This window comes from Sorex fumeus, unplaced genomic scaffold (genome assembly GCF_029834395.1).
Source record: "Sorex fumeus unplaced genomic scaffold, SorFum_2.1 ptg000055l, whole genome shotgun sequence".
Taxonomy (NCBI): Eukaryota; Metazoa; Chordata; class Mammalia; order Eulipotyphla; family Soricidae; genus Sorex; species Sorex fumeus.
Genome location: NW_026606112.1, coordinates 14,708,067 through 14,769,014, shown reverse-complemented (window position 1 = coordinate 14,769,014; position 60,948 = coordinate 14,708,067). Strand labels below are relative to the sequence as shown.

The window sequence follows — 60,948 nt, the reverse complement described above, 5'->3', positions numbered from 1 at the left end:
AGGAGCAAAACCTGTTCATTTTCTCAGCATGGTATTTACATCTTACTGGTGAAAACTTAAAAAGAGTGAACATGCATACCTGAGATGATCTCATTCTCCAAGGAAAAGGAAAGAAAAGCAAGGAACGCAGCAAGAAGAGCTGGGTGGGTGTAGTTGCAATGGCTGAGTCAGAGAGTGTGGTTGGGGAGAACAGTTAAGAGGATCCCCAAGGGACAAGAAAAGTGGGCAGAAGCACAAATTATGGGAAGTACCAGAGGGCAAACACTTAGGAGCAAGGACAAGCATGGTCTGGTTAGAGAAAAAAGCTGGTGACGCCGAAAAGTAAAGTCAGGGTAAGTGCTGGGGTCGGAGAGGTTCAGTTGATATTTTGAAGGCACAAACTGTCCACAGGAGAACGCATTCTGCTAAATAAGGAGAGTGACTTGTCAATTAGTAGGACAAGAGGTGACATAATGCCATTCATAATAATGATGATGCAACTCCACTTCAGGAAAAGGACAGCAACCCGGCTTTAGTAAAGAGGTGATAAGGGAGACTAGGTACATCTGAGCCGAACAAAGAAATAGCACCCCTGCAGAGCAGACAGAATAGTAAGACAGAGCTGACAAAGAGCATCTTCTGAGGAAAACCAAGGTCATGGACCGTTTACTAGAGCACTGGGAAAAGAAACTGAAGGAGGGGCAGAGGCTAGTATTGACTGGTTTCAGGTACGATGAGGGCTCTCCAAGGGAGCTGGACCCAGGTGACTCATCTATCAGTTGTGAGTGCAGAGCAGAGGAGTGCTGGGATCATTCAGCTTTCAGAGATGACTCATGGTCCTTGCTGCTCCCACTCCCTATTTTATAGAATGCTCCCGAGCTAACCTGAGCTAAGAGAAATTAAGGACTCAAAATGACTTTGAATTTTTATCTTTAGAGTGTTTTCTTTTCCTTTTATATGTTCTCTTCTTCCCTCCCCTCCCCTATCCCCTGTCCCCTCCCCTCCCCTCCCTGCTTTCCCCTCCCTTCCCTTCTCTTTCCTTTTTACCCAATCTTTATTGATTTTGGATTACACCCAACAGTGTTTATGGTCTACTGCCAGCTCTGTGCTCAGGGGCACTTATGGTGGTATTCAGAGGACCACGCAGTGCCAGAAAGCAAACCCACGGCTTCTGCATATGAATCCTGCATCCCAATCTGCTGAGCTATCTTTCCGGTCTTCTTTCTTTCTTTTATTTTTTGTTTTAAATCTTAAGTATTTTGAGATCTTTCAAAAATACTGCAGATGACAGATACATTAGTGATGCACAGGGAGGATGCCATTGGGTAAGCTACTTAACTATCATCTCTGTAGCTCAATTTTTCTACCTGTCAAATGGGAATTATTGCTCTTTATGCTTTCATAGCGTTGTAATAGTTCATTGAGTTAATAAATACTATAAGCTTCACTCTTTGTTTCTCCTCCTACTCCTTGTTTTGCTTCACTTCTTTGGGGAGGCAATCCTTAAACTTATGGTCAAACCAGGTCCACTTTATCAGTACTTTCAAGTCCTTCCCATTTTTTTTATTTCTTTCTGCAAGTGTCTATTTTTTTTAAAAAGCTTTTGGTTGACCAATTAAAAAGTTTCTATTTAAACACCATGATTTACAAATCTGTTCATAATATAGTTGTTCTATGTGTTCAATGTTTCAACATCAATCCCACTACCAACGTGATGTTACTTCCACCAATGCCCACAGCTTCTGACCCAGCCCTCAAACTTGCCCCTTTGACAGGCACAAGCAAATTTACTTCATATTGTTTGTTGCAAAAAAAATGACAAATTGGATTATCAGAAAACAGATCAATAAAAGTCAGTTTGTGATAATTTTTTGAAGGGTCACACCTGGAGTTGCACAGGGGTTATTCCTGGCTCATGCACTCAGGAATTACTCTTGGCGGTGCTTGGGGAACCATTTGGGATGTTGGGAATCAAGCCTGGGTCGGCCCCTCGTGCTATCGTTCCAGCCCGGCTTGTGATGATTATTATATTTCACAGTGGTATTACTAAAATCATTGACTGAGAATTTCTGAGCTGGCTGGTCCTGATTGAACCTTCTGTGTCACTGTTTTTGCTCCTTGAGTTTGGTGGGTTTCTACATAACTTTGCCATCAAATTTTCTGTGCCCCTACGGGCTGTTAATATTGTGAAATTTGGAGGAGTATCCTGATTGTTCCCTCCAGGAACTGGGCCATTCACATGTATGAGGAGTTTGGTTTGGAGGCTGCAGGGACTACGGAGAAAGGAAGGGAAATCTGCCTGGCCAGTTCTGAGAAGGCTTCAGGGTCTCCAGCCTGGAGATCAATTTACCTGGGACAATTTGGCAACTTGCTCTGTTTAGAATATATTTTTTTTTGATTAACAACCCCAGTAGTGCAAGTTCTGGATCTTTTTAAATTTACCTCTATATTATCAATGTTCCCAGCAAGCTACCGAGAGTATCCCGCCTGCACAGCAGAGCCTGGCAAGCTACCAGTGGCATATTCGATATGCCAAAAACAGTAACAATAATGGGCCTCATTCCCCTGACCCTGAAAGAGCCCCCACTATGCCATTGGGCTACTCTACCACATGACAGGGATGAATAGAGTTGTTACTTGTGCCCGCTGGAGCAAATTGATGAACTATGGGATGACAAGTGATATAACTGAAGTGATTATCAATGCCCATCACAGACCTGAGCACCAAGAAGCCACTTGGTATGTTTCTATAATGGGGACTGGGAGAAGTTTCACTACTCACAGACTAGAGGCTGGTTCTTGAATCTACAATTGAGCTTTTGCTTTTCACTAGAGCACAGATACATCTGTCCAGGTCCTGCCCGTCCCCACAACCCCCCAATCCCAACATTCCCCCTCAAAGGCAAGTGGAGCAGCAGCAGCTTGTGCTGTGAATTAGACCAAGAACATGGACCCTTCAAATGCCATTTCCTCAAGGCTTCTTATTTCCACTGGACCCTTCATATCCTTCAGCCTATGAACTCTCTCAGCGTAGCCTTATTTGTGTGCCTTCTCTTGATTCTGACGGGTTTCATCTATCACATATTTATTTTTAGCTTTTACTCTATGATTTGCATTTCAGGAGATATCTTTCTAGTGAATTTCTGAGTTTTTAAATGGTCAAAAGGGCTCAACATAAAACACCTTTCTAAATTCTCTAAATACTTTGGAAATATGAAAATGAATCTCTTCCTTTCGTTCTGTTAAATTTGACTTTGGTCTGGTTGTCACTGGCCGAGATGTGCATTTGACAGGAATTATAATGGGGATCCCAGAACCCTAAGGAGCACTGAGCAACTATGGTTGCTGTGTGAAAGTAGCTCGAGAGCAAACTGACTTAAAACTTTGCAAATCCCTGGTTCCTTAACCTTCCTTCCTCCAAAATGCCCTTGATTCACAGAAGCTATATTCATAATACAAGTTTGATAAAAAAAAATTGAAAACCATTTCAAGTTAGATGCCGGAAAGCAAAAGAGATTTCAAAGTGGGTTCTGTGTGCCCTTTTAGATTACTAATCTTCTAAGTGGTATGAAGTAGCCCGAGTGATCTAATGATTCCCCGATGTCCTACTTTTCCAGAGACTCTGGCTGAATTTATACTTAACATAACACCAAAATTCTATTGGAAAAATTCGACTCACAAAGGACCCCTGGTACTGGGAAATTGTTGCTTTTAAGATACTATTATTTTCCATAAGCACTAGCATTTGCACAACGTTTCTTATCTATACTGCACCGAAGTTTCATTTTTCCTCTTTAAACAGAGACTAATAGTGCTCACCTTGTAAGATCTCTGTCCAGACAAAACAATCAGATGATTTATGTCAAGCTGGAGTGTAATAATAGAAGGGAATTTCTTTGCTTATGATACTCTTGCACATGTCTCGTGAGAAATCATCTAAGACCTACAACCAGAACCCAGTCAGTGGTACTTTAAACAACATGGGTGAGAAAGCAATTTCATCTCTTCCTTAGCCAGAAACCATCAGGATAAGCTTAGGGATGCTACAGGCTTTCTTCCTGGGACCTAAACCCAGATGTACTCTTTTGTCCAAGGATACCAGTGCAGGGACAGAGAAAAAATTGCCCCTGTGCCAAAGGGTGCCAAAAATCTCAGGCTAATTGAAAAATCAAATTAACCTCAGATACCTTAGTAGGAGAAAAGAAGGAACTTAATTACATACAAATGAAGAATCTACATGGATGTAAATTCTAAAGTGTATGGCAATAAAACATGTTATTATTATTATTATTATTATTATTATTATTATTTTTGTGAGCCAAGGGATGGAGATAAAGCCAGAAGCATCAAAAAGAAAGGGACCTACATTGAAGGACCACATGCTTTGTGATTGTTTGACTTGCTATCTAGATAGGTTCTACATTGGAAGGGTTATTTCTTGTACATAGTCCTCAATCTGGACAACAACCTCAACTTTCTTTCTGATGGATGATTGAGGGAATGAGTGGTCAACTTTTTCCCTGAGTCTTCAGGATCTTGACTGACCCTAGTTTGAAATAATACACACATTTATGTGACAAGAAGTAGGAAGCCTGTCTTGGGTATCTGGGAGAGGCCCTTTTGTACATCTTGTCAAACTTTAAGACCAGACAAATGAAAACTCTGGAGAAATGAAACACAGACTCTAGCATGTTCAGAGTTGATTCTGAACTCCAAGAAACCTCTGGGTGGGCTCTTCTTCTGTGTTCCATGGAGTATATTCAGCTGAGAAGCATCTCTCCATGCTCTGTTTATTCAAACACCAACTTAGTGCAGCTTACCTGAGCATGAAGGGCAGATGGAGCAGCCCAGAATGTCCTCCCAGCCTCAGACAGGCTCGACAGAGCAGGTAACAAACCCTTTCCAGCTTCTGTATTTCTTTCAGCTCTAATGCCTTTCCTGTACTCATTTTTTTTTTGGTGGTTGCGGGGTGGGAGGTGGGGGGGTGTCCACATTGAATAACAAATAACAAAAACATTCTTGTGACTTCTTGTATTGGAGCTGCCAGTCTAGGTTACATTTTGGAAAAGCATGGGCATACTTGATTTTGCAGTCCATCTGCAACAATTTCCAGAAGGGCAGGCCCTTTGTGCACTTTTACTTTCTTTCAAATGAAAATAGCTTTATTGTTTTCACGGATCTTAAAGGTAAGCAATCTGTCTAGTCTACAGACTTAATATTCAGACTGAGGTCGAAGCTCTTTTTTAGATTTAAATAAAAAGGCTTGGACATTCGTTCGCTATTGCAGCAGTGTGCTGACTCTGGGGGTCTACTTGTTTTTCTCCTGTCAAGTCCAAGAACCCCAGGACCTTACTCAGTCTCTGCAGTCAGTCTGGTTACAGGGCCCTCCCGCAGAAGGAGCTGCACCCACACCGAGGCTCTCAGTCTGCTGCTGTCCCCAGTGACTGTGCACTGTTGGTGAGTGCTCGATGGGTGCTGGGAGAGGGGGCAGTAGTCTGTCCTGAGGCATTTCTTGATTTTCTACCAAAACAATATACCCTGTGCTGTGGTCTTCAAAGGCTGATGCCTTTATTTTTCACTCATGTGCTTCTTACTTAGTCATGAACCCATATCTTCTGCAAAAATATGAGCTTGCATAGGCATCTGTGTGAACATACACAGACAGACAGACAAACAGACAGGCAGACAGACAGACACCAGACTCTCTCTCTCTTTCTCTCCTCAGTAGCCCTGCTACCTCCTCCAGGCTTCACTTCCTGCCATTGGAAAGTTTACTTCCTTGTTATAGCACAGCAGGTAGAGCATTTACCTTGCACATGGTCAGTCTGGGTTCGATTCTTCCATCCCTTTCTGAGAGCTGGCAAGCTACCAAGAGTATCCTGCCCGCACGGCAGAGCTTGGCAAGCTCCCTGTGGCGTATTCGATATGCCAAAAAGAGTAACAAGTCTCACAATGGAGACTTTACTGGTGTTCGCTCGAGTAAATCGATGAGCTACGGGACGACAGTGTTACAGTGCTACAGTTATGCAAAGTTTGGGTTTAAGTGCCAAGGAGTTCTCAGGATCCACTGAGCTTTTAGAACTGCAGACTCAGACCTCATCCCACAACAAATGACTTGGAGCTTCTATCTGAAGATGGTCCTTACTGATCTTGCTGGTCCAACCAAGCTGGTCTCTCCCAGCTGGTGAATCTACGCTACTGTCAGGTCTCAGAGATTACGTTTGCCTTGACTGAATCTGTAACATCTCCACCACCCTCCCCTCAATCTGTTGGCCCATCTGTCCTTCTGTCCTTCTTTCCATCCATTTCCTCATCCCTCTATTCATCCATTCATCACCCTCCCCTTCTTTCACTTTGTCTTTGTTGTCACTCCTGTGATGTTGGGAGTTGCCTGCAGGCATTCTTATATCTCAGTTAACACCTTCTATCACCTACCTTTGCACATCCATTTTATTTATTTATTTATTTATTTATTTATTTATTTATTTTTGGGTCACACCTGGCGATGCACAGGGGTTACTCCTGGTTCTGTACTCAGGAATCGCCCCTGGTGGTGCTCAGGGAACCATATGGGATGCTGGGTATCGAACCCGGGTCAGCTGTGTGCAAGGCAAGAGCCCTACTTGCTGTGCTATTGCTCCAGCCCCTGCACATCCATTTTAAGTGCCTTGTCAACCACTTCTACTGACACTTCCTCTCTTTATAGCACACGAGCAACCCAGAGCTGGAATCCTCTCAGTCTTGAATACTCATGTCCAGAGTACTAAGAACAATAGGAGCACTTTACTTAGTTGTCATATCTATGAGAAAATGAATAAAGTACCCCTATAGTGTGCCCGAAGTGGGAGCTGCTGTTGCTTCCTCAACATGAGATATAACATCATGGAAATGAGTTCTGTTTTCCCAGCTATGTTTTGTGATAAAAGCCCTACCTCGAGTGTCTCAGACTGTCTTAGTGACCGATTGTGCTGTGAGGGAACAGGTAGAATGAAGCGGTTCCTAGCAGTGCAAACCGATAGTGCCTTGGGTGGTTCAGTTGGTTGCAGGGCATCGCAGAGCAAAAGCAGTTGGCTTATGGGTTCAGGGAATGAGCTGCTGGTTGTTTTATGGGCTCCTTCTCTGGACTTTCTGTTTCTGGGGATGATGGGGGACGTATCAGTGGTTGCCTCTCTCTGCCGGGGTGCCCTGCTTGTTCTCTCCCTTTCTCCTCCTGCAGGCTGGCCAAATCACTCCTTTCTCTACAAGCTTCCTCTGGTAGCTCTCTCCCATGCTGGGCTCCTTCTGTCTGATGATGTTTCCTTGGATCCTGCTGCCCTGCTTTATGATAGATGGATAGGCTATATGTTCTGGATTTTGTGGAAGTAAAATTTCTTTTCTCTTTCTTTCCAGTTGTGAATTTCTGTGTGGTGGAATTGTTTCTGAGGTTAAAAAAACAAACAAACAAGATCCCCTCTCCCCAAAAATACAAAAAACAAAATAATAAAAAACACAAAACCCAAACCCAGAGAGTTAATGTAGAAATGAAAACCCTCTGCTGCCCAGACAGAGGTTACGACTTGTACTTCCAGACCTCGGAGGATTCCCTGGACTTTTCTGGCTGCATTGAGCTCATCTTTCAGGGCTCTGAGGATCAGAAGGGTTTAGATTGATAGAGAAACTGAGGCATTGCTTATTCTTGCAAAGTAGCCAGCAAGGTCCAGCACAGCCCTGAGCTAACCATCAGACGGAGGGCAGGCCTCCTCGGGAGTCTCAGGGGGGCTCTTGGGACACACCTGCTATTCACCTGCCTCTTATCTGGTCCAGGCTCTCAGGCTCATCTAGCTTGCAGAAATAAACCATAAATTAAAAATAAACAAAAAATGAAAAGCAAAAAAAAAAAAAACCAGATCCTGGGGTTAAACACATGTGAGGCAAGCTTTTTCATTAAATCACATGCTGTGCCAGTGGTCATTGGCCTTAACCTTGGTGCCTGACTTGGCCAGTTTTAAAATTAATCATAAAGAATTCTCTTGCCTGGTCTCCCGGCTTTGTGGCCTCCTGCTTCTGCTTTAAGTAAGGTTTCCTCCTATTCCATCAGCAGTACCTTCGTTCTTTAATTTAACTAATGCTTCATCTTCACAATATTGCTCCTGGTCCTAATTGCAGGGAAATGTACATCTCCATAGGGCTGGTATATGTGCTGTCCACTTGGCCTAAAAGCTTTTTCAAACGTACTTGTCTGCCCTCTTCAATGACTTGTACATCTCATGCTAATGGTACCTCTATAGGACCTTCCTCTGACTTCCCTGTTCACACTACACCTTGAACTATGCTCTCTTCCTGTTTTCTTCTCCTTCAGCACTGTTAATATCACTTTGCTGTTTATTTGTCCTCTTCTTAGCCATCCATCCTTCTATCATCAATTTATCATTTATAAGTCTATCCTCTATCAATCAAGGCCATCAGTCTATCATTAATTTATCTATCGACTATCATTTATCTAGAGATCAATCCAGATCTCTGTCTTATCAGTTCTCATCAATGCAGTATTTTTGCTCTCCTCCATGAGAGTGTCAGTGCCTGGCATACAGCAATCCTACCATGGCATCCTCACAGCTGTTCTCTTGTCACCTTAGTGCTTGGCACACAGGTTATTCAGTGCTAAAGTATTTGTCAGTAATTAAATTAGTAAACAACCAAGGCACTTTATTCTTACCTCTATTGTAGCAGTCTTCTACTCTGTAATGGTTCTATCTGCCTTCTCATTGAGGGGTAGTTCCTTCAGAACAGGAAATTGTCTTTCTTCCTTTAACACAATTACTTACGCCCTTAGCTCAAAATCTGGCACAATGGCATATGATAACAGAAATAAAATGGACTAGGCAATAGAAAGACTAGACACCCTATAGAAAGACAGGAATAGTAGTATTAGAAATGAGATATCAGTTGTGGAGCATGGCAACAGGCACTAGAGCAGATAAAATATATCCCTGATTAGCAGATAAGACGTGTCCCCGCAGGGCCGAAGCAATAGTACAGCAGGTAGGGCGTTTGCCTTGCACACGGCCAACCCGGGTTCTATCCTCGGCATCCCATATGGTTTCCTGAGCACCGCCAGGAGCAATTCCTGAGTGCAAAGCCAGGAATAACCCCTGAGCATTGCCAGGTGTGACTCAAAAAGAAAAAAAAATAAAGAACTGTCACTGCATAGTGATCCAGTAGGGAGTGTCTGGATGAATCTGGCGTTGTGTCTCATCCAATCCCCCAAGAATTGTCACCTATGCTTAGTGAGTCATTCCTAACTGTAGCATCTAGCTCTAATTGGAAATGGGTCAGGGCAAAGCAGAGTTAGAAAGGTGATAGGTCAGTAATGCTAAACTTTATGTGATTGGACCATCCTTTTAAGCCAAGACCCTCTATAAAATATGTGTGTATTTGGCAATAAAGGGAACAGCCACCGGCTTACTTCTGGAATGGTTTCTCCGCACTCCTGTCATCCTTTGCCCCACGTCTGACTGGACCCGGTGTGCAACGTGTCTGGGCACGTTGGGGAAAAACTGTACCCCAACAATCAGTCACAGGAGAAGGTGCAGGCGGTTAGGAGAAAGTGGGAATCACTAGCCCTAAGTCAGTCACAGTCTATGGCTTCTTGGAAGAAGCAATCTGTTTCACTGTTTCTTCCCACTGGTAAAACAATAATCTCTCTCTCTACCTATCTTTCAATTATGTTATTTAAAAATGTAAATAAATTAGTTTGTCAAACAACTGTGAGCTACCTACAATGTGTTGTACCTTTTTTGGTAAGAGAACAGATACGAAATGTGCACACGTGCTTTGCCCTCTTGGTCTCTGGCTGCACTGTTTCCTGGGTGTTTTCTATTTCTTGTGTTATTCAGGGAAACTATCACTTTCAGGGCACCACCTCTTGGAAGAAACCTGTCCAAGGGCTTCTAAGCCCCACAAGCTTGTCAGGTACCTGGGCTCAGGAAGCTGAACTCAGTGGAAAACACAGCAGTTGTCTGTGGACAATTCCCGAGTTGAAGTCAAATGAAATAGATCTCTGGCCTTTTCAACATGAGAAAATGTACATGCGTCCTTTTCTTCCCAGATGGTAGTTCTTTAGCAATGATTGAACTTCCCTTTAGGGTTCTCTTCAGTGAGTCATACATTTGTCTTCCCTTGAATCGCTGCCTCTTAACCTTTTTTTAATTTTCCCTCCAAGTGGTATTGTGGTCCAAAATATTCCTAGAGTTACCGTCATTGTCAATTCTAAATGAGGAAACCAGATTTCTCCTACTGGAATTAATTTTACCAGAATTTCTCTAGGGAAATAAACTGAATGATGACTAGAATTTAATACATTTCTACATAGTTAAAAAAAATGTATTTACTTGTTCAGCAGCACACTGGAAATTGACATACATATTTAGTTCTGAATCTGTTGGCAGAAATAATTGTGCCTGTGGAGTAATTCAGTTTAGGAATGGAGAAATTTGTGAAGGAAGTTATTCAGAGTCAAGCTGAAGTCTTGTTTTGGTTGGTGGAAGTAGAGGGGGAGGGAAGGGGGGCAGGGAGTTTAGTTTAGTCAGTTTTTCATTTAAAATCTCACCTGCATGAGGTCTAACCAGTCAAGTGGGTGGTGGAAATAGCCAGGGGCAGGAATAAAGAAATGAAAGAGAACACGGGTCAGGCAACTTTGCTCACCTGTGTCTGGTTGGAAGGCAGAAAAAATAGCAGTTCTCAACATGTGTGTGTAGACTGAGAACAAAGGAAGCTGAAAGGGACAAAGAAAGAATAGCAAATACCAGCAAGGAGAGGCAGACCACAGAATATCAGTGACAGACCAGTAGGCCGTTGAGAGTTCCAGCCATTGAGGGACAAGGTCATTGGAGGACAATAGCAACCCCAGTATGGGTCACTGAGTGACCAGTGTGAAGCCTGGACCAGATCCTGTAAACACAGTACATGGAGGACCTAGAAGTACCTACTTAGCCTTTGAAATAAAACTATTGCAGACTAGGAGAAAGAAAATGTGCATTGGGAAAGACATGATATCAACAAGCAAAACCAGCCTCAAAGAATGAAGGTCTCACATATGGCGCTTCTCCAGGAGTGATCCCCGTGCACAGAACCAGGAGTAAATCCCGAGCACAGAATACTCGTGCGAAATATTCCAGACTCAAGCAGTTCTGGAGAATATTCGTATATATCCCCATCTGCAGAGTAACCCACTCCTGGATAAGGCCAAAAACCTGTATTCTCATGCATTACTCTCTCTCACCTCATATTTCTCAAATAAACTTATCTTACTTTCCTTTTCATTTTCTTCTGAAAAAAAATTTTTTTTCTGAGAGGTTAGGTGATGGAAATGAGGGGCATAAAGCACCCTGGGTAGAGGTCAGGACTGACTTTTCAAAATTTCCCCCAAAGTGGAAATTCCTTGCTTTAACCTGAGGCTGTGGCTCCTGGAGAAATCAGGTGGTGTGGCCTCATTCCCATGCTGTGAAGATCAAGTGGACTCAGGCACCGACAGATGATTGCCCGGTATTGCTGGTAATGCACAAGCATCTGTTCTGCGAAGGATGCTTATAGAACACTTGGAGACACTTCCCTGGTGACAAGAGTGGGCAAAAAAGAAAGATGCAAGATTCCCTTTTTGAGCCTCCTGCCTCTCTTCCTCACTTTACATAAGTCACCTGCAATGAAACTACAATACCAAAGCATCTGAGGGCTGTGTGCTAATTTTACAAATTATTTTCCCCAAGGATCCACATGTAGGACCTGGCCCAGATTTCCTGTAGCAGTCCTAGGCTGCAGTCAACAGATTTCTCTGACTGATTCACAATTGGGTCTTGGCTTTTGTAGTTAAGTTATATGCACAGAAAGAACATATAGTTTGTTTGTGTTTTTAAAAAAGAAGACAGTTAATTTCTAAGATTTTCAGTGGACTATAGGAAGTTGGTTTCTAATAGACGTAATTGAAAAAGGAGAAGCATTTTTCATCACTCCCAAGCAATCCTTTGGTCTTACAGATTAACTCAGTCAGAGCCATCTGTGTTTGAGAATTCAAAAGGACCAGAGGTTATTTGAACTGTTGTCCTAAAAGTACCTCCACAGATTCGAGAGAATGGAGTCGGTCATTATCTCATGCTTCATGTAGCATTTGTGAACATAACAGGGTGGGTTCAGTCTGTTTCCTTTGCTTTTCTCCTCTTGCACAACAAGAAAACAACCATGGTCTTCAGAAACCTCTGAGGTACCTGGTTAGGGAAAAGATAGACATTTTCATTATAAAAATGCAGATTTTTTTTTATTGTTCACAAGTCATTGTTAAGAAAGAGAAAGATAGAGGCTGGACACACCAGGTAGGGCTTTTGCCAACCTGGGTTCGATTCCCAGAATTCCACATGGTCCCCAGAGCATGGCCAGGAGTAATTCCTGAGTGCATGAACCAGGAGTAACCTCTGTGCACAGCCAGGTGTGGCCCCAAAACAAAACAAACAAACAAACAAACAAAAAAAGAAAAAAAAGATAAAGAATAAAATGAAGGGTTGAGAGATAATACAGAGGTTAAGGCACTTAACCTTGTTCATGACTTGCACTTGCCTTGTACATGATTTACTCTATTTCATTCCTTGACATTGCATATTGTAACTTCCAACACCATTAAGAGTGGCCCCTGAACACAGAGCCAGGAGTAAGCCCTTTGGTGTGGTCCAAAAGCCCCAAAACAAACAAATAAAATGAGAAGATCTCTTCAGTAGACATACTAGTTGGTTAAAAATATTTTGAGTCTTCTCTCCTTCCTATTGTCTGATTGGATTTTATGTTTCTGATTCCATCAGAGCTAGGCACAGCTATCTCTGTGTGTTGCCCAATGATTGTTGAATGAAGGAAGAGCCCCATTAAGCTATAAAATCTAAACAGGATTTACAGTGCTTCTATGTTCATGTTTTAAGAGTCAGTAGCAGATGTACTTTTATGAAATTATTTGTTAGGATGAAGTCTCCATCAGCTTAGGTCACTGTGATGATCAGAGTCCCTCTATTCTTTTACCCTGCACATACAATAAAGTATGAGAGAGATAGGATATTTTGGGTTAAGTAATTGATATTTTGTTTTTATTATGTAATTGTAATAAAATCTATTTTATTGATGCACAGAATCATATCTGCTCATTTTTGAAAGTTTCAGGAATAATTTATGTCAATTTTTTTCTGGAATGTGACATCAAGAACCACTTGAATAATTCATTTGTCCCATCAGTAGGGACTCTGAATTAGACAGGCTGAAGTAAACAAATAGCAGCAATCATTTTAATAACCACACTATTATTTATTTCTATTACATTTTTATGCGATTTTAGTTGTTTCTACTACTCAATTATACATGTGCTATTATTTATTTATACACTTTTATTCTCTACTTAAAAAAGACTTGTTACAATAACTGTCTACTAGATCTAACTTTGAGAATGGCAGAGAAAGTTTCTCTGAAAATCTGCTGCTCTATGAATGCAATGAGAACAGTGGGAATGCCATTAAAATAAACTTTTTTGCAACTCTGAAAATTATAAAAGAGCTTATAGCAATCTATATCATGTCTGTTGAAGAAAAAGAGTTGCATATTAAAAAAATACGAAAAAACAAGAGCCTTGTGGCATTTTAACTTGTCCTCATTTCATTCCATTTTTTCCATCTTGTGATGGCCTCAAGAATAATGAACCAGCATCTGAGCAAACACTGGAAAAAACACAATGGAATTGGACTTCCCTGGAAAGCCTCATAGTCAGTATTTGAACAAGCTGGCATTTTCTTGAAATAACCCATTTTCAGGCAATTATTTGATAAATCAGAATTCTTCAGGAATGAATCCTAAAACAGTACGACCTTGAAGACATTTGTCGAAAACAATCAGTGAAAACGTTTAACGTCATACTGCCAGGGGTCTTGAAATTGTTGGCACTGAAAGAAAGTGGACCACGCAAGTTAAAAATAAAAACTGGGAGGTGAGGTGTCTTCAGCTTTATTTAACTCTAACATGTTCTTGAGACTGTAAAGACATGTTTACAGTACTGAGGGACCTTTAGGGTGCTTTCTCTTAAGAATGACTAACTTGAGGCTCTGCAGAATCAGTAAATGAAGTAAATAAAGAATTGTGAACTGCCTGATGGATCATTAAATATGTGTCCCAGCATGTGCAGAGAGCCCTTACCTAGATTGGGAAACATATTGATTGCAAGGGATTAAGAAGATTTCTCTCCTGTATTTATTAAGCTAACCAAGCAGAAATTTCAGTTGCTCCATAGAACAAGGAATGTGGGCTTTTACAGAATTGGTTCAGAAATTCCACTAAACTAATGAGTGGTAGCAGCAGAAGCAACAACACACTCTGTAGAAAAGAATCAAATTACAGAGCTGACACGTGATTTTAAATTTCTAATTTTTAGTAAAAATGTTGAGACACATGAAGAAAGCAGAGAAATATGGTTGAACAAAGAAACACACAATAAGAACTTTCTCCAACTTATTCCTCTTCCTAACTTAAAAAAGTCAGTTCATACATATTTTCAAAGAAATATACTTAAAAAGAAATAAACAGTATGAGAATCATATATTTTTAAACCAAATAAACAAAGGTTATAAGAAAGAAGGCAAATTGGACCAGGAATGTGCTTTAATGGTAGGGCATTAGCTTTATATATGTGAGGTCCTTGGTTCCATTCCTGGTATCCCATGATACCCTGAGGACTTCCAGGAGCAACGGTCATGAGAATATCTCCTCAGCACCTTGAGTGTGGCCTCAGAACAAGGAAAAACTCATTCTAGAGATTATAAGTAGAATATTAAATTAAAACATTTATTATTGAGTCTACTCAATCATAAATGGAGATGTTACTGGTGCCTGAGTGAACAAACTGAAGATCAATGGGATGACAAATGATACAAGTGATACAAGTAATGATTGAATCTAGATTTGAACTGGATGGTGAGAATGAGGGAACTTAAAGTCAGGTCAACCAAGGTCATCCAGATTGAGGAGCAATAAGAAGAAAATGATGAGGAAAGAACAAACCTCAGATACCCGGGAACTTTATCAAATATGGGATTCCTAGAAGGTGAGAAGAGAGCAGGGGCAGAAGAATATTTGAAGAAATCTTAGACAAAAATGTGCCAAATCTGATCAAATTTAATCTGCATATCCAAGGTACTCAGTGATCTAAGAGGATAAACTCAGAAAAATACTCATCAAACATATTATAGTAATGTATATATAGATATGGTAAAGACAAGAATATTTAAAGTAGCAAGATATAATTGATTTATCATGTACAAGAGACCCTTGATAAGGTTAAACATTGATTTCTTATTGAGGAGGTCATATGGGTAGTATATTTAAATTATAGAAAGAAAAATATGTATCAATCAGAAATTCATATTTAACTAAAATGATCTGTTGCAAATGATGGAGATTAGACATGCCAGAAGAATAACAACAGGGAATTTATTGTCAGTATAACTGCTATTATTGAAGAAAGACTAAGGGAAATTCTTCACTAAAATGAAAGGATACCATAAATGAACTTGAATCCACATAAAGAAATAAAAAAGAATACTAGTAAAGTAATATTTTAGGTAAAGATAAAACACAATTTAAATTCATTTTTGTTACTGTTTTCTTTCTTATCTGACTTAAAAGATAATTGTATGCCACAATAATTATAAGACTGTGTTGGTGACCTTGTAATGCAATTTGTTGGATGACATATAAGGGAGGGCAAAGGAACTAGACCTACATTGGGCAAATTTTTGTACACTATTAAAATTAAATTGCTGTTAATGGAAATAGATTATTTTAAGATGTTTATTTTGACCCTTTGGAAATTACTAAGGATATAAATCAAAAACATATATTAAAAACAATTTAATTTAAAAAGTTTTTAAACAATCTATCCAAAACAACAAAGACATAATATACTTGGGAAAAACAACAACAGCAAAAGACAAAGAAACAAAAAACCAACACCCCCCAAATGTGGTAGACTTAAAGTCTGTCTTATCAATTACTGTAAATATGTTCAAATCTCCAATTAAAAAGAAGCTGTGTACATAATAGTAAAAGTTATGTGTATACCATGTACAGGAGACATTTCGGGTTCAGAGACGTAAGGTTGAAAGTAAGAGGATAGAATATGCATATCAATCACACTAATATACTCCAAGGAGAATTAGAGTAGCAATATTAAACATATATGCACCTAAGAACAAAATTTCTCAGTACATAAAGGAAACATTAAGAGAACTGAAGGGAAAAACAAAATCTAACATTAATAGTTTGAAGCTTCTATCTTCATTATCATCAATTTATAATCAGTAAAATGGGATCAATTTTATGGAGGTGGGTGGAAGCTAGAATTCAGGATGGTGAACATCATGTGCTATATACAGACGCTGATTTATCAGCTTGATATCAGAAATCGATATAATAAGACAAAGTTACTGCAATAATAAAATGGACAGAGAAACCAGATTTAAGATCAAGAAGGAAATAGAAGACTTGAAAAACAGAAACCAACTCACCCTAGTAGACAGTTGTAAAACATGACACCCAACAATGACAATCACTGAAGGACACGGGCAGCAATCTGTAGAATGGACAATGTGTTAGGTCATTAAATAAGTTTCAGCAAGTTTGAAAGGATCAAAACCAAATAAAATTCTTTTTCTGATCACCACGGATGGAATTAGAAATCCTCAACAGAAGGAAAGTCAAAATGTTGATAATTATATGGAAATTAAGTAACATACTCCCAAATACCCAATGACTCAGAGAAGAAGCCAGCAGGCAATTATGAAATGCTTTGAGTTGAGTGACAATTAAAATTCATGTTGTAAAATCTTATGTAGCTACATCAGTGCTTAGAACATTAAATATTACTCATCTATATTAAAAATAAGAATTTCAAATCAACATGTAATCTACCTTCAGAGATTTAAAAGAGAAGATCAAATTAAAACCCAAGCAAGTGCTTGTCTCGGCAGCACAGATACTAAAAAATTGGAACCATATAGAGAAGACTAGCATGGTCCCTGCACAAGGATGACACGCAAATTCGTGAAGTGTTCCATATTAAAAAAAAAAACCCAAGCAAATACAGAAAGGGAATAATAAAAACGAGGGTAGACATAAATGAAGGGAAGAAATAAAGAGTAGGGAAAGAGATCTATTAAATAAAAGTTTGTTCTTTGGAAAGATCAGTCAAATGAACAAATCTTAAGGTAATTTGTCAAAATAATTTGGCCTTGTAGCACTACCCCATCTCAGAAAATAATTACTTAGTGCCCCTCCCCCGTGGAAATCTATCTTGTTTAACTGAACTGAAGAGTTAAGTGCTCCCCAAGAGGTGCTTGGTTGGTGGCCTTTTCAATGAGAGGAAATACCAGGGGCTCCTATTCTTTCCAAAGTGAACCAGGAGGGTGCAGATCAATAGTACAGTGGATAGGGTTCCTTCTCCAGCATCTAATACGGAGTCCCAGGTCACCAGGAGTGATCCCTGAGAACAGAGACAGAATTAAGCGCGAGCTGTGGCCCTAAATAAAGAAAAACAAAGTAAATCAGCAATCCTCAACCCTCCCCGCTTTCCTCTGGTTCCCTAGATAGTTCATAAACTACCAAAAATAGAGACAGGGCTCTGTGCTCCAGGATGATGGAAAAAGAAAGTGCCCCTTCTCCCCAATTGTATCCTAGAGCACTACTGCCTGTCAGGATCACTCAAACACCTCCTGGGGGCAGTCTCACTTTGGAAAAACACTGAGTAAGACTAAGTGAAAAATAGAAGACAAGGTTTTTTTTTTTTTTTTTTTTTTTTTTTTTTAAGTGATCAAAGCTAGGAATAGAGGGGGCACTGACTTTAACTTAAGAAGTCAGTTAAATGAAAAATGTAAGGGAATGCTATGAACAAGTACATACCAGCTAATTAGATAATATAAATGCATTGTACAAATGACTAAACTATTCAGATTTTGGGGGGTGTAAATACCTGTACTTTGTGACTGCACTATAAACTATTGTGCGCTTCAAAAGTTTTATAAACTTTACATCTTGAAATGTGCATTTTAATACATTTCAATAAAGTTGTCATTTATTTTCCTTTTGATCTGCAACACTATTATGGCAGTGTTCCCGGAATGCAATATTGCATTCCATTAGTGTATCTGCATCCCTTTACCACTATCCCTAGGTCCTTCCCCACCACTCCATTCCCAGGCACCTATTTGCAAACAGCTTGATTCTCTGGGTCTGTTATCGTTGGCCATTTTCACTCTTACTATGCTCTTTATTCTCCACATGTGAGAGAGATAATTCAATATTCGTCTTTCTCCTTTTGACTAATTTAGTTCAGCATGAATACCCTCCAGTTCCACTTATGCTAAAGACGTTATTTTAATTTTGTATGGGAGCCACACCTAGAGGTATTGATGGTTATTGCAGGAACCATTCCTGTGGCAGTTTTCTGCCGGGGAAGGGGCGGACGTAACAGTTCAGTGCTTGGGCCGGACAGTGGTCTGAAGCTTGGGAGTTACAGTGCCCGGAGGGGCAGGACTGTGTACTCCTGAGGATCTAACTCAGAGCCCTGCACATGCCAGGGACACGCTCCACCCTTTGAGTCATCTCCAGCCCAAGGATGTTATTTTTTCAAAGTCGAATCACATTATTTCCTTCTTCCTCTCTTGGATGCCATTAAGAATGAGCCTTGAATTGAACATTTTATAGGGTATTTATAACTACTTTTTGAGTACCTGTAATGTGGGTCCTTTAAATATCTTTTGGGGAATGGGGAAATAAGAGAGAAAATCAACGATGCTTCAGAGAATGGCACAGTGAGTTTATATCTACATCTCACTTAAAAAATCTCTTTTCCTTCTTTTTAAAATTTGTTCTTAATGAATCATAGTGAGATACAGTTACAGACTTATGCTTCCATGATTAAGTTTCAGTCATACAATGATCGAGTACCCATCCCTCCGCCAATGTCCAATCTCCACCACCAATGTTCCCAGTATCCCTCCCGCCAGCCCCACCCCTCCCCCACCTTTTTTCCTTTTTAAGGTCACACCCAGAGATGCTCAGAGGTTACTCCTGGCTCTGCCTGCACTCAAGAGTCACTCCTGACAGAGCTCAGAAACCATATGGGATGCTGGGGATTGAACCCTCTAATTGGCCGCACACACAGCAAGAGACTTACCCACTGTGCAATCTCTCTAGCCCCTCTTGTAAGTATTTCTTAGGAACCTCTGTTGCTGTCTTGTGCCATTTTATGTACACCAAACTTTGAAGAACAACATTACTTCTTTTAAATTTTATATATATTTTCATGGAATACAAATACTTGGAATGCTTTTCAAAATGCTTTATAGTTTTAATCTTTGTGTATTAGTGTGTATGCTAATTTTATAAATACTCAGAACATAGGAGAAAAAGTCTCCATAAAAAGATGTGATGTTTTGATCTGAAGATTCATTTCTATATAGTTAAAAAATAAGTACATGATATTATTCCACTGAGGGAGAATGATACAGATCATAAAATTTCTATTTTCATTCCTAGGTTAATCATAACATATTAGAAACACAGACCTTAACTCCCCAATTTTTCCACTCTTATGTAGTACAAATTGTTTCCCAGATTTTCTAGTTTCAGCTTGAAATATTATGTTCATAAAACTCTGAAGAGCACAATTTCCTTCTAACCCCTTTTCTCTCATCACTGCTGCTGTGTATAATTTATATAGCATCTCTGACATTCTCTGTGCTTTGTGTAACTGAGCTTCTAGTGTCAGAGCTTTACTCTGAACAACTTAGAATTCAGAAACTAAAGCTCATGCACAAGGAACAATAAAGCAAGAAATGATGGCGGTGGAGGGAGGTTTCAAGCTTTCTGCATCTGCTCTAACAAGGGTCTCAAATCATCACTGGAATGCGTTTTCTTAACAAGGTAGTCAGAATTAAAAACAGGATCTTGGGTAACCCTGGATTTTATAATAACGTGTCATGCTCTATTTTTCTAATTTTCACAAAAACTTATCAGAGTGGCAGATTGTCTCATTTTGACAATAAATGTCTTCCCCTGAGTTCCATGATACATGCTACTTTCTCCAGCATGTAAATTTCTCATGGGAATAGTCTATGTGTTTTATATCTTGAAATAATCTTTTCACAGTGTGGAAACATAATTGTGTAAGTCTATGTCTAAACAATGTCAACTAAAGGAGTTGAAAGAACCACAAGGAATTTATTAAGTAACTGAAAATTTGTCCCCTTTAGTCATGGCTGGATTTAGGCTCAGTTCATGTCACAAATGATGGTCAGGTTCTGGGATTTCTAGAGCTTTAGTTCTACTCCCCAAGGTTTGTTTTTATGATTCTCAGATGAGACATCTCCATCTAGCTCTCACCAGTCTGGGACATAAAACAATGAGAAGAGATGGAGCTAATCTGTCTGTCCCTCTTTCTCTGGCCTTCCCTCACTCTCGTCCTCATTTGGCACCCTCCTCCAACGAAAGTCATTGATTTTAATTGGAATGCTTAGCCATCCCTGACCCATCAGTGGGGCTGAAGGATGTAATGTTCTCATTAGCCAGGCCAGGTGTCGAGTTAATATAATCTAGAGATCATCAAATGAAAATAAAGGAAGAAGTCTTCCCCTGAACAGAATTGAACTGTTGTTTCTAAATAAGAGTCAAAGATGTTGGATAATCTATCACAATAGATAGTTAGTGATTAATTATTGATAGATGAATCTGGATCATTTAAGTTTGGACTATCATTTGGGTTTATCAAACGCTTATCAGAATTTGCTGAGAAAAGCAACACATTTATTTCCATTAAGTCATTATCGACTAACTACTTGCTAATACAGGACTGTTTGGAACCTTCAGTATTAACAGCCCTTATGTACAAATCTAAATTAACCCTAAGTAAGCTACTCACTGATACATGCTGTATTTCATGTTTCTCTTTCGTCAATTACCTAGGATCAATGTCACTGGATAAGAGTCATTGGGTGCTGAATCTGTTTTCCTCTGACTTGTGCAACAGTACTTGGGAACTTGGTCATGGTGGTGAAGGTGGTCATGGTGCTTTGGAATGGGGGGGGGGAGTAACTAGAGGTCTCGAGATCCCTGCTGTGAGACAGGTGACAGGACATGACATTTCTTTAATATGTTCCACCATTTTGGTCGAGTTTGCTGTAAGGGAAATGAATGCTTCTTTGCTCTTCCTTCAGGCCAATTCTGTTGCAAGGTAAGACATTTATTTCTGACCTTAAGGCATTGTTACCGGGAGCTGACAGTGCCTTGTGGGGGAGGCCACGCTCTCTCCTTTGTGCAGCCGTCTCTTAGGCCCCAATTCCCCATGCACCAGTTAAATCCCAACTCCAGGTTAACTGTGCCTATTAATTTGTAGACAAAAATAACAAGTAGCAGGAAGGGAGCACATCCTTAAGGGAATACCCGAATGCAATACTGGAGTCTCACCAGGACCACCTGCATCAATTTACAAACTTTTTTTTTTACCAGCACAGGAAGAATTTTCTGCAAACGTTTGTGTTTGTGAAACTTGTTTACCTCAGCTGGAAATTGCCGCAGACTGCAATTTGAAGAGTGTTTACTTCCACCCCCACTCCTAATTCATACTCAGTGGTAATTATTGGAATCCAGATTTTGTTGTTGTTTCAAATTGTTGGGATGTAAACTCGGAGTGAGTCGGACTCTTGAGACCTGGGTGAAACAGGATAGGCATGATGCCAAGTGATTTTCCAATGTGATTTGAGTCGATTGAGGTATGGGGCTCTTGCTTTGGGAGGAGCAATCCTCCTCTGAGATCAGTCCCTTGTTAGGAATAATGACTTTCCAGAGCTACACCATTCAGAATATAAAAAATTCTTTTATATTTGTTTGACTCCACTTAATAACTCACGGTGTTCTAATAGATATTTTGGGAAGAATTTGTAGTAAAGGCTTGGCTTTTTTTTTTTTTGGTCTTCATCCTGCAGTTGGCAAGAATTGAAATGCTGCGGGACACATTTCTTGAGACTTATGGGGAATCAAACTTTTATAGGATGTAGCTGTATTGGGACAGGATGATTTAACTACACATAGTGTGCTGCCAAAAGTTGTAGTTGTCTGGATAATCCCGTTCACAATTGTGCCCCAGAAAATCAAGTACCTCGGAATCAGCCTAACTAAAGAGGTAATGGACCTCTACAATGAAAACTACAAAATGCTACTCCATGAAATAAAAGAGGACACGAGGAAATGGAAGCATATCCCCTGCTCATGGATAGGAAGAATCAACATTGTCAAAATGGCAATGCTCCCGAAAGCATTATACAGATTTAACGGGATCCTTATAATGATACCCATGAAATTCTTCAAAGAAATAGATCAAGCACTCCTGGAATTTATATGGAACAACAAATGCCCAGTAAATAGCTAAAGCAATTCTTGGGAAAAAGATGTGAGGAGGCATTACCCTCCCCAACCTCAAACTCTACTACCAAGCAGTAATAATTAAAACAGCATGGTACTGGAACAAAGCCAGGGCCACAGACCAATGGAACAGGGTGGAATATCCATACACACAACCCCAAATATATGAACATCTAATCTTTGATAAGGGAGCAAGAAATGTGAAGTGGAACAAGGAAAGTCTCTTCAACAAATGGTGCTGGCATAACTGGACAACCACATGCAAAATATTGGGCCTAGAACTCGACCTAACACCATGCACAAAAGTCAGATCAAAATGGATGAAAGATCTCAACATCAGGTCAAAATCCATAAGATACATTGAAGACAAGGTCGGCAAAACCCTCCAGGATATTGAGGCTAATGGTATCTTCAAAGACGACACTCCACTGACCAACCAAGCGGAAACAGAGACAAACAAAAGGGACTATCTTAAATTAAGAAGCTTCTGCACCTCAAAAGATACAGTAACCAGAATACAAAGACAATGTACAGAATGGGAAGGGATAGTCACCCAACACCCTTCTGATAAAGGGTTGATATCAAGGATATACAAAGCACTGGTTGAACTCTACAAGAAGAAAACATCTAACCCCATCAAAAAATGGGGTGATGAAATGAACAGAAACTATCACAAAGAAGAAATCCGAATGGCTAAAAGGCACATGAGAAAATGTGTTACATCACTAATCATCAGGGAGATGCAGATCAAAATAACAATGAGATATCATCTCACACCACAGAGACTGGCCCACATCCAAAAGAACAAGAGCAACCGGTGTTGGTGTGGATGTGGTGAGAAAGGGACTCTCCTTCACTGCTGGTGGAAATGCCAACTGGTTTAGCCCTTTTGGAAAACAGTATGGACGATTGTCAAAAAATTAGAAATTGAGCTCCCATTTGACCCAAATGGTACTGGCAGAGGGACAAAGCCACGCGAGTTCCGGGGCCGAGATCTCCAAGCCTACTGGGATTGGGACCGAGCATCCTCCACCCAGATCCTCCAAATTCCAGTAGGCGGTGGTCACACCCACCAACTGGCTCCCAGACTATAAAAACCAGCTCCCGGAATCGCGTGGCCACATTTGCGGCCGTGCAACATCTTATTATGACACCTTATTATCTCATTCCTACTTTGGACAAACTGGCAGGCTATCGAATGTAGCCTGCCCACATGGCAGAGTCTGGCAAACTCTCTGTGGCGTACCCAATATGCCAAATACCAGTAACAATGATGGGTCTCATTCTCCTAAAGAGCCTTGAATATAATCTCAGGGCTAGGATGAAGGAGACATTACTGGGGCCTGCTCGAGGCAATCGAAAAATAACAGGATGATTTGTGATTTGTGATTTGTGGGAATATATCCTGGAGAGGCAAAAAAGTATAGTCGAAATGACATCTGCGCTTCTATGTTCATTGCTACACTATTCACAATAGCCAAAATCTGGAAAAAACCCGAGTGCCTGAGAACAGATGACTGGTTAAAGAAACTTTGGTACATCTACACAATGGAGTACTATGCAGCTTTTAGAAAAGATGAAGTCATGAAATTTACATACAAGTGGTACTACATGGAAGGTATCATGTTAAGTGAAATGAGTCAAAAAGAGAGGGAAAGACAGAGAAAGAATGCATTCATCTGGGGAATATAAAGTAACAAAATGGGAGACTAACACCTAAGAATAGCCAAGATAAGTACCAGGAGGTTCACTCCGTGGCTTGGAGGCCAGCCACACATGCTGGGGGAGAAGGCAGCTCAGATAGAGAGAGGAGCACCAAGTAAAGGGTGTTGGGAGCATCCTCCCAGGATGAGAGATGCATGCTGAAAGTAGACTATAGACCAAACATGATTGCCACTTGATGCCTCTTTTGCAAACTACAGAACCCAAAAGGAGAGAGAACAAAAAGGAATGTCCTGCCACAGGGGTGGGGTGTGATGGGGGGGTGGGGGGAGTGGGAGGGATGCTGGGAGCATTGGAGGTGGGGAATGGGCACTGGCGGAAGGATGGGTACTCTATCATTGTATAACTGAAACCCAAGCACAAAAAATTGTAAGTCTACAGCTGTACCTCATGGTGTTTCCCTAATAAAAATTAAAAAAAAAGACACAGAAGACTAAATTTGGAGTGAAATTTGCGGCCCTTCTTTCTGATTTTATTGTATTGTAGCTATGGAAAATAATACATTTTGCACATTGTAGTAAAATAGCAAGAGTGTGTGGTCCAGAGAAAGCTATCTGATATACCCCTAAAAAGCATTGAGACAAGTTTGTCACAGTTCAATTCCAAAACTCAGTAATTCCCTTTCAGAATCTACTAAGGAGTTATTTATTTATTTGTTTATTTATTTAGAAAGTGGATTTATATTATTAAAGTTTATCAGTAAAAGTAATATTCACAATGTACTTGTTTTATTGTCATCACTTAATCACTTAACTTCCCGTTAGTCGTCGATTTGCTCCAGCGGGCGCCAGTAACGTCTCCATTTGTCCCTGTCGCGTGCTAGTGTAGCCCAATGGCATCTGTTTGCTCTGGGAACATGAAGAGCCTCAAACCGATCGTTCATGATCTTCACAAAGAAGTCTGACCATCTGGTAGGTGGGCGGCCACGCGGTCTTTTGACATCCCGTGGAATCCAGTCAGTAACAGCTCTAGTCCAGCGGTCGTCTTTAAATCTCATTAAGTGACCAGCCCATCTGATTTTTGACACCTTGGCAAATGAGACAGCGTCCTTGATTCTTGATCATCGATGGATGTCGGAACTCCGGATTTTTTCTCTCATTTGAGTGAAACGTGATATTCCAAGCATAGCTCTTTCTATTCTTCTTTGGGAGACCTGAATAGCGTTCTCATCCTGTTTGCGTAGGGCCCAGGTCTCTGAGGCATATGTTAATGCAGGAAGAACAGTGGAATCAAAGAGATGTGCCCGGAGCCGGAGGTTCTTCGTCCTCTTAGCTATTTCTTTGACGTTCTTGAAGGCGTTCCAAGCTGCTCTCTTTCTCCTGCGCAACTCGGGTGCCAGGTCATTTGTCATGTTGACCTCTCAACCTAGGTACACATAGCTGTTGCATTCGGAGATGGTCGTTCCATTGAGAGCGAATGGGGCATCAGGAACGAGGCTGTTTCTCATGAACATTGTCTTCGTAAGATTCAGCTGTAGCCCTACCTTTCCACACTCACGGTCAAAGTCGGCAAGCATTTGTGCCACTTGGCTGATGTTTGGTGTTATTAAAACAATGTCATCAGCAAAGCGGAGGAGGTGTAATTGCCAACCATCTATCTTCACTCCCATTCCTTCCCATTCCAGTTGTCGCATGATGTTCTCGAGGGTGGCACTGAAGAGTTTCGCTGAAATGGTATCACCCTGCCGAACCCCTCTCTTGACATCAACGATCACTTCTTTGTAGAAGAAGTACATGGAACTGGAGAAGTTCTATAAAGAAGACCACACCTTCTACAAGATCATCGTGGGTGATTTTAATGCCAAGATAGGACCGAGAAGATCAGCTGAAGAACTTCACATCGGGACCCATGGCCTAGAATGGAACGAACAGGCTGAGAGACTGTCTGAGTTCATCATGTCGACCAAGACCAAGACCAAGACCATCCATGGTAACTCACAGTTCCAGAAGGCGAATCTAAACGTTGGACATGAGAGTCTCCCGGTGGACGATTCCATAATGAAATAGACCACATCATATTCAATCGAAGGTTTTGCCTGACTGATGTCACTGTTGTCCCAAAATTTCGAACGGGATCGGACCACCATCTCCTTCATGCAAAATTCTACTTCACAGAGTGGGGAGAAAAGGCTGCAAAGTTCAAAGTTCAAAAAGAGAACTCCCAGAACGACCACCAACTGGGAACTCTTTGGCACTATTGCGGCAACATGGGAAGATGCCGTTGTTGACAACATTGACGAGGAGTACGATCGACTGGTTCAGCACCTCCATGAATGTGCGAGGAACGCCAAGAGAGAGATAGCCACAAAAAAACGCCTGTCTTCGAAAACTCTAGAGCTAATTCGCCAGCGTGGTTTGGCACATGCCTCACGCAACCGCAAGCTAACGTCCGAGCTCGCAAAGCAGTGCAGAGATGCGATCAAGGAAGACCTCAAAGAGAGAAGAGCAGAAGTACTGGTAGATGCGGCAGAAGCTGGGAAAAGTATTCGTTACGCCCACCTGTCCTTTGCCAACTACAAGACCAAGATGACTGCCCTCCGACGTCCTGATGGATCCATCACATCCTCCAGAACGGCAATGGAGAAGATTATCCATGACTTCTACTCAAATCTCTTCGATAGCCATGTCCACTTGCTGACATACCAAATTCCACAGGATGGATATGTCGTTCCCAACGTTCTCCCTTCCGAAATCCGACACGCCATTTCGTCGGTAAAGAAACAAACAGCACCTGGCCCAGACAAGGTCAGACCTGAACACCTGAAGAACCTGCCATCAGTACTCATCAATACACTGGCTCGGCTCTTCACTCGCTACCTGTCTGAATGCAAGGTTCCATCCCAGTGGAAAACTAGCAGGATCGTACTACTGTTCAAGAAGGGAGACATCCATGACATTGGCAACTATCGCTCGATCTGCCTATTGTCTGTCATCTACAAGTTGTTCACTCGAGTCATCCTAAATAGGATTGGCAGAACACTAGATGAAGGACAACCATGCGAGCAAGCCGGGTTCCGCAAAGGATTCAGCACCATCGACCATTTCCACATGATAACCAAGCTCATTGAGGCTTCTCGGGAGTTCAAGATGCCGCTCTGTTTAACGTTCATTGATTTAAAGAAGGCCTTTGATTCTGTTGAGACGGAAGCGGTCATTGAAGCCCTAGCCAATCAGGGCATTCAAGCCCAATACATCAAGATCCTCCGTGAGCTGTATTGCGGATTAACTACCAGGATCTCACCATTCTACAAAGAAGTGATCGTTTTATTGTCATACGTTTTAAAATTACCTTTGCTGTTGGGCTCTGTACATGGGTTGTAATAGTCTCTTCTCTTAAGATATAGAGGTGCTGATATGAAATTTCTAGGCACTTTTTTTGGCTATTGTAACACAGGAGGTGATGTGCTCCATATGGCACAGCAACTACGTTTTGAATTTTCAGATCTTGAGAGAATATATAAAATATTCTCCCATGTCAACCTTTTATGGGTTTGTGAAATGCTAAGACACTTAGATTTGGGGGTTTATCACTGTAACATATATTTTATAATATACGTATATTGGAACATATATTGTATAATACCGTAATAAATGGTAACATTTATTATATCATGCCAAGTACATGAGATTTTTGTATAAAAATAGAATGCTGATTTTAAATAAATTGCACTTGGTATATGTAACTGTTTAAGGCTTGACATCTGTGTCCTTATGTTAGTCTGCTTTTTTCCCCCTCTAAACTTATATTAGTTTCCCAGGGTGATTCTACCTAATTATCACAAAATAAATGATTTAAAAGAGCAGAAATTTATCCTTCCATACTTCTGCAGGCCACAAACCCAAAATCAAAGTACTGATGGGCCATATTCCTAAGAAAGGTGCTAGAGGAGTCTATGCTTCTTTTGATTATTGGTTGCTCTTGGCATTTCTTGGTTCATGATTTTAGAACTCTCAATCCTTCCACCCCTACCCCCGTTATATGACTTTATTATCTGTTTTTACGTATCTCAAATATCCCTTTCCTTTCTATTATGAGTCCAGTGACACCAGTTATTGTCCTGCCTTAAATCCAGGATGGGCTTTAAACATATCTGCAGAAGCTATTTCCAAATAAGGTAACATTTATATGTACTAGGTGTTAGGATTTGGATACCTTTTTGGGGGAACATATTTCAATCCCCTAAAGAGTACATGGCAAAGAAGTATCACAAGTGAAAGGTTTTTTTAAACATGAACTCTGATTTAAATGTGTGGGTTGAAGAGTTAGTCTGTTTTCTTATATTGACTTTGCCTAGTTTTTTTCCTGATCCCTTTTTTTTAATGATTTTAAAGCCATAACCAAAATCTTATTTTCCTCATTTTAAAATTCACTGATGCTAGCATGCCAGACCTCTGCATCTGCATAAAATAAAAATTCTCTCAAGAGTGTGACAAACTTGTTGGGTCTCCATCCTCTGTGTTCTAAATCCTTTTTTCCTAGCCCAGTTGCTACCAGGTAGATATAATGAACATTGTTTCTCACATACTTAAAGCATTATATTCCTATGAGAATAAAAAAGAGTATTATTAAGATATATATAAGATATATATATATATATATCTTAATAATACTCTTTTAATAATACTCTTAATAATACTCTTATATATATATCTTAATAATACTCATATATATATATATATATATATATATATATAGTAGCACTGTCATGTAGCACTGTCCTCCCGTTGTTCATCGATTTGCTCGAGCGGGCCCAGTAAGTGGGCTCATTCCATTGTGAGACTTGTTGTTACTGTGTTTGGCATATCGAAATACTTAAAAATATACAATTCTGTTTATTGATGTTATTTTTTGCTGTGTATCTTTCACATTTGCACTGTCACACTGTCCTCCTGTTGTTCATTCATCTGCTTGAGTGGGCACCAGTAACGTCTCCATTGTGAGACTTGTTGTTACTATTTTTGGCTTGCCTGGCTTTGCCATGTGGGCGGGATATTCTCGGTAGCTCGCCTGGTTCTTTGAGGGGGTGGAGGAATCAAACCTGGGTTGACCGTGTGCAAGGCAAATACCCTACCCGTTTTGCTATCGCTCCAGCCCATTCTCACAGTATAGAGGATAACTTTCTGGTTTTTCTCTCTACCATTCATTTTTACCTTATTTATTATAGTCTTGTTGATACGATTGTCTCTTCTTCTGCACTGGATGTAGGATCATTTACATTATTTTATACCTATCGTGAGAATAGTTATATTTAAAATCCTGATGTTTTCCCTTTTTGTGGGAAGGGGTGCTTGGGCCACACACTGGCATGATCTGGCCTTATTCCTATCTCTGCACTCACCAATCACTTCTGGTGGGCTTAGGGGACCAAATGGGGTGAGGTGGATAGAACCTCGGTCAGCCATGTCAAGGCAAGTGCCCTACCTGCTGTACTATTGTTCTAATCCCTGTTTTTTTTTTATTGATAGTGAAATCACTTATCTCTTTCATTTAAAACATGTGTGATTGGTAGGGTGGTTGGAACCACAATCCAAAAAATTGGAGGTGGCTTGGTAATCTAACAATCCTTTTCTATTTTACTCAGAATGCTGGAATGCTACACTGTCTAGAAAATTGCCTGATACCAATAGTGTTGACCTGATTGTGTTAAAGCAAGCAAATCAAACCTGGATCAGACATATGCAAGACAAATGCATACTTCTAACACAGTCATGTAATAGAGGATCAATGTAAGCATCATGTGAAAAAAACATACTTTCTTAAGGAGGATTTACCTTTTGGCTGAAGGTAGGAGAAGTGGAAAAACTCCACAGTTAAATTGAAAAGTGAATCTAATATAAATTCCAGTTTAGAAAACTTGCCTTATAGATTTCTGTGCCTGGTATGAAAGCTTTATCTTTCAGCTGAAATACAGACTTCTTGGACCAGTCAACTAGCAAAAGGGGTCCTTTTCTGATTTGTGAACTTTGCATTGTGCGTTTAAACTCAGAGTTGCTACCTGTGTCTGAGGATAGTACTAATGATCTTCCCATGCCAAGGTTGACATTGCTAATTAATTTTTGTACCTCTTATTACTGAGCCTAGAGCAACCTCAGTTTCTCAAAATGGGGTCAAATTTTTTTAAATATTCTTTTAGTTTTAGTTTTTTATTATTGAATCACTGTGAGATATAATTATAAAGCTTTCATGATTGTATGTTTCAGTCATACAATGATCGAACACTCATCCATCCACCAGTGAACATTTACCACCACTAATGTTCCCAATATCTCTCCTGGCCCCCCAGACCCACCCAATCCCACCCCCTGCCTCTGTGGCAGGCCTTTTCCTATTTCTTCTCTCTCTACTTTGGGCATTATGGTTTGTAATACAGATACTGAAAGGACATCATGTTTAGTCCTTTGTCTACTTTCAGCACACATCTCCCATCCCAAGTGATCCCTTCAATCATCATTGACTTAGTGGTCCCTTCTCTATCCCACCTGCCTTCTCCCCAGCAATGAGTCATGCTTCCAATCATGGAGCTATTCTCCTGGCCCTTGTCTCTACTGTCTTTGAGTGTTAGTCTCATACTATGTTATTTTATATTCACAAATGAGTGCAGTCATTTTATGTCTGTCACATTCTTTCTGTCTCATTTCATTCAGTACAATACTCTCCAGGTCCATCCACTTATAAGCAAACTTCACGACTTCATCTTTTCTAACAGCTGCATAGTATTCCATTGTGTAGATATACCACAGTTTGTTTTACTAGTAGTCTGTCCTTGGGCACTTGGGTTGTTTCCAGGTACTATTTTGAACAATGTTGCAATGATCATACAGTTGCACATGTAATTTCTACTGTGCTTCTTTGAACCCCTAGGAAATATTAGCAGGAGTGATATTGCTGGGTCATATGGAAGCTCAATTTCTAGGGTGTTTTTTTTTTTTTTGGTTTTTGGGTCACACCCGGCGATTGCTCAGGGGCTACTCCTGGCTCATGCACTCAGGAATTGCTCCTGGCGGTGCTCGGGGGACCATATGGGATGCTGGGAATCGAACCTGTGTTGGCCATGTTGGCTGCGTGCAAGGCAAATGCCCTACCCACTGTGCTATCGCTTCAGCCCTTCAATTTCTAGTTTTTTGAGGAATGCCCATATTGTTTTCCAAAAAGGCTGGACCAATCGCATTTCCATCAACATGAATGACGGTCCCTTTATCCCTGCATTTGCACCAGCACTGGTTATTCTTGTTACCTGTGGATTAAGATGACATCTCTTTGTTGTTCTGATTTGCATGTCCCTGATGATTAACAATGTAGAACATTTTTTATGTGCCTCTTGACCATTTATATTTCCTTTTAGAAGAATTTTCTGTTTATTTCTCCTCAAAATGGGGTCAAACTTGAGGGCCTCATTTACTAAACTTGTTGAATGAGCTAGAACATTAAAAGATTCTGTTGGGTAGACTTGCTGAAGATCATTTGCTCCTGTGCAGAGATGGGGAACTGGCAGGTCTCTAATCAAACTTTTTATAGAAACAAGTGAAGACTGGACACTATTTTTTTTAAAAAAAATTTTGTTAGTGAAACACCATGAGGTACAGTTGTAGACTTACAAATTTTTGTGCTTGGGTTTCAGTTATACAATGATCGAGTACCCATCCCTCCACCAGTGCTCATTCTCCACCACCACTAATCCCAGTATCCCTCCGACCCCCCATCCCCCCAATCCTACCCTGCCTCTGTGGCAGGGCATTCCCTTTTGTTCTCTTTCTCCTTTGGGGTGCTGTGGTTTGCAAAAGAGGAATTGAATGGCAATTATGTTTGGTCTATAGTCTACTTTCAGCATGCATCTCCCATCCTGGGCGGATCCTCCCAACATCCTTTATTTGGCGCTCTCTTCTCTATCTGAGATGCCTTCTCCCCTAGCATGTGCGAGTTGCCTCCAAGCCATGGAGTGAACCTCCTGGTACTTATCTAGGCTATTCTTGGGTGTTAGTCTCCATTTTGTTACTTTATATTCCCCAGATGAATGCAATCTTTCTATGTCTGTCCCTCTCTTTCTGACTCATTTCGCTTAGCATGATACTTTCCATGTAGTACCACTTGTATGCAAATTTCATGACTTCATCTTTTCTAACAGCTACACAGTACTCCATTGTGTAGATGTACCAAAGTTTCTTTAACCAGTCATCTGTTCTCGGGCACTCAGGTTTTTTCCAGATTCTAGCTATTGTAAAGAGTGCTGCAATGAACAAACAGGTGCAGATGTCACTTTGACTATACTTTTTTGCCTCTCTGATGGACCCTATCTTTTGGTAGGTCACAGTGAGTGCCAGCTACTGCTGCCATCAGTATTTTGAGAAAAGATGTATGTGATTAAGATCTAAAATTGAGGAGGTAGACTCTAAAATTGGGAGGGAGAAATTAGGAAAAGAGAGCTGGAATTGGTCCTTAAATTTGGTTTCAGGTTTGAAATAACAAAAGATGCCTGAAAACAATATTTTGAGAGATTGGAAGGAACCAATAAAAGCCACTGTTGATTTTGCAGCCCACAAAGGACAAGTGTGCACTTAATTGAGGATGAAGTTCTTTGAGGCTTATTCATCTTAGTTGTGATTTTCTGGTTGACTAAGGGCTGATAGACCTATGCTTTGGAAACCTATTTTTATTTCTGTAAAAATTCTCTCCTAGATGTTTCTAAAGTTCTTTGTGAAAGTGTAAGGCTGTCTCAGAAATGATTTGTTTTTCCATCATCACCATTTTTCTTCTCTTTTTTATTTTAATGTAGGAATACTGATTTTTATCTAGTCATTGATTATGCTGATTGAATTGGGCATGAACTCCACATTATTTATTTTTTAATTAAAATTTTTTAATTGAATATCTGTGAGATAGACCATTACAAAACTGTTCATAATTGGGTTTCAGTCATACAATGATGCAACACCCACCCCTCCACCAGTGTACATTTCCTACCACCAATGTCCCCTGTTTCACTATCAACACCCCCAACACCCCATTCCCCCACCCCCAACCTCCCTCTATGGGAGGCACTTTCCTTCTTGCTCTCTCCTTTTACTTTTGTGCACTATGGTTTGCAATGCAAGTGCCAAAAGGTCATGGTGTTTGTCTAGGGTATTCAGTATTTTATCAAGATAGTAAGGCTGGAGTAGCTTTTCAATTGGGTGACCGCTCTGAGGTGTGGATGTGACTGCTGATGCTTCCGGAAGTATAGGGAGGGTAGCTCATCTCGACCCCCGAGAAAGACTGGAGATTTTAGTCACAAAACCTACATACCTGAATTTTCAGCAGATTGTATCTTAGTGAGGTCCATCCTGAGATGGTGGAGTCAGGCAAGGGGTATGGCAGCGGTTTTGGATTGTGGAAGCAAGTAACTGCTAAGTGGCTCTGTTGGACGGGCACCAGCCCAACCCTCCCCACTCTGATTTACTCTGGTCTGTTTAGCCATGCTTGGGTCCAAGATTAACTACGACTTTTGATCTCTTTTGAGATTTATTTATGTGTCTCTGAAATAAGGTTAATACATGAGCTTGTACAGCTGGAGGTGGTTTGTGGGTGTGTCTCCCACATACCTAATTTCTGACCATTTAATTTTTTGGTAAAATTGGCCCCATTTTTTTGCCGTCTGGCCAAAGGCACAAAGGCAATTTTGGGGTATCAGGAAGCTTGAAGGCACCATCAGACTGCTGATGCACACACCCCGCAGGTACAGGTTGACCTGCTGGCAGCACCATACCCCCATGTCACCATTTTCAAGGAAGAGCCAGTCACAGTGGCTTCCTCTCCTTAGTTAAGGTATAGTAGTATCCAAGTGAAGAAACTGTAAGGACGACTTAAAACAAATTGACCTTGGAAATTGAAACTACTTCTTTCTGTAATTCAGTTTGTTTCTGTTTGGCTTTCAGATATTATCACACCAGACATGTGCGGGGCTGGGAGCAGAATAGTGTTGGTGTGAACTCGAGTGTTCGTTTGAGTGTAAAAAGAAATGTGACAGAGATACTTCCTTTCTTCCTGGACATGGTAGCAGGAATGAATATAAGCGCCAAGCACCCAAGCAGTGGAAACTCCAGTGGCCATCTTTTGAGACATTATTTTTGTGGGACCAGAAGGAGACAATGATGATGGAAGGTGCTAGACAGAGGAAGCAATCTTTCTTATGTGGGTTGAGTTCCAGCCTGAAATGCTTGACGGGGGAGGTAAAAAAACCACATTAACACCAGGGATACATGCTGCCACCCTCTTATTCCATGTCTGGGTAGACTCTGCTAATTAGTCCTGGTGCTTTCCCGCCAACCTTAATCTAAGCTTCATCATTCTCAAGATAGCACTTGGCACAGACATCATCAATCAGTAAGGTTTGACATGCAGGGGGAAATGTAATTACCATTCTTGAAATAGACTGTCTCTCTTTGAGTTTCCAGAGGCAGAATCTAATGTTTTTTGCCTGGTATTGTAGGGTTTCTTAAACTTTTTCCACCCCTGAACCCTTTTTGCCCAAGAAGTGCAACTTGGGAAACTGCTACTAGTAACACTTTGGATTCATTATGCATTTGGTTTGGAATTAGTTTTTGGTTATTGCACATCCAGAAATCTTTAACGGTTGCCAAGTTTTTCCTGACATGCAGTTGTGTGATAGTTATGACCCTGGTTTAAGAAGTTTGGTACTATAACACACAGCTTAAACTTCACACAAGATGGTGCACATGGATAGGTCACATGTGATGTTGGGCAAGGCAAGTCTTGAGGATGACTTCTTGTTCTGGGTATGTGTGGAATCATACCCTGTGATTCTCAGGGACCTTTGGCTCATGCTCAGGAATTACTCCTGATGGTACTCTGTGCAAGCATGCGCGCGCACACACACACACACACACACACACACACACACACACACACATGCCTGCACTTGTAAGGTTAGCACCTTAACCCTTGTACCTCTCTAGCCTGAAGATGATTTTTCAGTTGCCTAGTCAAGCCAATTACAGCCTTTTCTCAGATAGCTGTGAGAATTTTCTTTGAAGCCTGATGTTTCAGTTTTTATTGGGAGGACCTGTGTTGTTATACAGTACGACTATGCTATTCTGAGGTTCATTGCTAAAGAGAAACTCTGCTATACGTGACAAGAAATAGTATTTGAAAATAGTGGTACTTTGTTATTTCTAATAAACATGTTTTTACTTCTCAGCCAATAGGTTGTATATCTTTATGCTTCCAATGCTAAGTGGAAAAGCAGTCAATAGAGTTAATTTATGCATTTTCAAATGGGTAAGGATCTTAGAATACTGATGGCCAAATATCTCTTGTTTCCCTGAGGACAAAATGAGAGGAATGTGAATTAGCTGCAATGAAACATACTTAGGTTAAATAAAGGCAGAATTCCTTGCTAGGATTAAAATTGGAAAGCGTTACTGAGGGAAGTTCAGATTTCTGTTTAGTCGGGACAGCTTTTAAGTACATTCTAGCCCCAAGGCCAGAAGAGACTGTATCACCTCTCCCAGTTTTTCCAACCTAGAGATATAATCTTTCCAGGTTCCGAAGAAACCCTGGAGGGCATTGACTGTTACAAGCAATTACTTATATCATAGAGCATTGTTATCCTATAACCAATGGCTAAATGGGAACAGAGAAAGGACTCTCAGGGGCATCTTGAAAAATATAAGTAAAATCTTAAAGGTCAGGGAGTTATATCCATTAAATGTGGTCTCCTGGAGATGAGCAAGTGTGCTTACATCTCTGCTAATATTTTATCAAGAGTTAAGGACACATTAGCATTTCCATTTGCAAGAGTAGTTTTGCCAAGATCCTAGTACACAAATGTGGTCTCTTGGGGTAAGATTATATGTCTGCTGTGTGTGCGTTTCTTGCCTTTTGTTTTCTTTTTACATTCTTAGCTTCAATTTGTTAGGCTATAGGTATAGAGTTTCAAGATAGAATCATTGATCTTTTCTTAATTGACTCTGATTTCTTAATGAAGAAATCTTATAAAGGGTGAGAATTGATTAGAAGGATGATATATAATTTCAATGTATATATGTATATGTATGCATGTATATATGTATATATCTTATGATTTCCTGGATTCGTTGGTAACTTGGATGAGAGGTTAACATTTTTTTTTTGTTAGAAAAAATAATTGGGAGAGAATATCTAGCTCTTCATTTCCCCTTCTTTTAAGACTCAGAATCTGACATAGTGACTCAGAATCTCCAGTAGTGAGGCCCAGAAATTTCTAGACTTGCTCTCTGGATCAAGTTGATGTATGCTGTAATTTGAGATACCTCAATGGAAACCCTCTCCTGATGTGGCCCTTTAAGGCTTCCCTTGCCCATCACTTCAGGTGCTTTTCCCCTTCTGGAATGACCAATTATAGCTATGTCATAGCCTCATCATTTGCAGGACAGTTGCTCACTAGTACACTATTTTGGATTTCAGAAGAGTGAAAATTAAATATCTCTTGTGAAAGACACTGAGATGCTAGGTAACCTATAAGTGAATCATATTGCCCCATTGCAGTGGTTGATGGGAAGATGCCTTATCTGGTCAACATTAGTTTTAATATTAGTTCTAATATAAAGGAATCTATTGCTTAGTTTGGGCTGTATTTAAAGCCAAATACTTAGAATTTTTTATTACTATACTTGTCTTTGTTTTTTTTCTCTGAGTATTAAAATTGCCAGGCACAATGGCTTATTTAATTTCCTTTTCTTTTTGGTGGAGATTTGGGGGGTCGCACCCAGTGGTGCTCAGGGATTACTCCTGACTCTGTATTCAGAAAACTATATTTGGTGCTAGGGATCAAACCAGAGTTGGCTGCTTGCAAGGTAAGTGCCTTACCCCTGTGTACTTTCTTTGGCTCTGAAGCTTTCTTATTATGTGCTTTACTAATATTTGTTGAAGGAACAAATAAACAAATAATCACCTTGATTATATCAAAACTCTTAGGGTTGGAAGAATTCCATGGAGGTCCCTATCTCTTACGTGCGCCCATGTTTGTAAAAGAACAAACAAGAGTTTGTAAGAATAAGTGTCTTAGTAAAGAATAATTCCATTTGATGACACACATAGCACATAGTTTAGTTGAAAACTCACCATGGCCTTGAAAGTATGTGCAGTGTAGGACTCAATCTCATGGAGTAGATTTCACAAGGGCAGCTTCATGGGAAGCAGTAAAAGCAGCAACGTGCTCTGATGCAGTAAATCAAAAACAGGTTTCTCCCACGTCATATCTCTTCGGTTCCTTCAGTGAATTTGAAGCTTAGACTAAGAGAAAGAATGTGTGTGTGTGTGTGTGTGTGTGTGTGTGTGTGTGTGTGTGTGTCGGGGAGGACCAGGGGATGGGAGTCTGCCATATCACAATCCCACCCCCAGTTTTCAGTTCATTCATTCTTCATGTGTACAGACACGATGGCTTCTGGGGCTCCTTTTCAAACAGAAGGGGCAGCTACAACACCCAGCTGATGACTTGGAGGTCTCCCTGTGGAGTGAGGACTGATATGGTCTTCCCCTTTGTGGCTCTTTGCCAAGGATGCTCCTATTTGCATGTTTCCTTCCAGCTGCCAGAGAAATAACTCATCTCCTCTGGGATTCCTCAAACATTTATCAGACATTTATCATGGAGTTTGACACTTTGCACTGTAATATTTGTCTCACTGATTTGCTCTCCTACTGAATTTGCACTTGTTTTTGGATAGAGGAACTCTATCTTGTTTGTCCAATACCCCCAGGGTTTAGTAAGCTGAATGTGCATTACTAATATTTGTTGAAGGAACAAATAAACAGATTTATGAATGAAAAAGTATACCATGTTGAACATAGTTTTGGTAACTGAAGATGTAATAATTTTTGATCTTCCAAAATACTAACACCAAAATTCAAAATAATATTTTTGCTTCTAGCGTTTTTATGTTTGGATAGAAAAGGATACCTTAAAGATACTCATCAATGATATTACATAGAGATTTTGACTCTGGGAAGGAAAAACTGTCCATGGGGGGTATAGATAAATTCAAAGTTAGTTTTATCCTGTAATACAAACTCCAAAATTGGGACTCTGTGCATGGAAGAGTTGCTGCAGGAAGTTGGTAGAGACCTAAATCTTTTATTTTATTTCAGTTCATCCTTAATGGGTGAATTCCATTGCCAAAGCTGTCAGAAGGTTATGGAAGATGTTGCTGGAACATCCCTACTAGGTTCAAGATTCACCTTATAATTCCTAATTTCGCTAAGATTTTGGGTAGAGAAATTTTTAGTGCTTGGGTAGAGTAAAGTTTCAACATGGACTTCATAAGTATTATGGCATCAAGGCAAGCTCCTTCCCTGAACCAATCTCTTCTTCACAGGACTATAAAACTGTGTTCATTATTTTGCTGGAGAGTAGGAGTACTCAGTATTCTTGCTTGGAGTCAGAAAAAATTCTGCAATGTAATATATCATCCAGTGTGGTCCTAGACAAAGACTTGAACTGAAACTATACCTTTGGTTAGCACCTGTTCTGTTTATTTCCTTATTATTTTGTCCTGGAAACACTTTTTAATTTATTTTTTAAATTTTTTATAATTTTTATTAGTGAGACACCATGAGGTACAATTGTAGACTTACAAATTTTTGTGCTTGGGTTTCAGTTATACAATGATCAAATACCCATCCCTCCACCAGTGCCCATTTCCCACCACCACGGATCCCAGTATCCCTCCCACCCCCCATTCCCCCCATCCCACCCTGCCTCTGTGGCAGGGCAATCCCTTTTGTTCTCTCTCTCCTATTGGGTGTTGTGGAAACACTTTTTAAATAAATTGTTTGCACAAAAGTCTGGGTTTTCATCCAGGAATACTGAACAAAATTGTAAGTCAATACATGCTTAGAAAAACTGAGGTTAAGTGTAAGGCCAGGCATGAGTAACCTGCATCTTAAGATGTCTTCATGTGTGGTGAAGGCACGAAGATCTGCTGAGTAGATGAGTGTGGAATTCAATTTTACCAACCCGGGTGTAACAGGGTGAGCCTTCCCATTTGTGGCTGGGACTCTATATTCTTTGCCTTTGTTCTGACTTCCATTCCTTTTATGTGACTCAAATGTCTTTGTTAGACCTTGCGTGTGGCTAGATCCTGTCACATGGAAGAAGCTACTGAGTTTCTTAATGAACCAAGATGTCTAGTAAAATGTCTCTTTGTCTGACCTTCTCAAATCTTACTGTACATCTATGAAAAAGGAGCTGTGTGGAGAAAAGTAAGTGTGTAGGAACCAACAAGAACATAGCACATAGACCCAAACCCCAAACCCCAAACCCCAAACCAAGTACCAAGAAGCCTGAATATGTATGTGACTATTCTGTTGGTTCATATTTTATACCTGCTCTATTTTATAATGTCCCTAGATCATCAAGCCAAATGTTCTGCAAATTAAATGTAACTCCCTCTCCCAAATATAGAACAGTGATATTTAGAGGAGATTGCATGCTTATCCAACCTCAATAAGGGGTATGTGTGCAGTGCTTGAATCTGCTTGATCATTTTTCTTCACAAATTTATCAGTTATTTCCCACTAACCTGAATGGGAGGAATTTGGGGAGTAGAGAGGATTGGGGAGTTTTATACTAATGGGATTATCTTCAACATGGGATGGGAGGAAGTTTGAAGAATGGGAAGCATGTATTTTTCTGTTTTCTAATAGAACTTGTTTTATTTTATTATTTATTTATTTATTTGGAGGTTCTAGCAGGGGAGCGCAGCTACTCGTATACCCTCTACTGAAGACGGGTCCATGGTCCATCTCTATTTGGGGAAGCCCGTCCTCTTTGACTAAGTGCGCAGCTTCTGGAGGGATGCACATGGAGTGGTGAGGGAGGAAGGGGACACCCGCCTAGCCAGCCAGATCAGCCGAATCAACCCTGGCGATCAGTGGGGTGACAGATGTCATAGCCAGCGAGTAGGGCATTTGCCTTGCATGTGGCCGACCTGGGTTCAATTCCTCTGCCCCTCTTGGAGAGCCCGGCAAGCTACCGAGGGTATTCCGCCCGCAGGACAAAGCCTGCAAGCTATCCATGACGAATTTGATATGCCAAAAACAGTAACAATAAGTCTCACAATGGAAATGTTACTGGTGCCTGCTTGAGAAAATGGATGAACAATGGGAGGAGAGTGCTACAGTGCTATTTATTTATTTGCTTTTTGGATTACACCTGGTGATGCTCAGGGGTTACTCCTGCCTCTGCACTCAGGAATCACTCCTGGCGGTAGTCAGAGGACCATATGGGATGCTGGGAATCAAACCTGGAATGGCTGCATGCAAGGCAAACACCCTACCCGCTGTGCTATTGCTCCAGCCCCAAATAGGACTTGTTTTAAATGGATCTACTCTCTGATGACCTGCTTCAGATGCTAGTCTCTAACCCGATGCCTAGGGTGGAGAATGTGTTTTGTCTAAATTAATAATATTGGTGCTTTTTAATTGATGGTGGTTAGATTGAAGGTTGATGAGGATAATACCAACATTCCCTGCTCCCACTATTAGGACTCATGTCCCCTGTTTCTGGATATATATTTTTAATAATGTAACTTGATCTTTTTAATTGATGTTACTAATATAATTTTGCTAGCTCACATCAAAAGTGTATATAACTAAACTTGTTAATTTTCACATCAACACTTACAAAACCAGAATACAGACTTCTATCTTAGTACCTGTGATTTTTTTTTTAAAATCTAAATTCAAGTGCAATAATTTTTCTAACTTCACCACACCACAGTTGAGGGAAACCTACTTCTGTGTACTTCTGTTTGGTAACTTTGGGATCTCAGTTCCTGCTAAAAACAAAATTGTGTGGATTGTGAGTCATTTCTGTTGAGGATAATTAGAAAGAGGAAGTTGGGAGTTGGGAATAGAAAGAGGAGGTAAAGCAGATGGCAGAGGAAGGATAGAGATTTTTTTCAGTGAATCTTTAGGGAAGATAAAGGAAGATAAAACAGAGTGAACTCAGAAGATATTCAGGTGACATCTGTGAGGAGGATCTGAGGAGTCCTGAGCTAAGGCAAAAAAGAGAGTATTTGACAGCATATGATCTGGGAAGGGGGAAGGAAATCTCTTCTGAGTCACGTAATCAGGAAGACATTGATCATCTGAATGTAGAACCAGTCAAAACAGGAGTAATGAAGTTTATTACTACTTCACTGAAATTTTAAGAAGCTCTCAGAAGTTTAAAGCAAGAAAGTAAAATAAAAATTAATATATTATTACTTTAAAATAATGACATGTCTTTCTGGTTAAAGGTGACATCTGTTTGGAGGGGGAGTGATTTTGACTATGTCCGGCCATGCTCAGGGCTGACTCTTAGCTCTGTACCAATGGGTCACTCTGGTGTGCTCTGGGGGGACCAGGAGTTGGCTGTGTGCCAGGAAATAGCTGCACGCAAGGCAAGTGCTTTAACACTTGTACTACCTTTTTTATTCAGAAAAAAATATTTAAAGAGATTTTGTAAATACAGTCTTAATTTCAGTTGCCCAAATGATATGTATTTAATTCAATTTTATAACTTCAATATCTCTGACAATGAAGATTTTCTGAGCTTTAGACTCTGGGTTTGATAGGGATGACAATATTTATTTTTACACTGATAAATTGAATCTCATTGGAGTACACAAAAGACAGATTGATAGAGTTGATAACTAAAAACACAAACTTCTACATAGAAAAACATGTACCATAGAGAAAAAATCAAATTACCAGTAAGAAGAGAATAGTTATAATATAGAATAAGAGATAAGATCTCTGATCTACAAAAACCTTTCTTACTTTGACAAGGAAATGACATATAGCTCAGCTGAAAACCTGGTAAAAGGTGTGCATGAGCAACTTAGGAAATAATGATATATGAATGGAAACATGAAACTACTTTGCTATGTATAATCATGGAATAAGATGTACATATTGGTCACAGGTTGACAAAATGTAGGTTTCAACAATGTTAGCAGAATGTGGGAAAATGGGAATTCTCATACTTTGTTGTTGGGACTGTGAATTGCTATATATATTGTTGAAGATTAAAACAAAACACTGTCCTCCCTTTGTTCATCGATTTGCTCAAGTGGGCCCAGTAACGTCTCCATTTTGAGACTTGATGTTACTGTGTTTGGCATATCGAATACATCACGGGTAGCTTGCCAGGCTTTGTGGTGCGGGCGAGATACTCTCGGTAGCTTGCCGGACTCTCCGAGAGGGGCAGAGGCATCGAACCTGGCTCAGCCGGGCTGGCTGTGTGCAAGGCAAACGCCCTACCACTGTGCTATCGCTCCAGCCCCAGCCCCATTGTTGAAAATTATTTATAAAGTATATCCTTTCAGAAATTTTCCTATAATTACTCTCATGAGAATTCATTCCATAGAAACAAACAATACAAAAGGATTTATACGCAGCAATTTTGCAATGGAAAAACTTGGAAGCATCCTGAATACTCATCAATTAGGGCACAGATGAATGAATTATGTGGCTTCAATATTATGGAAATTCAGCAAACCATTAAAAGTAGTCTAGTGTTTTTTTAGACATTTCTTGCCATTATCTTTAAAATATTCTTCATCTAAGTAATTTCGTGAATCACTCTTTGGTTTCCTTCAACTCTATTCAATTGCCCCATTGAGTGTTTTTCTTAATCCTTGATTAATTTATCTAAAGTCACCCACTGTCTTTACCACTCTATTCCCTAGACTTGCTTTCTTTTTCTCAATCATATGTAAAAATATCTAAGCAGGTGTTATATGCCTGAGTTTGTTGATCCATCGCTTTTCTTCTCTACAAGAATAGAAGCTCTGTGTGAACAGATACTTATGAAACTGTGTTCACTGTTGAATTCTTAATAGCTGATATCTGACTTATATGAGTTTTTAGTAATTTTCCCACTCATGAATAAACCACAAATATTGTCCAAGAAAGAAAACTAAGCTTCCTTCTCTTTTCTTTCCCCGCTGTTCTTCTACAGCAGCTTTCCCCAAAGTTTCCGGCATTTGATCTTTAGTTCAATGTTTTCTTCCCTGGAAACTTGCCCTAAAATACCATATGCCCACCTTTATTAAGAATGTGTCTTATAAAACTATCAAAGTGTAATAATCCATTATTCTTCTCATCTAGTAACTGATCTGAAGGCTTGTTTCAGTTTCAGAGATTCCCATGAAATCAGTTGAACCTTTGGTTGAGATACAATCACAAATCATCTTTTGCCTAATACTGCTTCATTCTCTTGTCCACAAAAGTTGACATCTCCGATCAATACTTACCTGTTTTCTGCATCTGTTATGTCCATTTGCATTGGAAGAATCAGAACGAAAATGCTTTCTTCCATTATTAAGTGCCTGGCCTTTACCTACATATAATAATCATACATTCTATTTCCTATTCCAGCGTACTCTTTGCAGGGGATCCTGTCATTTAAAAACTTAGGGTCAAAAGCTTGAGAAAATTGAAACAAATCTGGGATGGCTGAGCAAATAGATTACATAGTATTTCTTCTGTCCTTAATTTTCTTTTTCATTCTTTATGACATGGGAACCCTAGATCAAATTTGAAATTGGTGGGGTGTAGAGAAAGTAAAATGTGGAAGGAGATTTGGAAGTAGGAAGGGTGTCAAAGGATGACTAAGGTTGTTAGCCTTAGGTGAATGGGATGGGTAGTCATCCGTTGTTGCAGATTAATCTGTCTTATTTTACTATTAATAAAGGAGCAAACCAGTTGGAAAAAATGCAGTATCTATCACATTCAACTCAACTCTGGTTCATAATGATGCATTGACTTTTATGACTGGGTGGAAGAATGTGAATAATAGGGCTTGAAAATATCCTAACTTGGTGGGGTGTGTTGGGAGAGAGAGAGAGAGAGAGAGAGAGAGAGAGAGAGAGAGAGAGAGAGAGAGAGAGAGAGAGAGAAGAAGAGAAGAGAAGAGAAGAGGAGAGAGAGAGACAGAGAGCGAGATGGACAAACAGACAGAGAGAACACACACAGTAGATAAGGTGCTTGCCTTGCAAGTGGCTCACCTAAATTTGATCCATAGCACCACATATAATCCTCTAAGCACTGCTAGTAGTAATTCCTAAACAAAACTAGGAATAAAACTTCAACCCTATCATGAGTGATCCTCAAACAAACAACCCTCCACCCGCCCAAATAAAGTATCTTAGCTAGGACTTTTTTTCCTGGCCATACCCTTTAATTTTTTTAATTTAACTTTTTTTAAATTAAGACAGCCTAAGTAGCTGAGCCACATATTCTGCCAGTACTTGACAGTACATGACTGTGCAGCCAAGACAATGAGGCAGAAAGGTCGAAGGACGGAAAGTTTTTTAATAGATCAGTGTAGCATCCATTAGCATGCATGCCAAATAAAGTCATATTGTTGTCTTGCAAATGCCATCAATGCTGTATTTACACTTACAAGGAAAAAGCTGCTTCAGCATATTGTTAATTAGGACACTACCCGAGGCTAGGGTAGATTAATCTCTTCAAATATGCTTACTGTATGGAGGAGTAATCATGATTAATTAGCACATAAGATTGCTCCAAAATGAGAGGATTTGAGGGGGAATCTTGCTTTGTTTATCTCCTGTTGGATAAGCAGCTGAAAAACTTCCAGCTGAGGCAACCTTTAGCACAGAGTCTAGTAGCTCATCCTAATAGGTACCCTAGTGTTAGGTGATCAAGCCATGATAAATAGACAGCCAGTAATACCCTTTCAATTACCCTTGTAAAGCTGCTACTTAGAGACCTCAAGGGTATTGAATCAAGACACTGGCAGGCTAATGGGCAAGATGCCTATGGAGAGAGCATGGCGCTCTGGAGTCCAGGAACTTAAATTTGTTCTAACGTCTGACCACAACTTGGTAGCCCTGATATTTCTTCCTTTATTTTCAGAGTACTTGCCTAAAGGTGACCCAGTATATGCTTCTTGGAGATCAATGAAGTTGTTAGCACTGGGTTTATTTTATTTTATTTTTTAATTTTTGTCAAGTCCTGCGGGGACTCGTCTTGGGCACTGACTAAGCCCACCCCGCTGTATGACCATACACCGTCTCAGGCTTGGCTTTGCTGTGACCTCCTCTGGACCACTTGTTTCTCCCAGCTGTCATTCTCACACATGTTGCAGCTCATGCCAGGTTTTCTTTCAAATCTTACCAAAAGAGATGTAATTCTAGTCATTGGCCACTCCAGAGGTGAATACAGGGAGTTTTATTGTTCTCCCAATTCCCACCACTCTCCCAAAACCGTCTAAAATCACCGAGAGTGTTCATTAGTCTGGGCTCTCAAAAACAAATAAACAAACAAAAAATAGAATTTTATGCTTTCAAATGGAGCTTTTTTCTCAGGAATTGGCTCATGACTATGGAGAATGAGAAGTTTCACCATCTGCTGCCTGTGAGCCAGAGATCTAGGAAAGCTGCTCGTGTGCTTTTAGTTCAAGTCCCAAGATGATTGATTTAAATCCTAGTCCAAGGGCAGAGATGATGAGCTGAGATGTCCCAGTGTAAGCAGGCTGGCAGGAAACCAAAAGGTGAATTTCTCTTCCTCTGCCTTTCCTTCTGTTCAGGATTTCAGTGGGCTGGATGCTGTCCTTCCCATGAGGAGGAGCCCTCTCTTTGACTGGCCTCACCCATGATTCAAATGTTAACTGGAAACACCCTCAGAGACACCCAGAAATAAAGTCTCTATGAGCACCTCATAGCAGGCTAAGGGGACTGATCATACAGTTTACTGTTCTGGAGTGGATGTGAAAGTTGGTAGCTTGCAGTGCAGAGCTTCATCAAACTCCGGGTAACTAGAAGTGAAGTGGAGCCAGTATGCTTGTGATACAAATGGAACTTCAAACAAGTCCTCAGTCTCTGGGTTCCTACAATCTGGACTCCCTACTGGACCTGCACATGATGGAAATGAGAGTCTGTTGTAGGGTAAAAGCACCCCCCCCAATCCAGCAGTCTCAGTGAAATGAATAGTGTGGAGACAATCGCAATTTAAGTTTGAGATAGAAGGGGAATATGCTGTGGATTTTGACTTTGATGTTAGGTATTATTCCAGAGGAGCTTTAGCTCCAGAGCACACTTTTCTCCTGGAACCAGAAAAGGAATGTCCAAGAGAGGATGCTAATTTGCTTACTCAGTAAGAGAGCAACATGGAAAGTCTCACATGTTGGGTGAACTAAGCATCATGGAACCTGAACTGCCTGTCAGCTCAAAGCTCCCAGAGAAGGGCTCAGCTGTCTGGGTCGGGTGAAACCAGGGGTGAAGAACTTAAGCCCAAGGTTGAGGCTGCAGACTCATTAGCTGGGAAGTAAAGTCTGAAAACTAAGCTGTCTGTGCTGACTCTGAAACCCCAGCGTGTGACAGGGAGCTAATAGATTCTCCCCAGGCCTCTGTCAAGAAGGGCCTTTCCTTCAGCGAAAATGGGGGATTATGTCCCTGGGAGGTTATAGAGCTTCTCTTAGGGCAGGAAGTAAATCAATACTGATGCAGGCAACAGAAGCACATAATTCTGCTGACTTGTATTGGTGTCGCAATGTTATCCTGAGATCTATGGAGATGTGCCAGGTGCAGCATGGCAAGTGTGTGTGTGTGTGTGTGTGTGTGTGTGTGTGTGTGCGCGTGCACATGCATGCACGTACACCACGTAAAGTGTCCCTCCTCACCCTTCCTCTGGCTTCCAGAGCACTTTCTGTGTTTATTGCTCCGTTATGCCTGTCAGCAAGGTCACCTGTGCCCTTTCCATTCAGTTATGGGACTCAGTTTTCCCTATAAGACTCAAGGTGCTGAGCACATGACCATGCACTGATGGGAATATAGAATTCTTGTAGGTTTTCAATCTCTTCCCTGGTCAAACATTAAGTGGAAAAAAACAGCAAATGTCTCTCTAGGTTAGATGGATATAGATGTAGAGTTATAGATTTTGACTAAGCACATGTAATATGGGATGATCCATGGACATTTTTTTGAATTTAAATATGTCCTTGTAGTCCTTACTTATTCAATCATTTATCAAACCTGGGTTCACTTATAATGACAGATGCTATTTCACAGTCGAAACAGCTATGTTGCAACAGTGCTCTAAGTCTTTTTTTTTCTTTTTGGATCACATCCAGTGATGCACAGGGGATACTCCTGGCTCTGTACTCAGGAATTACTCCTGGTGGTGCTCAGGGGACCATATGGGATGATGGGAATTGAACGTGCAAGGTAAATGCCCTACCCGCTGTGCTATCACTCCAGCCTCTACTCTAAGTCTTCAGGACTGAACTGAGTCAGCATCTGAGTTCTTCTGAATGAAAGCCCCGACCCCTAGTCCCTAGGAATGTGACTATTTTTGGAAAGGGCCTCTGAAGAGGCAATGTTGTAGAAATGAAGTCCTTTGAGTGAATATATCCCAATATGATTGGTGTTCATATAAGATGAGAAGAGACACCAGGGATGAAAGCAGAGAAAAGGTATGAGAGGACAGAGTAAGAAAACCTTCAAGGCAAGGAGAGAGGCCTCAGGGACAACCAAGCCTGCCAACACCGTGATATTATACTCGAAGCATTCAGCACTGTGAGAGAATAATTTTCTGCCCTTTAAGCTCTTCAGCTTGTGTTATTTTGTTGTGGCAGCCCTAGAAAACAAATATACAAAGTTTTGGATATTTGTTTAAATATTATCATGAAGAAAGTAGACTTGACTTAGAATAGACTTTTATCTAATTAAAAATATTAATTTAGAGTCTGAGAAATCTACAAATGCATAAGAAACTATTTCAAAACTTCATTGACTTAAAATATAGTGTTTTTCTTTCATTATCTAGTTGGTTGATGGAGCCTTGTCAGACATTTCTTTTGGGGATCTCTCTCAGGTCTCTTGTCAGATGTGAATGGGAACTGCATTTATTTGCAGAATCACTGGGGACAGAGGTCCAAGATGGTGTCTCCATTCTCACGTCTGTGTTAGGAGGTTACTTGGACCACAGACTACTTGAACGTCTTTCAATGTGGCTCCTCCATACAGCTTCCTTCTGTCCGGTGGTCTCAAGGCAAGAAGGACTTTTTACCTTTTTATCTGATGTCATTACATGGAAGTCTAACTCCAATCAATGTTTCCCTCAAGACTATGGTACAAGGTTTCCTCTGATCTTAAAAATCATTGTCTTCATATGATTTCTGCTCTGTACACATACCTGGTATCTCATGCTTGTCCCTTTTTTTCCCCTCTCCCTATAAGAATTCTAGACAGACAAGATTAAGGAAAAACTAGTGGACTCATTTTAGCATAATCACCACTTTAAAGACTTCTCTGTAAGCACAGTCACAAACTGAAGTACTGGGTTATGGTTTCAATGTGTGAATTAAGTTAGGGAAACACAAAATATTATATCCGGTGAAGACTGAGGGACTTGTGTGCGCGCAGAAAGGGAGAGAGAGATTAGGCTGATACAATGCACGGAATTTATTTCTTTGCATATTATGTATATTTTCTGATAGAAGCAACTTTCTCTGAGACAGAGTCATGTAGAATGACTGATCACTGATGGGCGCAGCACCAACTCCATTGCCACCATGGTTGAAAGTGTGTGAGGAGATGCCTCTCTTCTGAATCTGTAACCCCTATAGTATCTACATGGGGATCTGGTGGCAAACATTTTTTTAGTTACAGTTAAGTGAGAAGCTACTTGAAGGACATCCAAGCAGAAAAAAAAACAGAAGATTAGAAATATATTAATTTCTACTATGTAATTTAAGACCTTGGATGCAGATGACATTTTTAAGACTTGAACTTTCTTAACAACAGGAGCCAGTAAATTGCTTAATTTCTTTCTTATTTTAAAAATTGGAATGAATTTGTGCCAGAATCAGGTGGGTTTTCATTAGTGGTAATCAGAAGTTTTAATATATGAGTTCTGGCCAACCAAAGTTCTGGGTGGAGCAAATAATTTTTTTTCCCCTAAACTTCATTTCCCTCCAAATCAACCAGTTCAACTATAGTGTAGTTCCTTATATATGCTACTGTATAATTAACCACTTTTAATTTCATGTTGGGCTAGAGAGATAGCACAGTGGTAAGGGCGTTTGCCTTGCACACAGCCAGCCCGGCCAAGCCGGGTTTGATTCCTCTGCCCCTCTCGGAGAGCCTGGCAAACTACCGAGAGTATCTTGCCTGCACGGCAAAGCCTGGCAAGCTACCCGTGATGTATTCAATATGCCAAACATAGTAACAAGTCTCAAAATGGAGACATTACTGGGCCTGCTTGAGCAAATTGATGAACAACAGCAGGACAGTGTTTGTTTGTTTTGTCATTGGAATTTAATTCCACTGAAATGACAACATCGGTTAGATGCATAGTGGATGTGCATTTGAATGCATGTATCAAGTAAGGATACTTGTAGCTTATCATGTTTATCAATAAAAATTAATATAAATAACTTGTGGATTTAGGAACTTGTGGATCCTATTAAAAGTTTTGAATAAGGGGTTAGAGAGAGAGTACAGGGTAGGGCTTCTTGCATATGGTCCATCTGGGTTCAATTGCTGGCATCATGGAGCACACCAGGAGTTGCCTTATCAATGTTGCCAGGTGTGGCCCAAAATCACTTGATCACTTGACACCCTGTTACTCATCGATTTGCTCGAGCGGGTGCCAGCAACATCTCCCTTCATCTCTGTCATGAGCTAGTGTATCCCAATGGAGTCTGCTCGTTTTAGGAACACGAACAGCTTCAAATTGATCATTCAGTGTCTTGACGAAGAAGTCTGACCATCTCCTAGGTGGGCGGCCACGTGATCTTTTGACGTCTCGTGGAATCCAGTTGGTAATGGCTCTAGTCCAGCGATCGTCTCCAAATCTCATTACGTGTCCAGCCCATCTGATTTCTGACGCCTTGGCAAACGAGACAGCATCCCTGATTCTTAATCATTGATCGGAGGTCGGAACTCCGAATTCTTTCTCTCATTTGAGTGAAGCATGATATTCCAAAGCATAGCTCTTTTGATTCCTCTTTGGGAGACCTGAATAGGGTTCTCATTCTGTTTTCATAGGGCCCAGGTCTCTGAGGCATATGTTAATGCAGAAAGAACAGTGGAATTGAAGAGATATGCCCAGAGCCAGAGGTTATTCGTTCTCTTAGCTATTTCTTTGACACTCTTGAAGGTGTTCCAAGCTGTGCTCTTCCTCCTGCGCATCTCAGGTGCCAGGTCATTCGTCATGTTGCCTTCTCGACCTAGGTACACATAACTGTTGCATTCGGAGATATTTGTCCTGTTGAGAGTGAATGGAATGTCAGGAACGAGACCATTTCTCATAAACATTGTCTTCGTGAGATTCAGCTGGAGTCCAACCTTTCTACACTCACGGTTGAAGTCGGCCAGCATTTGTGCTGCTTGGCTGATGTTTGGTGTTCTTAGAATGATGTCATCAGCAAAGCAGAGGTGGTGCAGTTGCTGACCATCTATCTTCATTCCCATTCCTTCCCATTCCAGTCGTCGCATGATGTTCTCGAGGGTGGCACTGAAGAGTTTCGGTGAAATGGTACCACCGTGCCGCACCCCTCTCTTGACATCAACGATCATTTCTTTGTAGAATGGTGAGATCCTGGTAGTGAATTCGCAATACAGCTCACGGAGGATCCTGATGTATTGAGTTTGAACTACCTGTTTGGTTAGGGCCTCGATGACCTCTTCCATCTCAACAGAACCAAAGGCCTTCTTTATATCAATGAACGTTTGACAGAGAGGTATCTTGAACTCCCGAGGAACCTCAATGAGCTTGGTTATCGTGTGGATATGGTCAATCGTGCTGAATCCTTTGTGGAACCAAACTTGCTCACATGGTTGTCCTTCATCTAGTGTTCTGCCAATCCTATTCAGGATGACTTGAATGAACAGCTTGTGGCCCAAAATAAAAAAAAAGTTTTGAGTGAAACTAACTTTGTTTGTAAATTACATATACTACTGTCAAACATTTAAGTTTTTCACAATCCATTCATTCTTTGTTATCTGCAAATTTATATTAAAACCCCTTATCACCCAATACTACACTCAAATAGGATTATTTTCACTTACAGGTTATGGCATTGTTATTACATTTTTACATATTATTAAAATAATATTTTCTGCTTCTTTCTTCCTTTGCCTTTTGATTCTTATGCATTCTTGATGACAAATTATTATCTTATTAAAAACTTCTAACTGTCTAGTTAGGAGTCAGTTTTCAACTCTGGATTTCTAAAACTTGGTTTGTATCTTGGTTCTGAATTATGTTTTCCCTCCCACATTTGGAAAAGGTAGCATCTGTTGGTGTAGTCAAATTTTAGCATTAGTGGGATTCTGGCTTCCATCATCTGTGTGATCCCAGATTTCAGTTTCCACATCATTACACCAGTGATTGCTGTACCTGTCATGTGATTAGGGCTGTTGTATCATCTAAGTAATGAAACACATAAGATAAATAGAGTTAAATTTCCATCTTTTGGATTATTCCTTCCATGTTCATTACTATGCTTGTAAATGGCTTATATTTCATAGATATTTATTTGTTGAACGACTCAGGTATTTATCCACATATAATTTTCTAAGGTTTTCAAATAGGATAGACTCATGTCTATCCATAAATTACTTTGCTACTTGAACGCAGAAATAAACTTCTAAAATAATAAATTAAAAATGTCAATTATATGGGCTGGAGTGATAGCACAGAGGGTAGGGTGTTTGCCTTGCAAGGGCCAATAGAGCCGACCTGAGTTCTCGGAGAGCCTGGCAAGCTACCGAGAGTATCTCGCCTGCACAGCAAAGCCTGGCAAGCTCCCCATGACGTATTCCATATGCCAAACACAGTAACAATTGTCACAATGGCGATATTACTGGGCCCGCTCGAGCAAATCGATGAACAATGGGAGGCCAGTGAGAGTGACAGTCAATTATATTCATTTAAAATATGGCATCTGAAACATAGTTAATGCTTTAATACACAGTAATTGAATGAACAAACAAACCATTGGTTTTGAAGCCTAAAATAGTTAGATTTAGTATGTAGGTTTGTAGTATTGTTAAAAACAGACAATTCCCTGGGTCTGGAGAGATAGGACAGCTGGTAAGGCACTTGGTTTGCATGTGGCTGACCTGGGTTCTATTCCTGGTACCCCTTAAGGCCCCCCAATCATTGCTAGAAGTGATGCCTGAGCTCAGAGCCAGTGGTAAGCCCTGAACATGACTGTGTGTCCTCATACTAACACCTTGCCTCCCCCCACTTAAAAAAAAAAAAGAACAGTTCCCAGATGGTTTTACTCATGTGCAATATAAATAACAGACTGGCAAAACCCAACAAAGTTAATTCCTAGACTTAGGTAAAATCTGTAGCAATGACTGGAGTAGAGTAGGGTGAGTGGTAGGCATGGGCATAAGGTACTTTTTGGTGGAGAACTGACACTGGCACTTCGGTGGTGAGATTGATAAACCATTGGTAGGTGTGAAGTCCTATAAATCGTGGATTGTGAGCCGTCAACTTAAAAAGTGGCAAAAATATTGTCTGTATGGCACTTTTATACATATTTATATATATTATCCTTTGTGGATTCAGCACCATCGACCATATCCACACAATAACCAAGATCATTGAGGTTTCTCGGGAGTTCAAGATGCCGCTCTGTTTAACGTTCATTGATTTAAAGAAGGCCTTTGATTCTGTTGAGACGGAAGCGGTCATTGAAGCCCTAGCCAATCAGGGCATTCAAGCCCAATACATCAAGATCCTCCGTGAGCTGTATTGCGGATTCACTACCAGGATCTCACCATTCTACAAAGAAGTGATCGTTGATGTCAAGAGAGGTGTGCGGCAGGGTGATACCATTTCACCGAAACTCTTCAGTGCCACCCTCGAGAACATCATGTGACGACTGGTATGGGAAGAAATGGGAGTGAGGATAGAAGGTCGGCAACTACACCACCTCTGCTTTGCTGATGATATTGTTTTAATAACACCAAATATCAGCCAAGCAGCACAAATGCTGGCCGACTTTGACCGTGAGGATGGAAAGGTAGGACTACAGCTGAATCTCACGAAGACAATGTTTATGAGAAACAGCCTCATTCCTGATACCCCATTTGCTTTCAACGGAATGACCATCTCTGAATGCAACAGTTATGTGTACCTAGGTTGAGAAGGCAACATGACAAATGACCTGGCACCTGAGCTGCGCAGGAGGAAGAGAGCAGCTTGGAATGCCTTCAAGAACGTCGAAGAAATAGCTAAGGGGACGAAGAACCTCCAGCTCCGGGCACATCTCTTTGATTCCACTGTTCTTCCTGCATTAACATATGCCTCAGAGACCTGGGCCCTACGCAAACAGGATGAGAACACTATTTGGGTCTCCCAAAGAGGAATTGAAAGAGCTATGCTTGGAATATCACATTTCACTTAAATGAGAGAAAGAATCCGGAGTTCCGACCTCCGTCGATGATCAAGAATCAGGGACGCTGTCTTGTTTGCCAAGGTGTCAAAAATCAGATGGGCTGGTCACGTAATGAGATTTAAAGACGACCGCTGGACTAGAGCTGTTACCAACTGGATTCCACGGGATGTCAAAAGACTGCGTGGCCGTCCACCTACTAGATGGTCAGACTTCTTCATCAAGATCATGAACAATTGGTTTGAGGCTCTTCATGTTCCTAGAGCGAACCCATGCCATTGGGCTACACTAGCACGTGACAGGGACAAATGGAGACGTTACTGGTGCCCCCTCAGCAAATCGATGATTCACGGGAAGTTAAGTGAGTGATTGATTATCCTTTGTAGTTATTATGGCAATTTTACACCATATATTCTTCTTTTGACATATTTGTTATTATTTCCATTTTTTTCGAACATAGAAGGAAAGCAAATATACAGAGACCTAAAAGTGATTGATTGGTGGTCTTATCTGGTAGAGAACAGTGTTACTTGGACTAAGATCTTTTGTCCGGACCCAATTATGTGCTGTTTCATTAGTCCACGAAGGACAATATGGTTGGTGCCTTATTTTCTGATGGGACTTCCTTCCTTCCTTCCTTCCTTCCTTCCTTCCTTCCTTCCTTCCTTCCTTCCTTCCTCCCTCCCTCCCTCTCTCCCTCCCTCCCTCCCTCCTTCCTTCCTTCCTTCCTTCCTTCCATCTTTCCTTCCTTCCTTCCTACCTTCTTTTTGTTTAGGTCACACTTGAGATTAGTGCTCAGGTATTATTTCTGGCTCCACAGTCAGAGTAGGGCTTAAGGGACGATAGGGGTAATGGGATCAAATCTGGGTTGGCCATGTGCAAGATAAGCAACCGAGTAGTCATACCATCTCTCCAGCTCCATAACCTTCTTATTCAACTGGGTTTCAACGTTTTACCAAGAACTGATGAGTTTTCTGGAAGACAGTTTAAGCAACCAAACCTTCCACCTCTAAACAACCATTTTTCTATTCAGAGCTGTTCTGCTCTTCACTTTAGTTAACTGGTATACCATCCAACTAGTCATCCAAACTAGAATCTTCTCATCACAATTAAGAAGAAGGACTCTTCTTTAGTTTTATTGAGATGGAATATGGAAATCAACAGGCAGAAAGGAAACCAGCTGTTCTGCCTCCTGGAGCTGGGCTCTGCCTGAGGCACACTGTCAGCAGGGGTCCTTACCACTCACTGCAGTGTGAGTGCCTTCCATCCTGAAGGAAGCAGCATTTGAGATAAACCTGGAAGAAGGGGATTTAGAAAGGTGAGAGAGAAGAGATTAACAAACCATGGGCAGCCGTAAGCAAGATCTGTTTGCCACATAGCAGTCTATGGTTGAGTTTCCTGTCTGTTCAGTGAGGGATTCCTGTGTTAGCTAGGGCTGCAGTCCTGATAACAGAAGGACTTAATGGACAGTGAAGTTTATTTCTGTCTTTTGAAACAGTCCTGATGGGAACAGGCCAGGGAGGCAGGCTGGCTCCTTCTCCAGCTGGCCTGCCATTTCCTGGACTGTTGCTATTTTCTGCCTGGTTGAAGTTGCCTCAGTGACAAGGTCACGAACGTTGCAGCCTCTGGAAGGAGTTGTGTCTCTTATCTTAGCACCAGGAACATGGAGGAGGTATGTTCCATGTCCTGCAGCTCAGGTTGACAAAGCAGAGCTGGGAATGTCATATGGCTGTAGCCCAGAAACTTGAAGCTGGGAGATTGAGAGAGCAGATTCTGTGGCAAACCTGCAAGTTTGCTGCATCTGAAATAGCTGCCTTTATTTCTTCGAAAGTTTGTGGTGCTGCTAGTGACCCTGTCAGGAGGGAGGGGAAGGTGGCAGGAGAGGAGGAAGACTCTGTGGCAGTCTCTCAGGCTGTGGTGTGAGCGCCCCGAGCACCCACTCACCCTGCCGCACGAGTGGCTGTTCCACTTCCAGAATCAAGCAGGCGTTTGCTCTAATTTGCAGCTACAGCAAAGTTAGCAAGGTTAGATGGGGACGGTTACAGCTGAAAACTGTCTTTCGTACTTTTAAATTAAAGCCCTGGCACCTGCTAATGCTTCAGTGCAGATAAGGGAAGCGATGAGGGAGTCGATGAGCGCATGCTGCAAATACTGTATAGAGAGGAGGTTGGTGCAGAAACCGCTCCGGAAGCACACACAGCCCTCGCAGACCGAGTCTGGATTTCAGCGTGGAGTCGGCTGTTCCTGGTGGGGATGGTCCTACACACACACACACACACACACACACACACACACACACACACACACACACACCCCACCGGGTCTTGTTTTCTGCCAGGGGATGCATCTCCTCTCTTGTAAGGCGGAATGAAGCACATCATTATTCTGTGCGTGTGGCAAACCCCCACGACTCCGGGGTGCTCCTCCACCTGAGCATGTCTGAGAATTGTTTGTTTAGGAGACAGAGAAGACCTGCTGTTGTGTTTGCTCAGAATCCTCCTGCCATCTGCCTTGGCTGGCAGGTGATGTGGGGTGCTAGGTGAGCGCCTCCGCCCCCTCACAGAGTCTATCCTGTGCAAGGCTGCTAGAATCTGTTCACAAGCAGATGTGAGCGTATACGTACATGCTCACACATGCACACACACACTGCGGTACTACACACACACACACACACACACACACACACACACACACATCCTCAGCACACAATTCGAATTGGTCGCAGGCATGCCTGAACCCCAGACTCTTCTATTTTCTTCAGCAAAGCTCATGCTTGTTGGTGGCAGTTTGGAAGTTGGCACTTAAGAGGCTTAATTTTTTTTTCTCCAAAGAGCAAGACTCTTCCGGGATCATCATGTTCTTCAAATGCAGCCTGGTGGGAATGAGTCCCTGTGAGAAATGAGAAGCGTTTCTGAGGGTCAGGCAAAGGGCACGAGGCACAGCTCTGCCTTCCAAGGCTTTCCCTTAGGGCCCCATCTTGCCTTGTCCAATTCTGCCAGCCACTGACTTAGACTGGCCTCCCCAGGGAGTTGTTCTCAAAATCCCAAATCAATAAGCAGAACTGTCAATCCCAGCAGGCCTCCTCTGCTGCAAGGGGCTGCTCCCCCCATGGCTGGGGGTTTCCAGAAAGGCCTGGAGTGCCCTCAATACAGCAGATGCCTCGGTTCTCACTCAAGGAATCTTGCTAATTCTCAGGATTAACGGCCTCATTAGTGAGAGGCACACCGCCTATACGCTTTTAGCCAGGTCACTACAGTCTTTTGAAAGGGTTTACTGTCAATGAAAGTTTCAAGGTTACCAATTCTTTAATTAAATAAGTATTTAACAATCCCACTTAATTCCCCTGGGAGTCACAGGCTAGCTGCTCATTTCAGCACCCTGGAGGGATAAGGTCTTGGATCCAGGTCTAAAGAGGCAGCTAAGTGAGCTCAAAGGAAGTTCTGTGGTGTGTGTGTGTGTGTGTGTGTGTGTGTGTGTGTGTGTGTGTGTGTGTGTGTGTGTAGGTCAATAGAAAACTTAAAGTAGATAAAAGCTAGATAAGGGGCCAAGGGGCCAAGGGGCCAGAGCAATACAGGTAAGATATTTGCCTTGCATGTGGCAGACCCTGGTTTGATCTCCTGCACCCCATATGGTCCCCTGAGACCCACCAGGAGTGATCCCTGAGTACAGAGTCAGGAGTAAGCCCTAAGTGCTATTGGATGTAGGTCAAAAACCAAAAAAAAGGAGTTTTTTGTTGTTGTTGTTGTTTTATGTACACCAACATAATATGTAGGATGTTATAGACTTACTAAGTCTTAGGGTTTTATCTTCAAAGCTTCTTTCTTGAATACGTTGCCATTCTTTTTTAACGTTCTTTACCTTTCTGGGCTGGAGCGATAGCACAGCGGTAGGGCATTTGCCTTACAAGCGGCCAACATGGCTGACCCGAGTTCGATTCCTCCACCCCTCTCGGAGAGCCGGCAAGCTACTGAGAGTATCTCACCTGCACCGCAAACCTGGCAAGCTACCCGTGAAGTATTCGATATGCCAAACACAGTAACAAGTTTCACAATGTTACTGGGCCCGCTGGAGCAAATCGATGAACAACGGGAGGACAGTGACAGTGATTTACCTTTCTGCCTCAGCTTTTCTTCTACATGGAAGCTTTTCTTTCAGTTCCAGCATGGTTTCCATTGGCTCCTCTTTCAGTTCTTGGTTTAAATATCATTTTGGGGAGGTTCATTCATCATCCTAGGAAAAACACCTGCCCCTGTCATCACACTGTCTCCTCTCATTCCTCACACATGACATGGGTGGATATACTTGTGTCCCTTCTGGAGCACAGGGGCTGGGTTTGCTTTGTTCACTGCCGTAACCTCAGTGCCAGGAGCAATTCCTGAAATCCTGAAAGTGCTCTATAAGTATATGCTGATGCACAAACAAAACTTGAGTTATATAACTAGAATAGTCATATCCCTCCTCAAGATCTTACCATTCTTGTTACTGCCTTACATGGACTTCATTAACAATAAGATAAAACGATTGGCGCCTATTTGGGAGTCTAATTTCATGTCAATCAAACAGACGGAAAAGGAAAACACAAGATGAAATTTTATTTTTAAAATTGATGAGACACCATTTGTTTGTTGACTGATCCAACAACTTTGCTGTTTTACATTAAATAAATAGTTTTTTTAGGCACCATGAATTTAGCATTGTACATGCTGTTGAGAAGAGTTCCAGGCACACAGTGTCCCAGCTCCAATGCCACCACCAGTGTCAGAGTCTTCCCACAAATGCCCCCAGAGTCCCTTTCATCGCCTCATCTTGACTCCGCAGCAAATTCATTTTTGGATTAATTATTATAACTTGGGACATATGCTTACAAAAGCATTGTCTCTTAAGCATTAAAAAAATTTAAAAAAATTTTTAGTGAATCACTGTGAGGTACAGTTACAGACTTACATTTCAGTCATACAATGATCCAGAACCCTTCCTTCCACCAGTGCCCATTCCCCACCACCAATGTTCCGAGTATCTCTCTCACCACCATCCCATTGCCGCCCCCTCCCCCCATCTCTGATGAATGTAGTTACCTTGCTTTGATGACGAAGTCAATGGCTGCTTGTTACAACCAGTCTGCCTGTTCTTTTCTAGCCCTTTAAGCCATTTCAGCTTCTTTGTGATTCTTATTTCTGTAACCCCAGGCTAAGAGTTTGCCCATATTGCTACCTTTCAGGTAAATGAGAGCATGGTGATTTGTCCTTCTCTCTCTGACTTACTTTCCTCAACATGACATCTTCCAGAAAAGAGGAAATTTTATTTTTTTAAAAAATTTTACTTTAAGACATCATTTCTTTAGATTCTACTGAAGAGATTATGTAAATTAGTTGGAGTGATTTTCTTTTCTTCAATGAGCAACAATTTTTATTAATTTCCATCTCTTTGTAAACTCAGATTGAGTCTTTGTATTGTTTTTCGAATTGGAAAAAGTTTGAGTAGTTTTTAGACGCGGCTTACATCTGTGAAAAGGAAATACAAAAGTAAAGTAGACAAGAGCAAAAAAAATACTATTTACACTTGCCCTTATCATTTTCTTTTAAAAATTACTTCCCGTTGGCTGCACACGGCCAACCACAGCACAGAGCTGGGCCTAGCTCCACCCCCAATCCTGCAGCACAAACCCACTCCCCTAAGTTACATGGTTTTGGATTTCTGCCAAGAAACATGACTATTTTCTCTCCTCTTTCCATTGTTGGGTTGTATTTCTTTTCTATTGTTCAAGGTTTCTTTTCTGTTCGATATCTGTAATTCATGCAAGTTGCCTTTGTTCATATACAAACGTCTCTACCTACCATTTCTTGGAGGAGAAATTGATTGCTGTGTAGGTTTTTTTCAGATGACCCATAGGTGGCGCTGCGGCATTGCGGTTAAGAAAAATTTCTGGAGTCCCCACTTGGGGTTAACATTTCAGTTGCCCCATTTCCTAGCTGTGTGACCTTGGGGAAGTTGCTTACTTTCTCTGTATGTTGGTTTCTTTGTTTGAAAAATACCAAAAAAGACAGAATTTAGCCCAAAGAACCATTGCATGAGTGAAATACACCCATTTACTCTCGGGGGAGAGGGAGAGGATCATTCTTTTCTTAACTGTCCACCCCAAATAGCTCCCGACTGACTCACTGTAGAGATCAAAATGGTGAGGTTCACAGATTTAAATAACGCTAATAATGTCATTTGGTTTGTCTGGTCTCTGTCAATGAGGGCTTGGGAGTTCAAGAGTGGTGAACACTGACATGTATGGACAACCAGTGGCGAGGCAGTGCTGGACAGACCAGCCAGGTGCTGGAACCCCTCAGAGGACACATTCTCAGGAGCTTGCTCATGGCCTAGAAGGTCTGTATGGAGCACAGCAGCAGCCTGCATCTGACAAGTTCATTTCCACAGTTGCATGTGATTTGGCTTAATGCTGATATCCCTCCTGCCATGGTGCATGCTGCTTGCTCAGATGTTGTCCACGTTTTGATAATCATTTAACTTTTATTTATTCTGCACATCCCATGGAGTAGATAATCATCTTAGGCTGCTGGAAGGAGAGCTTCGATGTGGGACCAGAGGAACCTTGGCTTGCAGGATCCTTCTCAAGAGATGGACGTATCCCTGGCATGAAAAGTCCCTTGCAAAACTGATTTGTAGACAGGACTGGCATGTTTGGTTTCTAGCAAATGAGGTGGAGGGAAATATTCTTTACATTTCTTCCACTTTAGGAATTCCAATGACATCCTCCTACGCCTTGCTATTCTGCTTATATTTTGGTCATTTCTCCCTCACTTAAACTTTGACCTAATATGCTGAAACTCATTTATTTTATCCCTGGATTAGAGAGATCCAGAAATTAAGATTAGGAAAAGAGTGCAAAGCATTTTCAGATTTTATCAGTGAACTCATACCTATTCATAAATGGGATGTGGATATTTCACTGACAAAGCAAATATAACTAAGTTTTGAAATTTTATTATTAATTTTTTTTGAGGGCCCTCACCTAGCTGTGTTCAGGGCTTACTTCTGACTCTGAGCTCAGGAATCATACCTGGCAGGGCCCTAGGGACCACATAGGGGTGCTGGGAATCAAACCAGAGTCAGCTATGTGAAAAGCAAGCACTTTATCTGCTGTTCTATCCCTCCAATTTAAAATTTCACATTTTAAATTAATTTTTCCAGGCATGAAAATTTTTATAAATAAATTGGATGCTTTCTTATAGACCTTCTTCTGTATTTTAATAGTATTAGAAATTTGATATTGTTTGTATTTGCGTCATGAGATTCTATAGCAATCTCTTTAATTTGAGAAAGAACTTTGTATATTTTCCAGAGACCCTAGTTCTTGAATATACTGAACCAATTTC

General features: G+C 41.0%; 1 non-coding gene across 1 annotated transcript; it reads left to right on the top strand.

Moving 5' to 3' along the window:
* The first annotated feature begins 16,984 nt into the window (after positions 1-16,984).
* On the top strand, positions 16,985-17,093 carry LOC130034045 (U6 spliceosomal RNA). The gene has a single exon (XR_008794046.1). It is a non-coding gene; the product is annotated as a U6 spliceosomal RNA (small nuclear RNA).
* The last annotated feature ends 43,855 nt before the right edge of the window (positions 17,094-60,948 follow it).